The 72,089-nt window shown below is 42.6% G+C and overlaps 6 protein-coding genes across 6 annotated transcripts in view; all 6 read left to right on the top strand.

The window, feature by feature from the left end:
* Window positions 1-735, top strand: part of LOC308684701 (anoctamin-9) — a 32,741-nt gene extending 32,006 nt beyond the window's left edge. The window contains exon 24 of the mRNA XM_081355955.1: window positions 287-735. Coding sequence (XP_081212081.1) covers window positions 287-377 — 91 coding nt within the window. The 3' untranslated portion in view covers window positions 378-735. The remainder of the gene's footprint in view (window positions 1-286) is intronic.
* A 55,084-nt stretch (window positions 736-55,819) lies between these two features.
* On the top strand, window positions 55,820-56,465 carry LOC308684948 (histone H1-like; the record flags this gene model as incomplete). The annotated part of the gene is made up of 1 exon (XM_081356324.1): window positions 55,820-56,465. The coding sequence occupies one exon, from the start codon at window positions 55,820-55,822 to the stop codon at window positions 56,453-56,455; it is 636 nt and encodes a 211-aa protein (XP_081212450.1). The 3' UTR covers window positions 56,456-56,465.
* A 643-nt stretch (window positions 56,466-57,108) lies between these two features.
* Window positions 57,109-57,591, top strand: LOC308684941 (histone H2A-like; the record flags this gene model as incomplete). The annotated part of the gene is made up of 1 exon (XM_081356317.1): window positions 57,109-57,591. One exon carries the CDS (start codon window positions 57,109-57,111, stop codon window positions 57,493-57,495), a length of 387 nt encoding a protein of 128 aa, XP_081212443.1. The 3' UTR covers window positions 57,496-57,591.
* A 727-nt stretch (window positions 57,592-58,318) lies between these two features.
* LOC308684935 (histone H3.2-like) lies at window positions 58,319-58,729 on the top strand (the record flags this gene model as incomplete). Its single annotated transcript, XM_081356311.1, has 1 exon — window positions 58,319-58,729. One exon carries the CDS (start codon window positions 58,319-58,321, stop codon window positions 58,727-58,729), a length of 411 nt encoding a protein of 136 aa, XP_081212437.1.
* A 1,000-nt stretch (window positions 58,730-59,729) lies between these two features.
* LOC308684945 (histone H4) lies at window positions 59,730-60,696 on the top strand. Its single transcript, XM_081356321.1, has one exon. It carries the CDS (start codon window positions 59,759-59,761, stop codon window positions 60,068-60,070), a length of 312 nt encoding a protein of 103 aa, XP_081212447.1. The 5' UTR covers window positions 59,730-59,758; the 3' UTR covers window positions 60,071-60,696.
* Window positions 60,697-61,265: 569 nt separating this feature from the next.
* Window positions 61,266-61,643, top strand: LOC308684944 (histone H2B; the record flags this gene model as incomplete). Its single annotated transcript, XM_081356320.1, has 1 exon — window positions 61,266-61,643. Exon 1 carries the CDS (start codon window positions 61,269-61,271, stop codon window positions 61,641-61,643), a length of 375 nt encoding a protein of 124 aa, XP_081212446.1. The 5' UTR covers window positions 61,266-61,268.
* Between the last annotated feature and the right edge of the window lie 10,446 nt (window positions 61,644-72,089).

Here is a 72,089-nt window from a genome sequence, read left to right as displayed (position 1 = left end):
CAAATTCAACTGAAAATGCAACTTTTAATGACTTCTGCAGTCTCAAAATTATTCAAACCCCTGAATAGATTCATAGATTCATTAGTTGCTCCAGCTGTGCTTGAGCTAGAACACATGAAATATCTGAACTTATATAACAGTATATATAAAGAGAGAGAGAATATTCTTAATGTGCATAAATAGTGTGAAGAAAATTTATATTTTAATGAACTTTAAAAATGTATATATGTGTGTTGGTTCATGTTATTTTTTTATTTCTCTAATTATTTTATTATTATTTTTCTAGAGTTCAAAGAGCACAACAGGACACTTTGACCAAACTAAATGAGAATGGTAATGTAAAAGAACATCTAAACAGAAAAAGGCAAACAAGCTAAATAGTATGTGAGACAAATGAGCTAAAACAAGGTGCCCCCACATAAAAATCTTATTTGTGTGTAATCTCAAGATTGGAATATTTGGCTGGATGAGTGTATATGTCTTGGTAAGCATTGATAAAGTTGCATGAATTGTATATAATTTTGTATTTTTTAGCATGGAAATCCATTAGTTGCATTTTATAAGATGTATATATAAAACAAATATTTGACCTATTATACTCATGATAAATGGCATGATTAAATAATTCAGTTATTTTGTGAAATAATGTAAAGAGAGCCAATGAAAGTGCTGTGCTTTCTGTTTCTGTCAAAATGTAATTGAATAAAATTAATAAAATTGATGTATTGACCTCTCAGAATTGATTACACCAACATTTGCACTAAATGGATAAGGAACTCAAAGAAATGAATACAACCTTTTTTTTTTTTTTTTTGACTTCTAAACGGAATAATTTATCACATATTCCATTTTTCCCATGAACATAAATAATGAAATCTTGTGTCGTTTTTTCATTTTTTTTTATCTTTGTTTTCATCACACTTTGTCCTAATCCGCCAAATGGAAAAACAATTAAACCAAAATGAGCTTCAATATTCAATCTCTACATGAGCAGGTATGAAACACCCCTTTCCGCTGATTGGTCAACCAGAGATCAAGCCGTGCCGTCATCAGTTAAGCTCTGCGCAACAGAATAATAGCCATCTGATACAGTTGTATGGATTATTACAGAGGTTATTGCAACTACATTTAATCTATTTCTCATCAAACAGCCAGACTAAAAAATGGCTCGATACAAACCGTGGCGGTTTGAGTGAGCTGTTTGAGTGAGCCGTCCTCACTGCATCCAACACATTGCCATATCCCCCAAAAGGCAGCTGGTTAAATGGCATTATGAATGTCCACAATAGCTGATGGAATATGTAGACTTCGTGAACATCTGCAGATTGCATTATTTCCATAAGCCACATTTTTAATGTCCTAGTGGTGGAAATGCACTGAAATGGGGATTATATTATAGGAGGATGTTAAAATTCGCCTTAAAGGGCACCTATTATGCAAAGTCCACTGTTACATGGTGTTTGGACAAAAATGTGTGTTGACAGTGTGTGAACACTGTAAACTCCACCCACTGGCCCAAAAAACGGAATCCAATGTTGTGGTCGAAGGTATTCAGTGTGTAGCCTATGTCTTTTCTGGCGCTTCTGGAAAAATCACTTTAATTTATTAAACAGTTAACACATTAAACAGATTTCTAATTTTAATTCTGACTCCATGAATAATTTAATAATAATTCCTCAAAGGAGCAGTTTTATTGGTTGGCACCTAGCCAATGAAATGGGACTTCGATGATGTCACGAAACCCGCATGCACCGAAACGCTAACATGGCTTAATGCAAGATTAGACTGATATTAAAAGAAATAAACGATATTATCAAACTCAGTAAACACAATGCTAAAAATGCATACTACAGAAAAGCAGATGAGCACAGAATATGAACGCAACGTGTTTAATTGAGACAGTGGTATTAAAAGACCAAACTCAGGAAACACCATACAAAGCATACAGAAAAACAATTGAGCACAGAATATGATCGCAACGCGTTTAATTGTACGTTTTCCTCCCATAGAAAACCAAGAAAACGCTTAATGAGGCTTAATGGACCAACAGTTATAAAATAAAATAACAATAACAAAAAACACATAATTCGTTACATTATTAATAAAACACAGGCAGCAAGTTTATTTGCACTGAACACACATTTGCTTTCTTTCGTCATATTCTGTGCTCATCTGCTTTTCTGTAGTATGCATTATTAGCATTGTGTTTACTGAGTTTGATAATATCGTTTATTTCTTTTAATATCAGTTTAATGCATTAAGCCATGTTAGCGTTTCAGTGCACGTGGGTTTTGTGACATCATCGAAGTCCCATTTCATTGGCTAGGTGCCAGCCAATAAAACGGCTCCTTTGACTTTCAAATTCAGAATACAGGTTTTTGACTATTGTATGCGAGTGCAAATTTCAACATTCAACTTCAGATTTTTATTTTACAGGTTTTCACATTGGAGCTGTGAATGTAAATGTTCATGTACAAGTACGAATATTTATTGTACAAGTTCTCAAATTCACATCTATGTGCTCTCGAGTTTTGCTACTGATTTACCTTCATACTTCTCCCGGAAGGGCGCGCGCGCACCCGTAGACCAGAGCGAGAGAGCGAAACCATCAAAGCGCTGTGCTGGCTGCAGTCACAGGACTTTATTTGTTCCCTGCATTTCGACGATGATTGTTTTATAAAAAAGGCCCAGTTCGACTACGGATTTGCAGATCTTCTAATGCTTAAGGATGGAGCAGTCCCAACGATAAAGGTTAACGGTCGTGCGTTGGAACCGTGAGTAAAACTGCTTCAAATGCCTGTGTGTTGTTAGCTATCGGCGCGTAAGCACAGCCCACACGGCACGCCTCCAGCCGCTCGTTTTTTTCCGGAAAGACTCGGAACAGCCTATCTTTCTTTTATGAATATAATAAAACTAAAGACTTTTTGGAGCTATAAAGGATGCAGTACTACTCTATAGGTACTCAAGATTAACATGAGATTGACTGAAACTGAGTGTTTCACCCCCCCTTTAACGTACCCTAACTAAGATTTGCGGTAGCACCAGCCTCCTTATAATCTACTAAAATAATCATTAGTAAATAAAATTATTTAATAAAAATAATACACTATACATAACTGATCAGTATAAAATACAAACATAATTCAAAGACTTGTGACTTTGAGTATGTGTGTGTAAAAATAACAAATAGGGGAAATGAAACTAGACAGACGATTAGGTTTGAAACCCTGTGATTATGAAGGAATCTTTACCTAGTAACAGAAGGGCTTTTCTAAAAAGAACCAATCAAATAATGTAATGTTTCATGCCATTTTGCCATACCCCTTATTCTATAAAAACTGTTGTATCTGTGTTTACTGGTGGGATTCTCAATAATATTTTTCTTGCTTCTTCTTGGGAGATATTCCCTGAGAACTGCTCGGGAACTCTTCCGGCCGTGATTAAAGCATTTAAAGGACATTTGCTGAAGTTTGTTTGTCGATTATTCCTGCACAGGAAGTAAGCTAGTTTAGGGAAATAAGTTATAGTAAGAAAACTCGGCCAGTTGTCGACTGAAGACGCAAGAGCTTGAGTATAAAGGTGTTGGGTGTCGATTTAGAGACGCCCCAGATAAAGGTATTGGGTGTCGATTTGGAGATGCCCCCAGTTAATAAGATCTGTGTGTTGATTGGAGACGCCCCAGATAGTTAGGCTTAGGGAAAAATCTACCACACCTGGCAATAGAGACACACAGCAACAGTGTGAGAAGTTCTGTTTACAGATGCTTCCTTGAGTGGTTTTCCAATTCCCTTTAAATACCCAAGTGGAAAAAAAGGACAAAAAACATCTAGCACCCAAATATTTATTCAGCTTTCGTTGGACCTTTTCTCGTGCCCCAAGTGGTCACGCCTGAGTTTGGGGGATGAAGACAATGGTTATCAACTATCTTTATTAGGGCATCTCCCACATCAGAAGAACAGGCATTGTTTTCTTTTTTTCTGACTGTTCTGCTGTTGCGGGAATGAAACCCCTTTACCATTCGCACCAGAAGTATTTATTTTAACCTCACATAGTACAGCTGGAGACAGTAAGTTTGTGAGTGAGACCTGAAGGGGAGAAGACAGTGTGAGGAGTCAGGAACTGAGCATGGGGGGAAGAGATGAGATTGAGCCAGTTGTGTTGTGCTCTCTGTTCCTTAGATCTCTTCTTCAGATTAGTGAGTTGTATTGTTTTATTACAGGTTCGAATTCTTGAATTTAGTCTTAGTAGAAATCCATCCTTACAACACAATCACCCTACAATGATAAAAATCCACCCACCCACTCCTTTTTTTTTCTTTTTTCTAATCCCCATTAAACCAAAGCAGTCTCATTAAACATGCCGTTTTGATTCTCTGAGCAGTGTGACATCATACTGCTCAGGCCCACAGCCGCTGACTGACAGTCCTTCATTACCATCAGTGTTGCCATCTTAGCGACTTTTCAGACTCTTTAAGCGACTTTAAATGCCTAAAAAATGCCTAGCAACTTTTTGGACAAACCTCAGTAACTTTCCAAATGCCAGTACTGTCCTGCAAGCGTGAGGTCTTGCTTTCTCTCTGCCATCACTCTCTTTGAACGCACGTCTGTATAACTCAATAACAAAAATAACTCACAGGAGCATAAAAATGACAGATACAAGGCCAAAGACAGGTCAGAACGCAAAGACAAACCAGTGAGAGCTGTAAATGACAATTCTGATTCTGATGAATTTGTGTATTCAATTGATCCAGAAGGACCATAAGAGTTAATGACAGAGGCTGAAGATGGTCATAGATACAAGAATTGGAAGAAATTTCATTTGAGAAGAACTGTATCACAAATTGTTTGCACAAAAAGTTACTAAAACAAACCAAGATAAAATTCTACGCTTATGCACAGACACTCTCTCCACTGTGTGGGATTTTTTTAAGAACATTTCCAATGGAAGGATAATGTCACGAAGGATGACATTTTTGTAATAAAAGGAAACGTAGAGCCACTGTTAGGAAGGTGGTCATGCTTTAACTTAAATATCCTGAATACCACATACCTGGTTAGTGCAATTGAAAATTCGCCCAGAGAGATTTTTTAAACTTAAGGCTGAATTATCAGTGTTCGTTTAAAGGACGGGGACAAATTAAAGATTACAGCCATAAAATATCTGTAAATGAAAAGGTCACACCTGTAGCTCAAGCTTTAAGGAGAGTACCTTACCTGATGGTAGAGGCTGAAACTCAAGAGCTGGACAAAATACTGGAAGATAGAATCGTAGAGGAAGTGCACATAGGATCTGAATGGGTGTCAAACATTCTTCTCATTCCAAAAAAAGATACTAAAGAAGTGAGACTTTGTGTAGATCTGAGAGAAGTGAATAAAGCGGTGGTAAGATAAATACACCCTGTACCAACAATAGACAGTATACTCCAAGCAATGCAGGGAGCAAAGGTGTTTGCAAAACTGGATGCCCGTAAAGGCTTCTGGCAAGTTGATCTGGCACTTGAATCCAGACAAATGACCACATTCATTACACACAGGGGATGCAACCGTTTTAGGAAGGTTTCATTCGGATTGTCCAGTGCTCCTGAAGCATACCAGAAAGCCATGGACTCTATGTTATGTGGGATGCCAGGTGTGGTGTGCTACATAGATGATGCGGTCGTGTTTGCTGAAAATGAGCTGGAGCAAAGACTGAGAAATGTTTTTTTTTAAATTCCAAGAAAAGGGACTGACCTTGAATAAAGAAAAATGTTTCTTTGGACTTAAGCAGATTGAGATTTTGGGTCATGTTGTCACAGCGGACGGAATAAAACCAGATCCACAAAAGGTTGAAGCAATTTGTAACCCTCCCAGACCTGAAAATGTTGCACAGTTACGTTTATTCCTAGTCACTTGTGGTTTTTTTATGAAGTTTGTTCCCAATTATGCAAATCTGTCTGAGACTCTCCAAAAACTAACCAGACAAGGACAAGAGTGGCAGTGGTCATCTGAAGCAGAAAATGCATTTAACCCTTTAAGACCTAAGGGTATTTTTACAATTAATTTTCCGTCTGGTTTTATTTACTAAAAAGCTTGTAAAACATCAACCCTGTTGTGCACAGACAATTGACACACCTCTTTTTTTTCAAGACAAATAGCACTATCAGCATATTTGTGTTGCATTGATGTCACCTGAATGTAAAATAAGTTATGGGACCATAAAGACAAATGAAAAAATAAAACGAAAATTGAATCACTCAAATATTTATTGAAATCACACACAAATAAATAAAAGCTATGCATATTTCCTCTGGAAATAGTTTGTTCATGTCTTTGGATTCTTGGAACTCAGGAATATACATGAGAACTTATACAGAACCAAAACTATTTACATTTTTCCAAAAAAAGTCCAGGCGTTTTTGGCCTGATATTTACTGGTGCCAAGCCTCAAAACAGTTCCTATCAGCAATCACACAGAGGGCCACATCGCAGGCTTTGCATTTCCAGGGGGTGGCCTGTTTGACCTGCCTTGTCTGCTTGCAGTTCACACATTGCCTTCTACCATAGGAGGCCTTCTTGCTGGTTTCAGTTTGGTCTGATGTTGGCACAGGTACATGGTCACTTTGTTGCTGGGTGGGGGGAACAGCAATGGTAACACCACAGAGTTGGGCTGTCAGCTCCTCCAGAAAAGCCCTGTGGGTCATGGGCTGCTTCTCTGCACAAACATCCTTGTGAAGTAAGTAGCTGTTGGTCGCAGTAATGTCCAAAAAATGGTAAAACAATGTCCTGTACCATCTCATCGTTTTTTGGTGAACTGAGTAGTATTGGATGAGTTGATCAGAAAGATCAACACCTCCCATACTCTTGTTGTACTCAGTGACAGGGGTTGGGCATGGAATAGATTTGGTGTTCCAGCCTCCATCCTGAGTTCTTGCCCTTCTCTGAGCTGTGTTGCCAGAGAAGGCCGGGTAAATTGTGGAGCAGACAGAGACTTCCCGAGTGTCCATCCACTTTACAAAAACCAGAGGGCCGTCACGGATCCACCTGATGGTGCCCCTAGGATCCTTTTTGGTCATGGCATTTGTGGTTGTGCGGGGGCATCCTCGTCTGTTGTCCCTGTAGGTGCCACATGCTCCAAAGTTCATGCTGTAGAGATCCATGAATAGCTTTGGACTTGTGTAGAAGTTGTCTACATACACATTGTAGCCACTCCCTAGGGATGATTTGTTCATGAGGGACATAACCGAGTCGTATGCCAGTCCTACACCAGAAGCAAACACAGACTTCCCCGTGTATACAGCAAAGTCTAAAGTGTACCCAATGCTGCTGTCTGCCAGCACAAAAAGTTTGAAGCCCCACTTAGTTGGCTTCGCCTTCATATATTGCGTCATGCCAGTGTGAGCCTTTGTTGCCACCATCCTCTCGTCCACTGAAAGGTTCTGCCGTGGGTGATAAAATGCTCTGCACACATGTTTGATGTCATCTAAAAGGGGCTTCAGACGAAACAGCCGGTCATAAGCTGGTGTCCTTCTCTTCCGGTCGTTGTGGACATCTTCATCAGGGTCGCTCATGTGGATGTTCCAGGAAATGACCTGATACCTGTCACGTGTCATCACTGAGTGGGGAAACTGTTGGCTGAAAAGGGTATTTGTCCTCCAGTAGTCTCGGATATTTGTCAGTCTCACCAGTGCAAAAAAGAAAGTCAGTCCTAAATATTTGAAAAATTCTTCAACAGTGAAGTTTGTCCAGGAATATTTTTTGCCACTGGCAATGTTTTTTTGCAGCGTTTTTGTTTGTGTTATTACACAAAGTGGTTGCTGCACTGTCACTGACAAAAAGTTTGAAAAGGTCCAATGGTGTGTATATGGATGTGGGGTTGAGCTGATGTCCTGGCTTTCTTGTTGGGACGAACCTTTTGGGCACTGGAGGGATGTCTGGCTGACTCTCACTGTTCCATGATGGAGTTGGGGCTGCTGGCTGTGGTCTAGATCTCGACCTAGTGGATTCAGGACTCTGTCGACCCCTCAAGCTGCCGGATCTGGATCTTGACCGCGCTCTCCCTCGTGACCGCGCTCTCCCTCGTGACCGTGACTGCAGCCGTCCATGACCTATTCCTGGCAGCTGCTGGGGTGCTGCAGCAGAAGTGGAAGGGCCCTCCACAGCGGAAGAATGGGAGCTTTCCTGTCTGGCTTGGGTGGGTGGGCTGGTGTCTTCTTCATTATCACGACTGTAAAACAAATAAATAAAGCAAAATATTAGATCATACATATCAGATCAATGAGTGTTTTTGTATTTTATTTCTCACATAAGATAACAATGGCTGAGATTGCTACTGTACCCCCAACCCACCACAGCTAAAAGGTGAGCAGTGTTGAAAGCCCTTCCCCCACTACAACATCCTTGAGACATTCTCTCCACAGCTAAAAGGTGTGACCTAAAACATCCTTTGTGTGTTGTAAACACACTAAACTCCTTTGTGTGTTGTAAACACCTAGGTAAGCTCACTAAACCTCAGACAAAAAAATGTCTGAGACAAAGTGTAATCCACAACTCTTACTACTCTGTAACCAACAGAAAAACAAAATACTACGTTTACAGAATTTATTTTTACATATTTAGAAAATGCTACTGTGCATATTTCTATTTTACTTTTTTTTTTTTTATACTTTTACAGTAAATAAATAAATGGCACTTACTCTTCAGCGGGGTCTAGACCATCCTGGTAATGTAGTTCCTCATCTGTCAAAAAGCTCTCTTCTCCTGAATATTCATCATCCTGCATGGCATCAAAAAAGGCCTGCGCTTGATTTGCGTCCATATATCTCCGACGATCCATTGTTCTCCGTGTTTCTCTGTGTATCCTCAAACTCTCTCCTCAAAACTACTCAAAACTGCCGCGCATCTCTCTCAGAGAAAGATGTGCGGCAGTTTTGAGTGGAGAGAGAGAGTCTCTCAAAACTGCCGCGCGTCTCTCTCTCTCTCTCCACTCAAAACTGCCGCGCATCTCTCTCAGAGAAAGATGCGCGGCAGTTTTGAGTGGAGAGAGAGAGAGTCTCTCAAAACTGCCGCACGTCTCTCTCTCTCCACTCAAAACTGCCGCGCTTCTCTCTCTCTCCACAATAACAGAGCTGTGGTTCTTGCGTAATGACGCACACCAACGTGGATGACGGATCAGCCTGTAATTGGTCAAACCCTCACGCAAAGCATCATGGGATATCCAAAATGGCAGCTAGCATCGAGCTAGCGGCAAAAATTACAGAAAATTTATAAATTATGGACATCAAGTGGATAAATCTTGGATGTAAGCGTTTGGATTTATTGCTGAACAACTCCGAAAAGAGGCACATGTTCCAGGCTGGATAGAAAACCTTCTGTAAAGGCTACAAAGACACCAAATACACCCCCGTGATGGCTAGCTCGTTAGCTTTCTGCTGTAAAAAACGGTAAGAAAATCGATAAAACTTTCATTAAATAATATAAATATTTATCGGAGGTGCCGTGTGACGTCGTTGTCAGAAATCAATCAAGCTCATTTCAGTCCACCACTCAAAGATCACTCTCTCCAGAATATTAATCCCACACACCTGTTCATCATCAATTACCTCATCAACCAACCCATAAAACCCTCACAATGGTATCAGTCTTTGTCAAGTCTCCAACAGGAACAGTTCACATGTCGTTGTCTCTGCTGCCGCTGATACTTCCAGACTCCAAGATGTAATGTATACTTACCTGACATACTAACCTCTGTATCCTGTTGTTCCGTCTTCAGAATCCTTGCCCGACTCCATGCAGTCAGAGATCCTATGCTCCTTCAAGAATCCAGTGTATGTCCTCCGAATCTGCTTACTGCTATCTGCATCTGAAAGAGAAGAGACAAAGTTATTGAACAAGTGACTACTTGACATCAGCTTATCTAAAGTGAACTTGCTTACCTGCTATCTGCCTCACTTCGACTCATCACGAAATCTGCACTTGATTTGAATTAATACTCACCTTGCACTCTGATCATCTATGAATAAAGCTTCATTTGTATCACTTACCTCTGATCTCCTGGTTATTATCCTGACAGTCGTGGACGATGCCGTCGGGCTCTGAGGGTTAAAAGACTGAAAATAAGAATTAACTAGTGAGCCATACTTCAACATAAATGCTCCAACAGTTGTGATCAGTGATGCAAGTCCAGTCGGACTTGGAGCAGTTTTGCTTCAACAACAAGAAAATGGAGCTAAGAAACCTGTAGCATATGCGAGCTGTTCTCTAACACCAACAGAAAGATGTTACTCTCAGATAGAGCGGGAAGCCTTAGGGTGCGTATGGGCGGTGGAACACTTGTATTTGTGGGAAGGCAGATTTACTCTTCAAACGGATCATCGACCTCTCATTTAAATGCTCAATCCAGAGAAGTCTTAGACTGAGACTGTATCCATATGACTACAAGATTGAACACATTGCAGGTAAAGACAATGTTGCAGACTCACTTTCTAGACTTCCTTTACCTGAAACTCAGGACAACAGTTACGTGGACACGTATATGGACAGAGTGTTGTCTGTAAATATGATGGATGTACCAACCTTGACTCTTGAGGAACTTAAAAGAGCTACAATGAACAATACTACCTTGACACAACTGATTTCCATAGTGGAGACAGGACAATGGCCTACTACAATTCCTGAAAGCCTACTTCTATCAGAAAGACTCGGGAGAGTAAATACTGTGACAATTATCCATTTATTAGCAACCCAGCAAGCAATAAAGTTCTTTGGCGTAGGCCCCGTCCGTAGTTCGCAATTTGAGGGTCCTGACTCTGCATATCCTGCCTGAAGATCAAGGCAGGGGCGCAGCCGACCACCGTGAGGTATGGAAGGGACCATCCTGGTGGTGGTGGTGAGGAGGATGGAGGGAAGGATTCAATTTGGAGGAGGTGGGGAGGATGGTGGTGAATTGAAGCGTCAGCATCTGCGAACTCAAACATGAGTAAGTACCGATTTTTTATACCACAAGTGTTGGAATGTGATTGGATAGATGAAAAGGTAGAGTGACGTAACAATTAAGTCTTCCTGGCAGAACTTAATGCTAAAGCTTTCATTTCTACCAGAAAGACTCAGGAGAATAAATACTGTGACAATTATCCATTTATTAGCAACCCAGCAAGCAATACAGTTCTTTGGCGTAGGCCCCATCCGTAGCTCGCAATCTGTGGGTCCGGACTCTGCATATCCTGCCTGAAGATCAAGGCAGGGGCGCAGCCGACCCCCAAAGAATAAGTGGAAGAATGCTTCCACCTGGATGGAGCCTACCAAACACCCAAAACAGAAAATAAAGTATACCCACCAGTCTTGTGTCCTGAAGTTCCTAGAAAGTAGAAGAACAGGGCCAGGGCCACACGGTCTGCTAGACCACAGAGACAAGGCCGCAGGGCCACACGGTCTGCTAGACCACAGAGACAAGGCCGCAGGGCCACGCGGTCTGCTAGACCACAGAGACAAGGCCACGGGGCCACGCAGCCTGCTAAACCATGAAGACAAGGTAAGGGCCGCATGGCCTACTAGACCACAAAGACAAGGCCGCAGGGCCACACGGTCTGCTAGACCACAAAACAAGGCCGCAGGGCCACATGGCCTACTAGACCACAGAGACAAGGCCGCAGGGCCACACGGTCTGTTAGACCACAGAGACAAGGCCGCAGGGCCACACAGACTGAAAGACCACATATTAAAAGCATTTTTTTTATTATTATTATAAAACCCACCACCAGTAGTTGCGTAGGAATTTACCTGGACCATTACTGGAGAGCTTGCTGAGCTTCAAGGATGATTCTTGGATCAGGTCTTATATATGACTCAAATGCAGAGGAAGACCATCTGCCCAGGATCTTGATGGCTGCAGTAGATATGCCACGTTCAGCTGCTGTAGTGGCTGCCCCGATTCTGAAGGAATGCCCAGTATACTGGGAGGGAGATAGGTTGCAGCTTTTAAGGACGGAAACTAGGTGATTCCTAAACCAGGCTTTAGAAAGGAGTGCTCTGTTAAGTAGGATAAATAGAGGGGAAAGTTCTGAAGATCTCTGGCGAATTTTAAGAAATTTAAGCATAGATGAGAAGGGGCAGAAATTGTTGTTAATTTTAGAAATTGTTAGTGTAACACCAAAACGTTCAGAATCACTCTTAGAGTGCTTGAGAAAAAGTGTAAAGAAATTAGGTGAGAAGCGTAAATCAGAGAAAGAAAGACCATGGGCAGGATTGAAATGATTGGTTGCTGAAGTAAATTCACCCGGACGCATAAATCCGTAAAAAGCAGTTAGAAACACGGCTTCTAATAAAATATTAGTATATGTAGAAAAAAGTCTGTTACGTATTGAAGTGATTAATCTTTGCAATAAGGGCAAAGTAATTGGCAATCGTTTGTCTGGAGAATTACTAGAGGATTTACTTATACCTTTGAGCAAAAGCCGAATGGAAGTAGCAGAGAAAAGACTTGGAAAATCGGAATTAAAATATTTTGCGTAGAATTGGATGCCTGCGAGTAATCTGCGAATAGAAGAAGGTTTAAGATTGCGTTTTTCGAAATTAAAAACGAGAAAGGAACAGACAGTTGTAAGCAAAATGGGAAATAAAGGAATCTGAAAGGAAAAGCAAAACATTAAAAAAGAAGACCAAGCGGAAGTATAAGCTTTAAAAGTAGAAGGAGCTACTCCTTTAGACATATATTGTCTTGCTGATGTAACTAAGTCGTCTAGTTTAACATTGCTGCCGATAGGTGAGGGCAAGGTGTGGGATCCGTATTGGCTGAAGGGCAAAGCCGTCTGAAAGTCTGAAAACGAAAACAAGAAAGTGCGTTAGCAATAACATTGGAGTGTCCGGGTATATGAACAGCCTTAATGATGAAATTGAAAACGACTGATTGCCAGATAAGGCGTCTAACGAAAGGCATAATCGTCTGGCAAGATGATCTGCCTTTATTAATGATGGCAATGACGGCTTCGTTATCGCAGAACATCATAATGCGTTTCCTTGACCACGCTGGACCCCAAATTACGCTTGCTATAACGAGTGGATAAAGCTCGTAGAGCGCGGAAGACACTGAGTCAGAAGTAGATGCGGGAAATGCGATTGGCCATTTCTCTGCGAACCACTGACCTTGAAAGAAACCCCCGAATCCGATGGATGGGGCAGCGTCAGTGAATAGATGTAAATCTGCTGATGATTCAAAAGCATCATTATAAAAAAAAGAAATGCCGTTCCAATCATTTATCAAACGAGTCCAAAATTTTATATCAGACAGACATCCTTCATCTAACTGAATCGAATCACTTAGGTTTTGCGTAGAATGAGCCAGTGTTAGCAAGCGAGAAATAAAAGCCCTTCCTTGTGGAATTATACTCATGGCGAAATTTAAGTGGCCGAGCAGGGAAAGTATATCATGTTTCGAAATGACACGTAAGGAGGAAAAAAGTTCCAGAAAGGATCTGATCCTTAGGAGTTTTTCGTGAGGAAGAGAAGCTTGCATTTTGACCGTATCGAGAGAAATGCCTAGAAATCCGAGCGAAGTAGAGGGGCCCAGTGTTTTTTCTGCAGAGAGGGGAACGCCAACATCACTAAATACCTGTTTAAGTATGTCTAGAATGGGAGATTGAGAGTTTGGAAAATCGATCAACAAAAAATCGTCCAGTAAATGCAAAACGAAGGGGAGTTTACAGACATTCAGCAGGATCCAGCACAAAGCTTCGGAGAGTCTGTTGAATATGTGAGGGCTACTTCTACACCCAAACGTGAGCCTTACAGCGAAATAGAATTTTGAATCCCATTTAACTCCAAAAAGATGACAGTCGGAAGGGTGGATTGGCATGGTTTTGAAAGCGTCTGTAATGTTAGCCTTAGCTAACCAAGCACCTTGGCCAGCTAACTTGATTAACTGAATTGCATTGTCAACCGAGGCATAATGTAGAGAGAAAGGAGTTAGAGGAATACATTCATTAACGCTTGCAACGTTAGAGGAATAAGGAGAAGACATGTCAAATATGAGACGTTTTTTGCCGGAATATTTACGCGTTGCTATCCCGATAGAATTGATCTGAAAAGGAGAGAAAGGAGGAGAAGCGAAAGGGCCAATAACATATCTTTTATTAACCTCTTTCTCTAATAGTGCTGAAACCACGTCGGGTTCATTTCTGGCTGATTGCAAATTTTTTGCAACAAAAGAGGCAGAGAGGTATGAAAGAACTCCCACCCGAAACCCTTGGGACAAGCCGGTGATTAAATAATCCACAAAAACCGGATCAGGGTGAGAAGAAAGGTAACTTGAAAGGTTCGGGATATTGATAGGAGTAGATGGGTGACTATTCAGAATTTTTTCTGTATTGGGGCATTCCCTTTGGATGCAGGTCTGTACCGGCGTGGACAGACAGATTTCGGGTGCGGATCCTTGCAAGAACTACAAATGTGAGCAAATTTACAATTAGGATATGTACAAACAGATTCATTAAATCGAGAACATACAGGGACACCATTGAAAAGTGGAATATGGCGACCTCTGCTGCTTGAAGGGGGTCTTACGTTTTCAGCACCACGGACAGTAGCCGGATCATTATTTGCAAATGTTTTGGGGCAAAATGAAGCCGAATGACCATGCGCGCTGCAAATAGCGCAAGCCAAGATTTTTTGGCCACCGAAGTGCCGGACGAGCAGTTCAGTGTCTGTAACTGACCAGTCTAGTCTTGAATTAAAGAGTGCGATGAAGGAAGCAGATTTAGCAGAAAAGGACTTGTGATATTCGTAAAACAACGTGCCCCCATATCTTTGGCAGGGGCGCAGATGGCACTAGGGACGGGGGGGACATGACCCCCCCAGATTCATAGTGACCCGATCCGTCCCCCGCCCTCAGTATCCCTACGAAAGGTGACAAAAATCGGTAAAACAGAGGATTAACTAGTCTTTTCGCTATGTACATTAGCCAAAGTAGTGTCCCGGCCCGCCGCTGCTTCAGAATCGGGTCGGGGCAGACGCAGGCTGACACACAATAATAATCTACACCGGTCAACATTACTTTGTACCCACGTTCTCACTACACGCTGTTGCAAACACAGCAAAGTGTGGAGACCATAACTATGCATTTAGGTGAGTGGACAGAGGCAAATAATGAATGAATGGTTCACAAAAAGAATGGTTGGATAAATCAAACAATTTATCGTCGTCAGGAAATAATGTTTTATCTTATCATTTAAACCATTGTACTGTATAAATTGACTGAGGTATGTTCACTGTTGTGTAAGCCACTATAAAAATAATTATAATAAGTAAATTTGTGTGGTGCAAGGTTTATGCAAACAACAAATAAAGGCCTACATAAACTTTTGACATCCTCTTATAGCAGGAAATCATGTTTTTTTTTTGTACGGAGCAACGGAGGATATAGATTCTTAAATTATGGGCTATAAAAAACATTTCTTAATATGTCATACATCATTTGAAAGATATTTCTAATCTATAAATTGCAACAAACTTGTAATTAACACTTAAATTTTAAATTTTGAGTTATTCTTAGACATTTGAAATAGTAGTTTTAGCCATTAATTCTCAGGAATATGTTGTATTTCACATTGTTGTGAAATTCTATAGAGGTATAGAGGGTTAACTGAAATTATAAGATTTAAAATGTTGTCCTCCTGGACTGCAGGCAATTTCTGATGACAGTAAGGCAGGCCCTAGTCAGTCAAGTGAGGATCTGCAGGAGGGCAGCCACTGTAAAGACAGCATGAGGAAGGAGAGACAGTAGAATTCATAATGATAGACTTTGTATGCTGAGATAAGCAAATGTTTAAATAAAACATACTTTGCTGAAGACATGAAGTTTTGGTGGGTGATTGGCATACTAGTCAAATAACAGTCTGATCATGCATTGCTAGTGTTGATCAGGTAGGCCTTTGTTTACCTTTGTTCATTGTTGTTTATCCATGATTTCAAATAAGAATCCCCCAATGGGGCAAAATAACAAATTGAGTTTAAATCATTTGCTGACAGCTTGGTCCCCCCCCCAGTTAAAAAATCATATCTGCGCCACTGATCTTTGGCTGAAATCTGCGATCATCGCCAAGTATAGATCTAGCTCTTTCCTTCTCTCTGGATAACTTTGGTACAAAATGTCTCTGTAGATGCTGAAAGCGATTACAAATTCGCCAAATGAGAGATTGCGTTGAAGGCGAGGATCAGAGGTTTTAAGAAGAACTGCCACGTCACCACAGTCAACCATTTTCCTGTCGGCAGCGGGTGAAGGAAGCAGTAAAGTAGCCAAATTAACATCCTTAACTTGGATGATGTTGTTTCTTAGGTGAGGTGACACCGTAACAGCGGCTGGTGAAACAAACCGCCTACCAAAATTTTGAGCAGGAGCCGCTATGGATAAGTTGAAGTTTGAGGAAACCGTTGGTGCAGAAACGTCTTGAAAAGGCGTCTGAATCGAATGTAGAAGAGTAGGCAAAGTAGAAGATGTAGAAGGCTCGTTCGAGGGGTTGCTTAATCCTGAAGAGAGAGGATAGAACTGTGGAATCACTGAAGGGATCGTGGCCGGGTTTGTGCTGAGGTTAGAATTCGTGAAAGAATGTTCAAGAGATGACATTTTGGATTCCAATCCTTTGACCGTTTGAGCAAGGCTTTGCACTGCAGAAATGAGCTGATAATTCGTGTCTGAAGGTTCAACGATCTGCGGAGAAGATGGTAGCCGAGCAGGTATTGCTGATCTTTTTGCTGGATGAGGTGAGGATGATTTAGCTGATCTTTTCTTGGCGGTTAGTTTAGGTTGAGCTGCTGAAGTTGAAGCTTTTGATGAAATAGAGACAGGTGGAGTGCCCAAGGTGTTCTGGGCCAAAAGGTGTAGATCTTCTTTGGAGAGACCTTGGCTAGTTGGTATGCCGGCTTCCTCGAGGGCTTTAATTGTATCCTCAGATGACCATTGTGCTCACGGAGAAATACTGCTCTGAATGCGTGAGCTGCGGCGTGCAGCGGGAGGGGATGGTGTGACGAAATCATCGTCAGAGTCGGAGTAGTCGCAAACAATTTGCGTGTCTTTAGACATATTTTAGTCGGCAACTGATGCGAGCAACTGAATTGAAGCGTCAGTATCTGCGAACTCAAACATGAGTAAGTACCGATCTTTTATACCACAAGTGTTGGAATGTGATTGGATAGATGAAAAGGTAGAGTGACGTAACAATTAAGTCTTCCTGGCAGAACTTAATGCTAAAGCTTTCAAATTCATACAAACGCTGCTCAGATTTGTCAACCCATCTTTTGCTGCGGGGACATAAGATAGTTCTTCCTTCCGCACTGGTCCAGCAAGCTTTGAAAATTGCACACAAGACATATCAAGGTGTAATTCGCACAAAGCAATTCTTGAGAAGCAAATTCTATTGGCCTAATATGGACATGGAAGTCGAAAGAATGGTCAAAAACTGTAATGCATGTGTTCTGAATCAACCCTAGCATGAAGATCAACCACTGCATCCATTAGAATTGTGGACCAAGATAGGAATTGATTTGGTGTGTCCTATTCAGAATGTCTATAGACTTACTGTTATAGACTACTACACGTCATACCCTGAAGCAGTAGTCATTGCTGATATAACTTCCAAGACTTTAGACTTTATAAAAAATATTTATCCCTTGGAAGTAGTGACTGACAACAGGAAGCAGTTTGTCGGAAATGTCTTCGAGGCATTTCTGAGAACTAGTGGAGTTAAAGGGGTGGTTGATTATGATTTCACTTTTCTAACTTTAGTTAGTGTGAGGTACAACATCTGCAAAGTTACAACGCTCAAAGTTCAAAGCAAAGGAAGATATTTGCTTTTAAAGAAATCGTTTTTTAAGGACTACATCAAACGGCTGGTAGGGACTACACAAGCTTCCTCCCGGGTTAGTGACATCACTAACCCTATAATTTACATAAACCCCAGCCCCGGGAACAAGATTTATAGATTATCATGACAGAATATGCTAATCAATGACTAGAAGATAACTACACATAAGCTACATAAATTCATCAACTAACCATTCAGAAATGTCCTGTTGCATTCTACATGTTGTCACTTCTTGAGTCTCTCCATCATTGTCTGACTCCAGTTTGAACATAAACATTGACATTTCCAGTGCATGTCTGTGTGAGGTAAAAGGACAGCAGCTCTTGAAGCTCCACCCCCTGTGCTGAGAGCAGCAGCTAATTTGCATTTAAAGGGACACACACAAAAACGGTGCGTTTTTGCTCACCCTCAAAAAGTGACAATTTTAACATGCTATATAAGAATATATGTGGGGTATTTTGAGCTAAAACTTCACATACACACTCTGGGGACATCAGAGACTTCTTTTACATCTTGTGAAAAGGGCATTATACCACCCCTTTAAGCACATCAAGGCCTCACCTTACTACCCCAAAAGTAATGGTAAAATAGAAAGATTTCATTGTTACTTGAAGACAGCCTTCAAAGCAGCTAAAAGTGGGGCAAGGAATTGGAGAGAAGATCTCTCAAAGATTCTTCTTGCCTATCAATCTACACCACATAGAGCATCGGGTGAGACACCAGCTTATCTGATGTTTGGACGAGATGTGCGTACAACAATTCCTTTGAAATGGTCAATGTAGAGGATGGCTCTAGGATTGTAAGAAATGTGAAGCACATTCGTCATTCAACCAGGAGAAAAACAAAGCAATCAAGGAACTCAAGAGACAGCGATCAAGTCAGATTTCTCAAAAGAGCCACAGAATTCTTCTGTTACAGTGCCAGACACCTGTAGCAAGCCTTGCCTTTGACTACTCTGAGTGGTAGAGTAGTTAAGAAACCTGCTCGTTTCAAGGTATGTTTGTAAGTATGTTTGTTGACAGGTTAGTCAGCTTGGATTGAAACAATATAGCAGTATTCATAATAACGGTAACAAAGCTGTTAAAATGAAGGGTAATTTGTTATTTTGTAGCATTTAAGTTATCTAGTACTAACAAAAGGAGAGATGTATTATAGTGATATCGCAAGAACGAGGTTGGGAAGAGAGGAGTGATTTAGCTTCGCTAAATATAGGCGCCTAGTCTATTTTTGACGGACGCGCATCCAAGTCACACCGGGAATACCAAATAAAAGTAAAAAAAAAACATTGTCAAATTCAAAATAAACACCCTGTGCAAACTCTCAAAGGTATTACACACCATATCCTTGGTAGAAACCATAGACTGTATGGTAGAAACTCAAAAATCAAGAAAAACCACGTCTGACAGGCAAATCACGTGGTCTCGCGCATCCAGTCGCTCCGCTTTTGAAATGCTCCTGGTGTGAGTTGGCACCGCGTGGAGGACGGAATAAAACCTTGTCGCAGCCGTAATGTGCCGCAGGCGTGTGCAGTGTAAATGAGGGGTTACTCACTATTGCAGAGCTTTAGTTCATCCAGTTTCCGAACTCTCTCAATTCAGATAATGTTACACATAAAAAAAATTTTGTCATTCACTATATCATACTCATTCTATTGTCCGACAAAAAAATATATAGTAAATAACCTAAATTTGTTTATGTCTGCGCAAATCTTTTCACTCTAGACTGTGGATTAGGGGCAATACAAGGCAGGCTTTGCTAAAAAGTTGTTACTCGATGATGGATCATTACCAACTGTTTGTGATCCAGCTTATAACGTTAGTCTCTGGTGCGATACTGGTCACAGCAGTAATGAGAGGGAGAGCGTGCACTTTATTACAGTTCATAGAGGTTGTTTTATGGATATAAAGTTTACCAGTTTATTAAGCACCCCCTGAAAAGGCATTTCGAAAACTTGGTGGGGCAGCATTATTTCGTAGAGTTGGTTGATCACATTTGATTCGATTTATGCTTAGGATTTTTTTTTTTTCAGAATTATTCACTTTGATTTCTAATATAATTGTATTAAATACTAAATAAAATGCATTTAAAGTTTTTTTTATACTTTGTCTTGCAAGAAAAATAAACTAAGGATTGTTTATTGCAACTAAAGTAATTTGAAAGGAACTTTAAATATATGTACATTTTAAGTCACATGATGTTTGTTTACATATAGACATAATAATAACTGAATTTACACAAAAAATCCAGTCAAAAAGTTGAAATATGCTTGATTCCGAATTCTTAATAGTGTGTGTTGTTTACCGGGATGATCAAAAGCTGCAAACATTCACTGGTGCTCTAGTCTAGGCAACATAACACATTAAGAGCCAGTAGTTGTAAACCTGTCACGATTAACCTGTCATCTCTGCACTACAGTTCCCCATCATCCTCCCTGACTCCCACCTGCACAGACTCTACAATCACCCGCACCTACCAGCAATCACCGTCATCTACTCCACACAATAAAAGCATGCACCACACACATCATCGCTGTCTTTCATTTCATATTCCCCTTATCCCTTGTCATATTCTATGCCGCACACTCCAGACCAGTAGGTGGTGGAAATGCACCTTTTTAAGTTGGTTTGACAAAACACCATATAACTTGAGGAGAAGAAGAAGAAGAAGAAGAAGAAGAAGAAGATCATCACTGTCTGGCCTACAACTAGGACCTCTCAAACTATCTGATGATCTGCTACCTGAGCTTGGGAAGCTTCCTGCCGGCACCGCTCTGGTCACCTGCTCCCTACTGGCCATCCAGTCCAACACCAGGGCACCCGCCCTCCCTATTTACACCCCCCATAACTTTAATGCATTGTGTTTCCTTCTGGAGCATCAGTAAATGTTTTCACCAGTTGTAATAGCTGTGTGTGTGACTCTCTCAGTTGTCATCAGTATGAAAATATGGATCTCAGAAATTATACAGTCACTGCTGGAAAGGGTTACAATATGCAGAAGATGCTGGAAAATCAAAGAATGTGCTGGACCTGGAAGATTTTTCAGAAGAACTGTGGGCAGAGCAGGACTACCCAAACATGGGACTTACTCTAAAAACTAATAATAAAAACGTGGATCATCCAGGTAATAAAACACAGTACTGAGAATAAATTAAGTGTATGTAAACTTTTAAACTATTTAAAAATCTAAGCCATAGACTGGATTTGTCCATATTTGACACAAATGTGGGTTGAAACACATTTTCAATAAAAGAGCAGTTTCTGAAACCTCCGGGTCCCAAGAGGGCGTGCTTGGCAGTTGACGACACTGTGCCTTGTTACCCTCAGGCCCCTCTTTTCTTGCCAGCGAGCAGCAGTGGCTGTGTTCTGGACGCATTTAAGAGGCGGAAAGCAGGTACGTGTCGCACGACACTCTCAGACCCCACATTCCGCCGCGCTGCCCCACCCCGGGTACGTCTGTCATGCCGTTGGTCCCGCTTGCACGTTGTCTGGGAGCCTGGTAACGCTTCCCAGCCCGTCTCGCTGGCTCATCCGTACCATCAGACTCGGCTATGCGATTCAGTTCTCCCGTGTTCTGGCAGACAATGCCCCGGTGCTCAGTGCTCCGGGCAGAGATTGCAGTCCTATTGGCGAAGGACGCGATTGAGCCAGTCCCACCAGCTGATATGAAGACTGGCTTCTACAGCCCATACTTCATTGTAGAAAGGCGGTGGGTTACGACCAATCTTGGACCTGCGTGTCCTAGCTGGTCCCTTCACAGGCTGCCGTTCAAGATGCTTACGCAGAAACGCATTTTCAAGTGCATCCGTCCCCAAGATTGGTTTGCAGTGATCAACCTGAAGGACGCATACTTTCATGTCTCGATTCTTCCTCGACACAGACCGTTTCTTTCAGGTAACACTCGATCCGGCCGTATGTCACAACTCGACCGCCATCTCCTCCTTTGGAGTCAGAAGCATCTGAGGTCGCTTCGTGCTGTTCATATTCCGGGCCTGCACAACCGTGCAGCCGACGAGCTCTCAAGGCAGCAGGTGCTCCATCCCCAGGTGGTCCAGCTGATTTGGAGGCACTTCGGGACCGCACAGGTAGATCTGTTTGCCGCCCTGGATACGTCGCACAGCCAGTTGTTTTACTCCCTGACCGAGGGGACCCTCGGCTCGGACACACTGGCACACAGCTGGCCCTGGTGCCTACGCAAGTATGCGTTTCCCCCAGTGAGCCTTCTTGCACAGACCCAACTGGACCTGGTTCCCGGAACTAGTGCTCCTCGCGACAGCCCCTCCCTGACCTGCTCTCTCAGAGATGGGGCACCCTATGGCACCCACGTCCAGACCTCTGGAAACTCCATGTCACCTAGAACCTCCACGTCCCGTCCATGGACCAGACGGGATTCTGAAGTGATAGTTCTAACATATTTGTAACACTGAGTCGGCTTTGCAACCTTGGCTAAATGGAGTATACATGAGACTAGATAATGATCTGAGATGTCATCGCTCTGCTGCAGAATTTCAACGGCATCAACACTGATTCCATGTGATAATATTAGATCTAAAGTATGATTATGACAATGAGTGGGTCCTGACACATGTTGTCTAACTCCAATAGAGTTCAGAATGTCTCTAAATGCCAATCCCAATGCGTATATTTAATTTTCTACATGTATATTAAAATTACCAACAATTAGGATTTTATCTGCAGCCAGCACTAACTCTGATAGAAAATCAGAAAATCAACTCTAAAGAAATCAGCAAATTCTTTGATAAAGTCTGTATGGTGCCCTGGTGGCCTGTATACAGTAGAGAGGCACAAATGTCAAACGTGATTAATCATTTACACTAGATAGTGTTACATTAAGCACCAACACTTCAAAAGAATTATATTTGAAAATAGTCTTCTCAGGTATTCTGAAGATATTACTAAATTACAGCAATACCTCCCCCTTTTCCTTTCAGATGAGGCTCATGTTTATAACAGTAATCTTGGGGGGTGGACTCATTTAAAGTAATGTAATCGTCTGGTTTTAACCAGGTTTCTGTCAAACAGCATATCTAGGTTATGATCTGTAATCATATCATTAACAATGAGTGCTTTTGAAGTAAGGGATCGAATATTCAGCAAACTTGAGCTTTATCATTTGTTCATCTGTATTATATCTATTTGTGTGTTTTTTTTTTTTTTTTTTTTTTTTTTTACATTAATTACATATTTACCCTTAAATGGGTTAGGGAGTTTTTTTTTTGTATTTCCTAATTTAGTGAACAGACACATTCTCTATATGATGATATCTAGGTGAAATAGTCTCTATGTGATGGGATTTATCTGACTTCTGTGATGTGAGACAGCTACTGTAGCAGATGGTCGGTTTATCCAGTTACTAGAGAGAAGAGCGGCACCATCCCAGGAGGGATGAATACCATCTCTTTTCAACAGGTCAGGTCTTCCCAAAAAACTTTTCCAATTGTCTATGAACCCTATATTATTCTGTGTACACCACTTCTGGGGGCCAGAGCAAATTACAGCGTCTGACATTGTACTTGCGAGTATGAAAACAGTCAAACAAACTTATGTGATGTTTGTGAGAGAAAAGATTATACTTTTTGAAAAGTGGTCTCTCTCTAGCAGTAGCTCCCTGGATGAGTTACAGGAGCTAATCCTGTTAGAAGAGTTTAAAAATTGTGTGCCAGCAAATATCGTTGTGTATTTTGATGAACAAAAGGTTACTTCACTCGCTAGTGCTGCAGTTTTGGCAGACAAATTTGTGTTAACGCATAAGAACGTCTTTGCGTCTGTCAAGTCTCAGGTGGGCAATTTGGAGAATTTTATATCGCGAGTTACACATTCTATTAAGGGCAAAACAACAAGTAAACCAAATGGGGGTGCATATAGATCCAAATCACATGATGATGATGTAAAACATGGAAGCAAAAGAGTGGAGCTTCCAGGACTAAAAATGCCACTCTTGTTGTGACCCTATGCTCTGTTAACTCTGATAAGGTGGAGACTTATTAGCCTTTTTATTTAGAGGCACAGTCTCATTATTACCCGATTCTGAGTTAAAACCTGTAACAATTCTGTGCGATACAGGAGCTGCTCAATCGTTTATAGCTGCAGGAATATTTAAAACTTTTTTTAAACTTAATTTACTGGATTTTACTGGTCATCACAAGCGCAAAGTAGGGCTGCACAATTAATTGAAATGAAACCGCACACGATTTTGCAAAGGCTGCGATTATTTTATGCGCAGCTTGTCAGTGCAGTGGGGCTGATCGGTAATAAATGCTGCTCCATCTGAACGCCAGAGGGCGCTCTCACGCAGACACGCCAAATATGCTCCGCAGCAGAAGTACAATAATGCACATCATTCCAGGCAATCCCTATCGCTGTAGCTGAATCATAGAGCAGGGCTCTCAAGTGTCACGCATTGAGCGTGACAGTCACTCATTTCGGTCTTTTGTCACGCACGCACTCCCGCCACACATTGTATTTCTCACGCTGAAAAACTATTTATGCCACAGCGCCCAAAATTTCTCTGGCCGTGCCGATCTCACTATGGAACCGGCAGCCAGGAATCAAGCGCGTCTCCCCTAGCCGAGCCTACCATTTATCAGCCAATCAAAAAAAAAAAAAAGAAAGGGGCTACACAATAGCCAATCAGAAAATAGCACTATTGTATCTGGGTAAGATTTAACGCAACAACCAATGAAAAAAAGCACATCCTGGAATTGTTAACGTGATTCTGCTACAGCGTCTTCGTTCAAAGTTTCGTTCACCCATAGAGGAAACCACTGGAGCTCCGAGCATCACTTTGAGCACAGAGTAAGTCATGATGATCTCCTGTTTTAATGTTACAAATTCACAACTTGTTTGACACAAACAGTGACAACTTGACTGTTGTTAGTGAATGTTTCCCAGATAATTAGCATCAGTTCTCTTTCGAGAGTACTCTCGTGTTGCGTAAGTTTAGCTTACGCTACGGGAAAACTCCTTTTCTCGAGAATACTGAAGCAAAAATTATCCTTTTAATTTTTAGAATGTAAAACGCATTTGCTGCAGCAGGCAGACATAGGCGAGACAGCTCGCGCGCCTATTGGCTGCTCTGCGGCAACTGCTGCAACCTATCAGTGCGTCTTGGCATGACTCCAGCGCCAATGGGAAGCCTTCCCGCGCTGTCGTCATAGCCTGCCAGAACAGGGTGTGGCTTCGCCTATAAAACCCCACTGCACAGGTTGCACAAGTGATTTCGTCTCCTTCAGCGAAGGACTTTGCTGGATCCAGAGAGAGAAGCAACGCCGTCGTTCAGCATATCAGCGGGACGAGCTCGAGTCAAGGACCCGGCTGGATATTCGCCACCTTCGCTCGCCGTACCTGCTGCGCTCCCGGCGCTCATATCCTTTTTCAAATCTCTCCGTGTGTGTTCGCCGCTGCGACACGCATGTTTCTCTTTCTAAAAGAGCAAAGGCATTTTTCAATGGCCATCATGTCCTGCGGCTCGTCCTGAGCCATTCTCAGCGACGGGGACCGCCACGAGCTGTGCGCTTCCTGCCTGGGAAAGGACCACGCGGATCACGCGCTCGCCGAGGGCGGCTGCCGTGAGTGCGAATCTTTGCCTCTCTCGACCCTGCGGGCTCGACAGGCTTTGTTCGCCACCAAAACCGCTACCTCTACGCCTTCTGCTGGGCCGCGCTGTAAAAAGCGCCGCTCACAAAGGCCACCCGAAGTCTCCGTGAAAGAGCACTCGCCGGCGGGGTCCCCGCGAGCCTCTTTCTCTGAGTCCCCCGTCTCTTTTCTCGACGGCCAGCGCCCCGCTGTCGCGGCGCCTGACGAGATGGAGCGGGACATCGAGGAGGAAGACAGCTGTTCCATTCTGGCGTCCGAGAGTGAGGGCTGGTCCATCCCGGACCCCGCCCCATCGACGCAGGAATCCAGCGTGAGGGCTTCTGTCGACGCCGAGTTTCTCCGCCTTGTTACTAAGGCCGTAGAAGACCTCGGCCTCGAGTGGTCAATGCCTAAAGAAGCCCGCGCCTAACAGGTTGGACGGCTGCTTTCTGCCTGGACGCCGCTCTGCACCTGTTTCGAGGCCCACTCCCTTCCTCCCCGAACTGCATGATGAGCTCTCCAAGTCCTGGGGAGCTTCGTTCTCAGCCAGGCTAAAATCCTCTGTCTCTTCGACGCTCTCCGCGGTTGACGGCGCTTAAGACAGAGGATATCTTTGTGTTCCTCCCGTCGAGGAAGCGGTAGCGACTCACTTGTGCCCGCCCTCTGCGGGATGGCGGTCCAAGCCGAGCCTACTCACTAAAGCCTGCCGGACGACTTCATCGCTGATCGGTCGCGCCTACGCCGCCGCCGGTCAAGCTGCCTCCGCTCTGCATACTATGGCCGTTTTACAGATCCACCAGGCCAACCTTCTCCGGTCACTGGACGAGGCTGGCCCATCTGCAGCGCGCGTGACGGACTTGAGAAGCGCAACAGACTTAGCTCTCAGAGCTACCAAGACCGCTGCTCAAGCTATCGGCCGCAACATGGCCGCCCTCACCGTCACTGAGCGTCACTTGTGGCTGACGCTGTCCGACATGTCCGAGTCTGACCGCGCCACTTTCCTCGACGCCCCCGTGTCACCAGCGGGTTTGTTCGGTCCCTCGGTGAAGGGCTTCACGGAGCGGTATACAGAGGTGCAGCAAACGTCCCAGGCCATGAGACATTTTCTGCCGCGGCGCTCTAGTTCTGCAGCGGGCCGCGCTAGGAAGCAGCCGCCCGCTCGGAAAACAGCGCCCCCCACCGCCTCCACCGCCCACCTCGCAACGCCAGGGCCGGGATGCACGTCAGCGTTCGCGCTCCACCAGCCGACCCGCAGACCGCCTCCCGCCCGGGGACCCAGGCACAAGCTCGCGCCGAGCTTTGAGCCTCCCAAGTCTTCCTAGCCATTCTAGGAAAACGCCAATGGTCAAGCCCCGCTGCGGCCGGGCAGCCATCGAAGTATGCACGAACCGCTCTCTCAGTTCCCTCAGCAGAGGTGATTCGAAGGGTGTATCCAGCAGCCAACGAGTCAGTTCCACAACTCGCTCGCCTGCACACAAACGCCGTTTTCACGGCGACCCACATATCTCTCAAAAAGAGCATTATTTTGGGTCATATTCCGGCTCAGGCCGAAGGTGTCTTAAATGTAGGACAGGTGCCCAGTGCCCACCCCTACACGAAAACACTACCCTCACTGTGTGTCACACTCATTCAAGGTCAAAAACAATAAAGCTGGCTCTAGCCGCCCGACCGCTAAGTGTAAGAATTGTGCCCACTCCCCAGTGTTCACTCTTACACACAAGCACTACCAATGCAGTGTCCCACACCACCACAGGGTCCATATCAGTCAAACCGGCTCACGCCGTTCATGTTTTAAGTGCAGGGTGTGTGCCCGCTGTACAGCGCTCACCCCCGCTTGTGAATATGACTGTATCTGCGCCGCGCACACACATAGAGCCTCAATGTGTGAGCGCGCGCGCTGCCAGTGTGGTGAGTGCAGGTCACGCGTCTGCCTCTCAGCGCACACACTTTGTGAACAGCCCACAGAGCTGTATCTGTATCAAAGCAGCTGCCCGCGCTCATGGCTGGGCCGCCAGTTACAGAAATACTGCGCGAAACACTGTATGCCCCACTCGAAATGAACGTGATGAAGGAAGTACGTCATCATGGCTGGGTCTCCGGGTCCCCGAATACGAGCGACCACAACCCAGATTTCATTCAACCCCTGGCCATTCACGCGAAAGCGTGGGAAAGCATTCCAGGGGCTTCGAAATGGGTGCTAAATATAGTGAAACGGGGATACTCGCTTCAGTTCGCTCGCAGACCACCGCGCTTCATAGCCCGGGTCGAAACCTCGGTGAATCATGAAGTAGCACACCTACTTCGCACCGAAATAGCGAATTTACTGAGAAAAGGGGCTGTGGAAGCAGTCCCCTCGGCAGGTAGCGAGTCGGGTTTTATAGCCGTTACTTCTTAGTACCAAAGAAGGATGGCGGGCTCCGCCCTATACTAGATCTCAGACACCTGAACAAAGCGCTGGTGAAGTGCTCGTTCAAAATGATTACAACCAGACAAATTCTCGCTCGAATTCGACCCGGGGACTGGTTTATATCAGTGGATCTGAAAGACGCTTATTTTCGGATCCAAATAGCAGCCCGTCACAGGCCCTTCTTGAGGTTCGCCTTCGAGGGCCGGGCTTATCAGTACACCGTTCTTCCCTTCGGCCTGTCTTTGGCACCTCGTACATTTACGAAGTGCATGGACACGGCCCTCGCGCCCCTCAGACGAAGGGGCGTGAGAGTCCTGAACTATCTGGACGACTGGCTAATTATAGCACAGTCAGAAGAAGAATTGGTGTTACACAGAACACTACTGCTGACCCATCTCGAGCAGTTGGGTCTCAGAGTCAATTGGGCCAAAAGCAATCTACTCCTCAGCCAGAAAATTTCCTTTCTGGGGATAGAACTAGACTCCAACTGTATGGCAGCGCGCCTGACGCGAGAACGCGCGGCAGTGATACAGCGCCTGGCAGCGACATTCACTGTGGGGAAAAATCTCCCCCTCAGGGTGTTCCAGAGGATGATGGGTCTCATGGCCTCAGCCTCGTCAGTTCTACAGTTGGGTTTGATGAATATGCGCCCTTTTCAACTATGGTTGAGACGGCGAGTACCAGCGTGAGCATGGACCTCAGGTCTGCTCCATCTCACGGTGAATCAGACATGCGTTTCCGCCCTGAAACCATGGACGAGACCCGGCTGGTACCAGTCAGGCGTGAACTTGGGCATCGCTTCACGAATCAAAGTGGTCTCGACAGACGCATCCAACACGGGTTGGGGCGCCCTATACGAAGGGCGCCCTATACGTCCTGAATGTGGGCCCAGATATGTTTTCCAGGGCAAAGCTCTCCCCAGGAGAGTGGTCCCTGCACCCCCTCGCGGTGCAAAATATCTGGGACGTTTTCGGCAGAGCAGAGGTAGACCTGTTCGCGTCGCAAGCCAACGCTCACTGCCCAATGTTCTTCTCGAAAGAGATGGACGCGCTGGCCCAAACCTGGCCCAGACGCCCGCTGTATGCTTTTCCCCCGGTCGCTCTGTTACCACAGGTAATCAAACGACTCAAGGAGAGCAAATGCTCGATACTTCTCATAGCTCCGCTATGGGAAAATCAAGTCTGGTTCCCAGAACTGGTAGAACTAGAGAGCGCGGCTCCATGGCCGATTCCTCTGAGGAAAGACCTGTTGTCTCAGGCCCAGGGAACGGTGTGGCACCCATACCCCGAGCTGTGGGCTCTGCATGTGTGGGCGATCAACTACCACCACTGCACCTCCCAGAGGGAGTGCTGAACACGATCACAGAGGCAAGAGCTCCGTCTACTAGACGGCTTTACAACTCTAAATGGTCAGTGTTTGCTGAGAGGTGCTCAGCTCATGATTTGAACCCGCTAAAAGCAGAGGTAACGGTGGTTCTTTCTTTCCTACAAGAGCTGTTGGACAGCAGGAGAACCCCTTCCACGCTCAAAGTGTATGTGACGGCTATAGCAGCGTTCACAAACCCTGCAAGCGGCCAGTCGTTAGGAAAGAACGACCTCATAATTCGTTTCCTAAGGGGTGCTAGGAGGATGAATCCTCCTCGGCCACCTTCGGTTCCGGTTTGCGACCTTTCTACGGTCCTCGAGGCCATGAAGGGCGAACCGTTTGAACCTCTGCACACGGTAGGGCTAAAATACCTATCGTTTAAAACCGCTTTTCTGTTGGCGCTAGCCTCAGTAAAACGGGTGGGCGACCTGCACGCGCTTTCAGTAAGCACTACGTGCTTGGAATTTGGGCCTAATGACTCTAAGGTCATCCTCAAACCAAGACACGGTTACGTCCCTAAAGTGCTTACGACTCCCTTCAGAGCGCAAGTTATCTCCCTCTCGGCCCTCCCTATGTCTGATAGTGAGGCAGGGGTTAACCTTCTCTGCCCGGTGAGGGCATTAAGGATTTATGTGGAGCGCTCCGCCACTTTCAGGCAATCGGAGCAGCTTTTCGTTTCGTTCGGTGGCCGCATTAAAGGGCTAGCCATCTCGAAACAGACCCTGTCCAGATGGATAGTGGACGCTATCGCGTCAGCTTATGCATCCTAGGGTTTAAACTGCCCCTTTGGGGGTGAGGGCCCACTCGACTACACTGTAAAAAAAAATCCTAATTTTACAGAAAATAACTGTGATTTTTTTTACGATAATTTTCTTTCATTTTAAATTGTACTCAAAACACTAAAATTACAAATAATATCTGTAAAATAAAAATTCTGCTGTTATTTTAGGTATTGTGACATTAATGACAAATTACAGTAATTCACACTTTTTATACAGAAAATGTATTGTATTTTTCATACAGTATTTTTTCTGTTTTCTTAAATTACATAAAAATGTATGTAAAATTACAAATATAATCTGTAATTTAACAGAAAGAAAACAGTTAAATGATAAAATGGTCAAATGAATGTCAGCTCCCCAAAAAACTGTAAAACATCCTAAATTAAATAAACTGAAAAACACTGTTATTTTACAGGTATTTCCTGAATAATCACGATCAAAAACCTTCATTGTAAAAAAAAAATCGTAAAAAAAGGGTCAAATGACTGGCAGCTATGGCTGCTAAACAAAAACCTTAAAATTAAAGTCAAATATGGTAATTTAAATAAACCGAAAAAACACTGTTATTTCACAGGTATTTCCTACATTATTATGATCAAATACCTTCATTGTAAAAAAATCGTAAAAAAAGGGTCAAATGACTGGCAGCTGCGGCTGCCAAACAAAAACCCTAAAATTAAAGTAAAATATGCTAATTTAAATAAATTGTAAAAAACTTTAAAATAAATTTGATGTCACCATGATTGAGATTAGTGTCTGCTTTAGTTGGACTCATGACTTAAATTTTTAACTTATGATTTTCTTTGGCTGCTTTAACTGTGTATATCATGCACATTTGTTATAGCAATAAAAGCTGGAGAAAATTTCAGATGATTTTGGTCATTCTTTGATGATGTCATCATATGATGGCTTGATTCTCTGATATGACAGTCAAAATTATGAATATATTATCTTAGATTACATGTAGATGGAATTTAGCTTTATACAAAGTCTATAATGTCGTAATTTCTCACATGCATATAATTTTTTAAAATCGTAATAATTCTGGAAATAGCTGTAAAATAAGTGTTTTTCTGTAAAACATTTAAGGAAAATTTCTGTAAAAGTTTTTTGCACTTCTAAAATAGGATATTTTACTTCATTTTTACGGTTTTTGTTTGACAGCCGCAGCTGACAGCTTTAAAATAAATTTGATATCACCATGATTGAGATCAGTGTCTGCTTTAGTTGGGCTCATGACCCGTGAGTTTTTAACTTTAGTTTTCTCATGCTGCTTTAACTGTGTATTTAATACACGTTTGTTATAGCAATAAATGCAGGAGAAATATCAGATGATCTTGGTCATTCATCAGTGATGTTACAGTCATCGTGATGATCTGATTCACTGATATGACAGCCAAATCTCTGAATAAATTAGTTTAGATTACATAATATGTAGATGGAATTTAGCTTTATACAAAGTCTATAATGTCATAATTTCTCACATGATCCTTGGCAACAATATTGTAATAATCTGAAATTTAAAAAGATATATATTATATGGAAAAAGTTTTGAGCTGGTTAATTTTTTTTTTGTAGTATAGACATCAAGAATCAACATATGAATCTCAACAATGGTGACAACCAACAAAGCCTTTTTGTGACTTTATAGTAGTTCAGATTTTTTTTCGTTGTCACCATTGTTGTGATTCATATGCTGATTCTTGATGTCTGAGTGAGTCTATATGATCCTGTCAAAACATTTTCTGTATAATGACTTCATAAAATCTGAGTATCACCGCACTGCAGAATCTTCTATAGCAGTTTTATCATGCAAAAATTAACAACTAATATTTAATTACTTAATCAGATTTACACTTCAGGTGGTATCAATGAAGCAAGACACTACATGATGACTATTATCACTAAAAAGAGACCATCATCATCTGATCTGAGTTTCTCTTGGATTCCTACCATAACATGCATCAAAGACACACAGTTAAAGCAGCCAGAGAAAAACTTAAGTTAAACACTAAAAGGTCAAGAGCCCAACTAAAACAAACACTAATCTCCATCATGGTGACATCAAACTTTAATCTTTTCAATAAAGCTTCAACTTCTAAACCTCTGTTAATTCTCAATAAGAATGTTAGTATGAAAGAAATAAAGTCTGGATTGTAATAAGTGAAGATGCTGAGATCCTGAGAGATCTGGTAGTGTTCAATGTTCTGTTGGGGTTTAAAGTGTTTCTGTATGGTGTGTTTCGTGTGTCACCATTGTATTGAAGAGTAGAGCCTGAGCTTCAGTCCAGGATGAGCAGAGAAACTTTGATGAAATGCTGCATGTTGCTTTAATTAACAGACAGTAACTGTGTAGTTGCTGATGCAGTGACGTATAGTCACAGCAAATCATGCATAATTAACTGCATGTTTTTCAGTAAAAAAATCAGAAAAAAAATGTGAATTAACTGTGTTTTAACTGTGTGTTTCTGTTAAAAAAGATTAATGAAGATTTCTGTAAAAGTATTTTGCACTTATTTAAATTAGGATATTTTACATTAATTTTACGTTTTTTGTATGGTAGCCATTGCTGACAGTCATTTGACTGTTTTTTATGGGATTTTTTTACAATGAAGGTGTTTGATCGTAATAATTCAGGAAATAGCTGTAAAATAACACTGTTTTTCCGTAAAACATTTAAGGAAAATTTCTGTAAAAGTTTTTTGCACTTAATTTAAATTAGGATATTTTACTTTATTTTTACGTTTTTTGTTTGGCAGCCGTAGCTGACAGTCAATGACTGTTTTTTTACGATTTTATTTTTTACAGTGTAGAGGCATGGCCTCGTCGTGGGCATGGTCAAGTGGGGTTTCTATCCATGACATTTGTATGGCAGCAGGCTGGGCCTCGCTGTCTACATTTGTTAGGTTTTATAACCTAGAAGTACCCGCATTACAGGCCAGACTGCTCTCAGTCTGATAATGCTATATTGACATTGTCTACTCAACGCGGTTTGACTAGACTGCTGATATACTGAAAGTCCTGTGACCTATGCAGTTTAAGGGTGGTCATACTGCCTTATCTGTATGTATACACGCTAATGCACCTATCTCATAACACCGAGTCGTCCCGCCCTGTTATGCCGCTGTGATTGCTTCACTTTACATGAGCCCCGGGCACTGCCCTTGGGACATAAGTGTTTGATTTTCAGCACACACGGCGTTTTACATAGGGTTCCCGTATCGTAAGCTAAACTTACGCAACACGAGAGTACTCTCGTAAGAGAACGGCACTCGGTTACTAACGTAACCTCGGTTCTCTCTAGAGAGGGAACGAGTGTTGCGTAGCCTGCCGTGCTTGTGCTGCACTTTGGTTTTCGCTTCTAGTCGACTGAAATCACTTGTGCAACCTGTGCAGTGGGGTTTTATAGGCGAAGCCACACCCTGTTCTGGCGGGCTATGACGACAGCGCGGGAAGGCTTCCCATTGGCGCTGGAGTCATGCCAAGACGCACTGATAGGTTGCAGCAAATGCGTTTTACATTCTAAAAATTAAAAGGATAATTTTTGCTTCAGTATTCTCGAGAAAAGGAGTTTTCCCGTTGCGTATGCTAAACTTACGCAACACTCGTTCCCTCTCTAGAGAGAACCGAGGTTACGTTAGTAACCGAGTGTCGTTTTTCATGAGTGTCTGTAACTTAGCCAACAGTTTTACAGCCTGTTCACTGACAACACCTGCTCAGAACAAGTAGTCTAGGCCTTGTCATATTTTCGTTATCACACGATGACTGATATATTGTCACATTATAAACATCTCTCTCTCTCCAAATAGGCTTAATAATTTTATTAGCACTAAATAAATTAAAGTGTATGGCATAGTCGATGTTATAGGTCACTTTTAAAATCATGTCATATTTTATAATTATATCCTGGCCATGGATGCATTAATCATTGCATCTGTCTTTCAAGGATGTCAGGTAAAAAGCAATTAAAGGGATAGTTCACCCAAAAATTAAAATTCTATCATCGTTTACTCACCCTCAAGTTGTTCCAAACCTGTATGAGTTTTTTTTGTTCTGCTGAACACAAAAGAAGATATTTGGAAGAATGTTTGTAACCAAACAGATTACAAACCAAACAGATTACAGACCAAACAGGCCCCCATTGACTACCATAGTATATATTTTTTCCTACTATGGAAGTCAATGGGGACCGAGATCTGTTTGATTACAAACATTCTTCCAAATATCTTCCTTTGTGTTCAGCAGAACAAAGAAACTCATACAGGTTTGGAACAACTTGAGGGTGAGTAAATGATGACAGAATTTTTATTTTTGGTTGAACTATCCCTTTAAAGGGGTCATATAATGGTACATGCACTTTTACAAGTTGATTGCACTGATATGTCTGTTGGCAGTGCCTGTACACAACCATCCTATCATGATAAAAATCCATCCAGTGGTTTTGTTTTAATCTCCTTATATGTTTGACCATCTCTGAAATCAAGCCGTTCGATATTGTGACGTCATAAGATCGCACGCCCCTCCCGCTATTGTGATTGACAGCCGTGTTTCAACACAAGACCCGCCCTGAGCAAGCTGTGACAGCCGTCGTCATAGTAGTCCGCCATTGTTGATATGCTGGAGTAGAATGGCGTCTAAGCGATTGTGGTGTTCAGTTCTTAGATGTAATAAGGAACACAGCAGTCATTTGGATGTTCCTAAATCCGAGCCGTTGAAGAAACAGTGGCTGAGTTTTGTTTTTGAAGCGATATGCCCAAAGGATTGACGCGGGGATTCCCTCACGGGGATTCCCCACGATAGTCTGTGCTTTCATGTTTGCGCGAATCATTTCACACCAGACAGCTTCACAAACGAGAAAAAACGGATCGGTACCAACGTGTTACTGCTGAACCTCCAGAAGATGTGAGTGTAATGTTTTATTAACCTTTATATTAGTATTTATATTAATCTTTGCGAAATTTGCAAACCTTGCTGCAGGCTTCACAATGAATGCGTCTAAGGTTTACACTCAGGGTACATTACGGCATGTTTTCTATGTACGACGTTCTCAATATAATTCATAATCCCACGTTTATAACGAATAACACGTGGTTATTGTGTTAGATACGGTCAGAGAATGTCTAATACGGTGTACCCACAGAACAGAGGGGCGGGGTGAGCAAAGCTCATTATCATTTAAAGACACATGCACTGAAACGGCGTGCTGAAAACAGAGCTGTTTTTGACCAGGTAAAATTAGTGTTTTCTTACAATACTAATGAGAATTTTTAATTAAAGTATATTAGAAACTTTTAATTTAGACCCTAAAGAATCATATTAGCTTGTACAAAAATGGCATTATATGACCCCTTTAAGCATCCTCTCATTCGCCCTGAGAGGAAAGTCCCCTAAAAAGGCCAGGTTAGAGGATGCTGTCCCAGAGAAGGTGGCGAAAATGGTAGATCCATTAGAGGAGGAGACAGTGCAGGTGGAAGGCAACAAGTCCAAAAAGGCAACAAACACTTTCAATAAACAACACCAGTCATAATCTCTCTCTCTCTCTCTCTCTCTCTCTCTCTCTCTCTCTCTCTCTCTCTCTCTCTCTCTCTCTCTCTCTCTCTCTCTCTCTCTCTCTCTCTCTCTCTCTCTCTCTCTCTCTCTCTCTCTCTCTCTCTCTCTCTCTCTCTCTCTCTCTCTCTCTCTCTCTCTCACACACACACACACGCGGAAATTGAATAAATACGTGGTATTTGGTATTTGAGCAATTATTAATAACAACAACAAAAACACTTATAATAATATTATTAATGAAACACCCCATTCCCATGACCCGTCCAACTACCGCACAGTGTTTTCTGAAAAGGACGCTGTTTCACTCCATCCAGCTACAGGCAATCACTGATCACTGGGGGAAGTTTATTGACATCTTTGTGGGAGACCCTGGGTCTAAGCACGATGCCAGGGTGCTGAAGAACAGCCCTGTGTATACTGGCAGTCTGTATCCACCGCCAGGCAATGGCCATCCTTGCCAGAGTGCACCCATCTTCCTCATCACCCCATACAGAGAGCCTGTATAGAACCCTGTACAGGTTCGCTTTAACAGCAAGCACTCCTGTGCCCGGAACATCGTTGAGAGAGCTTTTGGGATGCTGAAAACACGCTGGTGCTCTGTTTTCTTTAAGGCCATGGAAGTGAGCCCTGCCTTCATGCCAGAGGTCATTGAAACACAATATCGCTCTTCAAAATGGGGACATAATTAAGCCAAAGGTTGGGCAGAATTATGATGATGCCCCCCCTGAAGCCCAGAACCCCGAAAACAAGATCAGAAGAACATGTGTGGGACAATCTGGCTGCTTCTGTACCTGCTCCAAACATTTATGTTCCTGCTCTCCATGAGCACGTCAGAAGGCCTTTATTAACCCCCCGGAGCCGTGTGAAGGTCTTTATGATGGATGGATGCAAGTTTTTGAGCTTCAATCTGTTTGGTTGCAATCCCCTGTCATTAAGGTGAACTAATCTTTTAATGTTGGGCTGAGCTTGCCTTTTATAACACGTTTCCGCTGTTCGACAAATTTTTATAACATGTTTCTGCAGTTCGACTAATTTAGCAAGCTGTAGCGTTTCTTCCTCCCTCCAGTTCGGTTTTCTTTTGGAATTCATGGTGGCTGATTATATCATAAAACCTATGCTGTATATAGGCAGGTCAGTTAACAGCACACTGGTTTAAAATTTGTAATTAAGACATGGTGGAAAACGTGTTTATCTTTCATTTTCAATGTGTATATCATAATTTATTCTCTTGAAAAATATTTATTGTCAAATGTGTGTTGAATGTAAACCCCTCTTAGGAATTTCCCCATTCAATGTGAATTTATCTGAGAATATTCTTAAATAAGAAAATCTATTCAGGGATTGGCCCATGCCTATGTCGTCATCCAAAATCTTGTTTGTGGCACAGCAAAGTGTTGTGAATCATCTCTAAGACTGACACTTAAGATTTAGTCATACACTTCACTTAAATTACGACTGAGATGCTTGATAACTAACTTTTAAGCGCAGCTTTGAGCCATGAATTTTTTTTTACTCCTAAGTCCATTTTTAGCAGTGTTCTTGTGAGTAATTCTCATACGCTTGATAAATACGGGCTCAGGTCATGGGACCTCACCTTGACTTGCCAATTTTTGCCAACTACTACAATTTCAATTTTAAATATGCTTCTTGCACTCTGAAATTCATCCAAAGGAAATGTCTACATTGATATTGTACTTGACGGCTTGTTTTTTATGTGGTGGGTTAAACAAGGAATGTTTGGATGTGTTGTGTTTTTGCGAACCGCACAGGACCATAGCAGCCAAGCGGTGAAGAGCTCCCTTCTCCTCCTCAAACAAGTGGTGTGTTGCTGACTCAACTCGTGTATTTGTGCTGGAGACCAGAGAGGAATCTGTTTTTAAAAGAATGGAGATCTTACTCCGTCTTCTGCAAACAGTACATATGATGTAAATTGCTGTGTGCAAATGCTCTGCCTGGGTAAATCACACACCTCTACTTTGTTGCAAAACTGTTCTTGACTGTGTGTTTGCGATGGAAATGTTTTTTAGTTGCTGTTATTTAAATGGTTGCTGTTTAACTGAACCACAGTAATGTCACCTTGTTCAAACTGAGCTAAACTTAGTTTAGCAGTTCCCTTCCAAGGGAACTCGAGCTGTGTCGAGACGCTGTGGGAACGCCCCTGCGTGATTGTGTCGTGAAGCATGTGTATAATCAGTCCAATGGTGTGACAAGATGTCATAGGCGGGTGACGTCATAGACCAGGAAACTATAAAGCACACCTGAAAACAGACCGCACTAGTTTCTGTGCCTTCAGCAAGCGCTCTCTGTATACTGTCTCTGTCTATTTGGTGTTGTCTGTCATTGCAAGCACAATTCACAAGAGAAACAATACACTGTGCTTTATTAAGTCCAGAGTCAACACAGCCGTCTACCAGGACATTTTAGAGCACTTCATGCTTCCTTCAGCAGACAAGCTTTATGGAGATGCTGACTTCATTTTCCAGCAGGACTTGGCACCTGCCCACACTGCCAAAAGAACCAAAACCAGGTTCAATGACCATGGGATTACTGTGCTTGATTGGCCAGCAAACTCGCCTGACCTTAACCCCATAGAGAATCTATGGGACATTGCCAAGAGAAAGATAAGAGACATGAGACAGAACAATGCAGAAGAGCTGAAGGCCACTATTGAAGCATTCTGGTCTCCCATAACACCTCAGTAGTGCTACAGGCTGATAGCATCCATGCCACGCCGCAATGAGGCAGTAATTCATGCAAAAGGGGCCCAAACCAAGTACTAAGTACATGTGCATGATTATACTTTTCAGAGGGCTGACATTTCTGTGTGTAAAATCCTTTATTTTTTTATTGATTTCATGTAATATTCTAATTTTCTGAGATTTTGAATTTGGGGTTTTCATAAACTGTAAGTCATAATCATCAGTCAGTAATTTGTCAGTACCATAGACAGTAAAAGAAATGGACACAGCGACCCCACTGGATTCAACGGAGAAAAGTGAAGCAAATTAGAAGCACTCACTTCCTGATGGCTGAGTGTACTGCACAGACTCAAACTGAGCTTGATGACGTAGATGTGACGTGAGCAACCTGTCTGTCTTCTAGTAGCTGTGCCAAGAGAAATCTGAATCATTCCCTTCCGAATCTTGCAGAGACAGAGAGTGTGAGTAGGAGCTGTCCATGAGCTAGGAGCAGGAGCAACTTTATGACTCTCTATGGGCTTCTCCTTTGATTTTATCGGACTTTATGCCTCCACGTCCCCCCGATTAACTGCAAGCTTCTCCTCCTGTCTATACGGTAATTTCCAGAGAGTTGCGTGGTTATGACGCAATCGTTAGCCTATTTTTACAAAAAAATGCTTCTACGGGGCCATAACGTAAGATACAAGGTAATGGAGCCTTTTATACATTGTCGTGTTTCTTTAGAAATAAACAACGGACAAATAGAGTCTTTAAACACCTCAGATGTAAAGTTATTCGCTGTTAAAGTCACGCCAAAATGAATGGGAGTCAATGGAATGCTAACAGCAGGTGATGGCTTGCTAGCCAATGGCGGCCCCCGGGGGTGGTACGCTTTCCAGATGCTGGATTACCCCCCTGGTCAGTACATACCTCTTGCTCTGTTATCTGAAGATTGTCAAAGATGCTTTCACTCTCTACTAGTGAGGACGAGAAATCAGCATGCAACTTTGCCTTTGAATATAATTTAGAAAGTGGTTCTGGCAAATTCAGTTGAAGGGTCTTTGGTTTGTATCTGTGAGAGTGGCCCTTGATCACAGACAAGATAGCAGTTCCCTTAGTACTTTCTTCCTGAACATCACTTTCATAAAGCTTTTGGCAGAACTCCATATACTCCTCTTCTGTAGGGACAGGAATGCTGGGTAGTGGTGAGTATGTTACAGTCTTCTTCATGAATGAGGTGTTGCTGATTTCTTCGTACTGCATCTTGCCGGTTTTGCTCGGAAGAACCCATGCACAGGGCATCTCTATACTGGACAGTCCATCTTTTAGATTTACCGCTGCTAAGACAGCATACATGAGAACAGCAGCATGCGAGCATGCTTCACCCAGTCCTGCTTTGCAGGTGCGGTGGGCCACTAAAATTGTCCCATCATCATGGACCACGATCCATGGTTGTGTGGGGGTCATGTTGACGGCCTGAGAGTGGTTCACCTTAAGAGAAGCCAGCAGACCAATTAGTCTAGTAAAATCAACTCATTTGTCAATCAATGCATTTAAAGCACAGTACCATGTTACAACTTATTTTTTTACAGTGTACTACGAGAGTGGAGAGACACCAGATCATGAGATACTAGAATGTTGAAGAAGCCAACAGATTCATTAAAACCATCATGGCCATTGACTGTTAGTTTTGAAAGGTATATTTGTTAGGTTATTAAACATTGACTGTTAGTTTTGAAAGGTATATTTGTTAGGTTATTAAATATATTATACCAGACCTACATAATATGTGCTAGTTGAATTTCAACAAAGGTCCAAAATAATCTATGTAAATATGACTTTGATGACACAGTAGAAAAAAGAGAGAGAGAGCTCTTAAAAAAGACCATACCTGTTATTTCCTCTCCAAAACATGAAAACACGACGCTTTTCATTTAGAAAAAGAGCATTTCTTCGCAATTTTTTGTTGTTGTTGCAAAGTGTGCATTAGTTCTTGTAGTTTGTTTTGAAACCATGACCAGATGGTTTAGCTACCCCTTGTGCTGACATATGCTAGAGAACAACTGGAAGTTAGTCTAGATAGCCTTGAGTTGTTAGGCTAGCTGCTAGCTGCTAGCTGCTGTTTACAAAGTTGGGTTAAAAGAACATTTACCTTTAAAAGAAACATCTTCTTCTTGTGAAGGTGCCATATTTTTGAGTCAAGGACCCAGCCTGCAACAAAGTACCGATATGCCTCGTTACTCTTGTACGCGTTGAGGCTTTCACCGGTGTATGGCGACGGATTATGTACAAGGTATATATATATCATTGAATGCCAGGATTGGTAGTTCGGTAGCAGCGGACAGAGGCTGAAAGTACGCATCAGGTATCGCGAAGGGATCACACCCTAACAATGATATTTTTTGAAACTTTTCATGGCAGTCAAGGTGTGAAATGTTGTCTTTCGTAGCCATTTACTGTATCCGTACGAAGCTGTAAATCGTAGCAAGCTAACTAGCTAATGCTTGTCAGTACCATAGACAGTACTCAGTAGGTACTCAAGATGGGGGCAGTCAACTGGAAAAAGAGCGGATGACGTAAGAGGTCACGTGACTGATATTCATGTATTGGCTGATTCAGTGGTTGAGGGCGGCCATTTTGGGTTGATATCATTGTAGTCCATAGTTTGCAGCACTTAAGTCCCACTTCAGTCAGCACTTAAGAATCAGTCTAAGGCGGAAGAATCCTAACTTCCGGTGTCATGGCGGCAGCATAGTATACCTCGGCATCCACCTTCCACAAACTTAAGATAATTTATTATCTGTGCGGTCAGTTCTCCACTTTTTATGAATGATCTTTAACTAATTATAGCCAGGAGTAAATGCGAAAAACAAGACAAACCATTGCTGCCCAGAGAAGCGTGATGGATGAACTTCAGGGAGAGCTCGGTGAGCAAAATGCGGCTCTGGTGAAAGTAATGGAGGTGACCATGGCGAAGCCGACGAGAAATCAGAAGCTCGTTCTCTTACGAGAGGTTCTCTCGTATTGCGTAAGTAGCTTACGCATCGGGAAAGTCTTCTTTCTTCGAGATCTGAAGCCAAAAAATTATCCTTAATTTTGTATTCATTGTCAACGCAGTGCAGCAGCCGACAGACCTAGGCAGGCTAAATAAGCGTGCTCATTGGCTGCTCGGCTGCAACTGCTTAAGCCTATCGGTGAGCGCTCTGAACGCGGCAACCAATGAGGGCGCTTCGCGCCCTCCACACCCTTCTAACCGTCAGAATGGGTGTGGCCAGCGTGTATATATTCAGCGCTCACAGGCTAAAATTCTGATTTTCTTGTCTTCAGCGACGCTCTTCGCATCGCTGGATCTTGAGAGCCGCCGCCGTTGAAACCAGCGACCAGCAAGCTTAGGACAGCGCCTGAGGAAGCCGGCCGTCTTCGCCGCCTTCAGCCATCCGTGCCTGCTACGCTATCCGGCGACATATCCTTTACATTATTACTGTTTCTGTGTGTACTCTAAAAGAGCACAAGGCGTTTTTGTAAAAACGCCTCGTTTTTGCGGCTCGTGCAACCAGACATTATGCTCTTTTGACATTTTTCTGGGTTGCCGTGAGAACGGCGGATGCGCGCAGGCGAGCGGGTAGATACCGGCTCGTTGACTGCGGGGTAAACAGCTGCAGTAGCCGTGGCAACGGGGACTGACAGAGCGTTAAGCTTCGACGGTGGTCCAGCCGCAGGGCTGCGGGATTTAACCGTCTTTTCTTCTCTCGTGTTTAGACGCTTAAAAAATACTCGAGCACCCTGAGAAGGTGTGGTGCGAGGGGCGGGTTCGCTTTCTGTAAGTAAGAAAGACTGGCCGCGAGCTCGGAGAAGCAAGCAGCATAAATTTTATTTTCCCCGAGAGCTGGGCTCGAACGCGGGTCTCTCGCATGAAAGCGTATGATTCTGCCACTGAGCCACAGGGGAATCACATAGGCTTTAAGTTAGCGCGAGCATACCCGTACTCTCCCTCTGTTCGAGCCGTGCAGTACGCCGCTCACAAGGGATGGCAGAAGCGGACGGTCTCGGAGCGAGTTTCCTCTCCCTCTGTTCGAGCCGTGCAATACGCCGCTCACGAGGGATGGCAGGAGCGGACGGTCTCGGAGCGAGTTTCCTCTCCCTCTGTTCGAGCCGCGCAAACTGAGCCGCTCACGAGGGATGGCAGAAGCGGACGGTCCCGGAGCGAGTTTCCTCTCCCTCTGTTCGAGCCGTGCAATACGCCGCTCACGAGGGATGGCAGGAGCGGACGGTCTCGGAGCGAGTTTCCTCTCCCTCTGTTCGAGCCGCGCAAACTGCGCCGCTCACAAGGGATGGCAGGAGCGGACGGTCTGAGCTCTCTTTACGTTACAAGAAAGCTACTCCGTCCTCGCGCGTCAGTGGTGAAAGGGGAACAGAGTGTTTTCGTCCCGCCGTGGCCTGGACTATAACCTCCATTCTCACACATTTCTCAGTCCCCTCTTAAGTTCAGGCGACTGGAATTGTTACTATTGCAGTATACGAGCCTGTTATAAATACACGCTCACCTGCAAGCAAAAGCCGTCACAAGACATGATATTAATGTATTCTCCCCGGTGGCTCAGTGGCGGAATCCTAGACTGTCAAGCCAGAGACCGGGGTTCGGTCCCCGCTCTCGCGGCAGTTAAAGTTTATGCTGTTCGCTTCTCCGAGCTCGCGGCCAGTTTTTCTTACATACAGAAAACAAGCCCGCTCTCTCCCTCGTTGGGCCGCGCAGATTGCGCCGTTCAAGGGATGACAAAGCGGACGGTCACGAGCAGCGTTCAGCGTACGCGCCTCACTCACCGGCGAAAAGAGAAGAGAGTGTGTTAGTCTCGCAACGGCTGGACAACCGCCAATTCTCACACATTTCTCAGTCCCCTCTTAAGTTCAGGCGACTGGAAATATTACTATTGCAGTAAACGAGCCTGTTTTAAACACACGCTCGCCTGCAAACGAACGCCGACGCGACACATGAGGTCGCTTTTTATATGCTCGCGCTAACTTAAAGCCTATGTGATTCCCCTGTGGCTCAGTGGCAGAATCATACGCTTTCATGCGAGAGACCCGCGTTCGAGCCCAGCTCTCGGGGAAAATAAAATTTATGCTGCTTGCTTCTCCGAGCTCGCGGCCAGTCTTTCTTACTTACAGAAAGCGAACCCGCCCCTCGCACCACACCTTCTCAGGGTGCTCGAGTATTTTTTAAGCGTCTAAACACGAGAGAAGAAAAGACGGTTAAATCCCGCAGCCCTGCGGCTGGACCACCGTCGAAGCTTAACGCTCTGTCAGTCCCCGTTGCCACGGCTACTGCAGCTGTTTACCCCGCAGTCAACGAGCCGGTATCTACCCGCTCGCCTGCGCGCATCCGCCGTTCTCACGGCAACCCAGAAAAATGTCAAAAGAGCATAATGTCTGGTTGCACGGCTGACGCCGTATGTGTTTCTAGTACAGTGAATGTGCCCACGTTCTGTGCTCACCCCTGTACACAAGCACTATACATCCCGTGTCTCTCACAGAGCCCACTCTCATGAAGCAGGCAAAAGCCGCTTTAGTGTTAAAAGTAGGTCACGTGTCCACTTCTCCGTGCCCACACCTACTCACTGCCCGCTCTGTCACACGGCCTCGCACGACCGGTCATGTTTTAAATGTGAGTCCTGTGCCCGCCCTCGAGCGCTCACACATACATTTTCGCGCCTCACACTATATGTTCCCCGTCCAAAGCCACCGGGACACTGTGTGTAAAACGGCCAGCTATCGCTACGTGCGATCCGCCGTATCTAACCACCAAGAGCGCGCGCGCCGCGCCCGCCCCTGAATGTAACTCCTGTGCCCGCCCTCGAGCGCTCACACATACTAACGAACATTTTCGCCCCGACGCCGCCATCGCGCGTCGCGCCTCACACTTTATGTTCCCCGTCTAAAGCCACCGGGACACTGTGTGTAAAACGGCCAGCTATCGCTGCGTGCGATCTGCCGTATCTAAGCACCAAGAGCGCGCGCGCCGCGCCCGCCCCTCCGTTTCGAGCTCTCGAGCCCGCGATGCGCGGCGATCGGAGCCCGGAGGCCATTCTGCCCCTGGCTGCACACGCAAAAGCGTGGGAAACTATTCCAGGCGCATCAGAACGGGTGCTAAGCACAGTAAAACAGGGCTATACTCTGCAGTTCGCTCGCCGCCCTCCGCGCTTTCAAGCGCGTATCGAGACCAGAGTGAATGGGGAAGTAGCACATCTACTTCGAGCAGAAATAGCTACACTTCTGTGCAAAAGGGCTATGGAACCGGTTTCCCCTTCCATGAGCGAGTCGGGCTTTTACAGCCGTTATTTCCTCGTTCCCAAGAAGGACGGAGCACTCAGACCAATTTTGGATCTGAGACGTTTGAACGAGGCTCTTATGAGAAGACCGTTCAAAATGCTCACAACCAGACAAATTCTCGCGCAAATTCGCCCGAGGGACTGGTTTATATCTCTTGATCTAAAAGACGCGTGCTTTTCAGATCCTGATAATACCCCGTCACAGGCCATTCTTGAGATTCGCCTTCGACGGTCAGGTATATCAGTACACGGCCCACCTGTCGACACAGCGCGCGCGCTGCATTCGACGCCTGGCCGCGTCCCTCCGGCCGGGCAGCACCGTACCTCTCAAAACATTTCAGAGGCTACTGGGTTGTATGGCCTCAGCCGCAGCAGTGCTTCGGCTGGGTCTTTTACGAATGCGCCCGCTACAACGCTGGCTGAATGCCCGAGTGCCTCACAGAGCATGGGCTTCCGGCGGTATTCACATCAGAGTGACTCAGAGCTGCGTTTCAGCTCTGAAGCCCTGGTTAGCGGCCGACTGGTACCAGCGGGGAGTGACAATGGGAGCTATCTCACAGCACAAAATTATCTCGACGGACGCTTCCACCTCAGGCTGGGGCGCTCTGTTCGAGGGCAAACCGGCTTTTGGCCTATGGTCAGACCGGGAAAAATGCCTCCACATAAACTGTTTGGAGATGATAGCGGTCGAGAACGCGCTCAGGCGCTTCCTCCCATTCATACGGGATCACCATGTGCTAGTCCGCTCGGACAACATGTCCGTGGTATCCTATGTGAACCGACAGGGCGGTGTCAGATCCAGGAATCTGTGCAGGCTGACAGAACGCCTTCTCGTGTGGGCTTACCGCTCGCTGCGCTCGCTGAAAGCCGCGCACGTACCGGGCCACCTGAATGTCGGTCCAGACAGACTGTCCAGGGACAACATTCCCCCGGGAGAATGGTCTCTGCACCTCCAGACAGTCCAGTTTCTCAGGCGCCTATTCGGCAGAGCGGAAATCGACCTCTTTGCGTCGAAAGACAATGCTCAATGCCTGAAGTTTTAATTTGAAGAGCGAGGACGCGCTGTCCCAGACATGGCCCAGCCTCCCGCTGTATGCTTTTCCTCCGATCTCCCTGTTGCCACAGGTCATTTCGAGGATCAGAGAAACGCACCACTCAGTGCTGCTTATAGCCCCGCGATGGGAAAACCAAACTTGGTACCCAGAGCTAGTGAGGCTGTCGCACTCACCCCTGTGGCCGATCCCGGTGAGAAAGGATCTCCTCTCCCAAGCCGCTGGATCGATCTGGCATCCCCATCCAGAGCGCTGGTCGCTGCATGCATGGGTGATCAACGGATACCCGTTGACCTGTCAGAAGGGGTCGTGAACACGATCACACAGTCGAGAGCCCCCTCCACGAGACGGCTCTATGCGTCTAAATGGTCGGTGTTTTCTAAATGGTGCGCTACTCAAAACCTGGATCCGCGCGCATGCGGGGTCCCGCGGGTGCTCTCCTTACAAGAGCTGTTGGAAAAGGGCAGATCCCCTTCCACGCTCAAAGTATATGTAGCCGCTATTACAGCGTTCGCTGAGACGACGCGCGGCCGGGAAATGGGAAGGAATGAGCTCATTATCCGCTTCCTCAGAGGAGCTAGACGGATGAATCCCCCGCGGCCCCCCTCGGTTCCCTCGTGGGATCTGTCCTTGGTCCTGGCGGCCCTAAAGGCTTTTCCCTTTGAACCGCTTGAATCCGCGGATCTAAAGTATCTGTCGCTTAAAACCGTTTTTCTGATAGCTCTGTCTTCAGTCAAACGAGTGGGTGATTTGCACGCGCTATCTGTTAGCCCTGCATGTCTCGAGTTCGGGCCGAATGACTCGAAAGTCATTCTCAGACCGAGGCACGGTTACATCCCCAAAGCGATTGGAACCCTGTTTAGGGCACAAGTTATTTCCCTCTCGGCTCTGCCAGCATCCGATAGTGGGGACAGTGATAACCTCCTATGCCCTGTCCGGGCGCTGAGAGTTTACATCACGCGCTCCGCCGCTTTCAGGCGTTCAAAGCAGCTCTTTGTTTCCTTCGGCGGACGCACCAAAGGTCTTGCCGCCTCGAAGCAGAGCTTGTCCAGGTGGATAGTGGACGCGATAGCAGCAGCTTATGCCTCCAAACACCTGCAGTGCCCTCTGGGCATCAGAGCCCATTCCACTAGAGGCATGGCCTCGTCGTGGGCCTGGTCCAGCGGAATTTCTATCCACGACATTTGTATGGCGGCGAGCTGGGCCTCCCCCTCAACATTCGTGAGGTTTTATAACCTGGAAGTTCCTGCCCTACAGGCAAAAATATTGTCAGTATAAGTGACATGTATGCTCTGCCCAGCTCCCGTGTGCAGACTACGTTCATATGCTGGCGCTATTCTGGTAACTACTCAGGGTGAAGTGTTTGACTCAGACCGGCTGATCCGTTCTGTTTCCTATTTCCCGTTACGCGCTGTTATCGGTGCTGGCCCGCGCTGCTGGCCGCCCGCATTATTCTCTGCCGCGCGGGAATTTTTCTCTTCATGTGAGACTGACTATGTCGTTTTCTCCTACCCTTATGAGTGCTTATGTACTGTATGGGCTCGCTCCGCCGGCCCTACTGTTTGTACTGTTATGTTTATAGACCGGCCGCGCCGCTCTATTTCATATGCTGCATGAAGTGCATGTACTGCGCTGGCCCGTCTCTCCGACCGGCCACATTTCCCAGCAGAGTGTTTTCCCCGGTTCCCCTGGGATTCATGGGCTGGATGCTCGGCGCACACGGCGTTGACAAAGGGTTCCCGATGCGTAAGCTACTTACGCAATACGAGAGAACCTCTCGTAAGAGAACGTACTCGGTTACTAATGTAACCTCGGTTCTCTCTAGAAGAGGGAACGAGTATTGCGTAACCTGCCGTGTCGCGCCACGAGCTTTTGCGCTTCAGACTGCGAAAACCAGAATTTTAGCCTGTGAGCGCTGAATATATACACGCTGGCCACACCCATTCTGACGGTTAGAAGGGTGTGGAGGGCGCGAAGCGCCCTCATTGGTTGCCGCGTTCAGAGCGCTCACCGATAGGCTTAAGCAGTTGCAGCCGAGCAGCCAATGAGCACGCTTATTTAGCCTGCCTAGGTCTGTCGGCTGCTGCACTGCGTTGACAATGAATACAAAATTAAGGATAATTTTTTGGCTTCAGATCTCGAAGAAAGAAGACTTTCCCGATGCGTAAGCTACTTACGCAATACTCGTTCCCTCTTCTAGAGAGAACCGAGGTTACATTAGTAACCGAGTACGTTTCAATAGACTTGAGAAACAAATTGACAATATGCATGCAACTCTTTCGCGGAAGAGATAAGGATCATTCGCACTGAATCAGTGAACCTTCGGGAGTGTACTGCCAATGTGGAAAAATCGTGGGAAAATCGTGGAAAAATTATGTTTGAAGAACTTGCAAACCTACGAAGCTAAACTAATTGAGATGGAGGACAGGGCACGCCGGGATAACCTGCTCATATTCAACCTTAAAGAAGGAGCTGAAGGGGCGAACGCCCGCGCCTACCCGATGGAGAAGATTGCGGAATGGTTCCCTGCCCTCAAACCCTCTTTGCCTGAGCTGATGAGGTGCCACCGCCTTGGGAAACCCCCAACACATGGTTCTGTAAAGGCACGTCCTCGTCCGCTTATGATTAAGTACCTCCACTTCACGGATCGAGACCGCCTGCTTGGCGAGGCGAGGAAAAGCCCTCCTGAGGTGGATGGCGACCTACTGACCTTTACTGCAGACTACAGTGAGGCTACAACAAGGCGTCGGGAGCCGTGCTATAAGATCATGTATGAGGCTCGTTCCCATGGATTCGAGGCTTTTCTTCTTTTCTTCCGACCCGGGCATTGACCTTACCAAACTTTGTTCTTTACCAAATATTGTTCTTGTCTGGTTCCGTTATATTTATATGCAAAACTACAACATGAATAAATATGAGTAGTATCAATGTTATGTCATGGAATGCACGAGGCCTTAATTCTCCCCAGAAGCGCATAAGCACCCTGAAGTTTCTTTTTAGAAAGAATATCCACTTTGCTTTTATTCAAGAGTCACATTTACTTGAAGCTGATGTACATAGATTTAAGAATAAACGCTATCATGTGGTTGCTTCCTCTTGCTACACCAAGAAGAGTAAAGGTGTTCTTATAGCTGCAAAATGTGACCTAAATTATACCATTCTGGGCACAGGGGGATCTGATGACGGTCGAATTACTTTCTGTAAAATAGCTTACAATGGTACTAAAATTGCATTGATGAGCGTTTACACTCCAAATTGCTTTGACCAGCACTTTTATAATTCATTGGCTTCTACATTAACAGATCTCGCAGAGTACCAGCTTTTAATAGGGGGTGACTTTAATGCTGCATGGCTTCACGATATTGATAGAACAGGGGTAACAGAAAGCAGAGATCAGCGACTGGCATCTACTGCATTGAAGAAATTGTCTGACTATGGAGTGACTGATACATGGCGAATGATGAACCCTTCTTCCAGAGAATTTTCTTTTTTTTCATCTCGTCATAAATCTTTTTCAAGAATAGACTACATCTTTTCATCCAAAACTCTTTTCAATGACATTTGCAGCACTGAAATGACCCCAATAGCTTTATCCGATCATAGGGCTGTTTTATGTAGTTTCTCATTTTGAGCTGGTCAATCTAGGGCAGTTCGTTGGCGTTTTAACAAATTTCTGCTCCAGAATGATATATTTATACGCGAGCTGGAGGCTGAGTTGGAGGAATTTATTTAAATAAATGGCCCATCAGTTGATGTTCCACGAGTGCTATGGGATACGGTTAAAGGGTGCATTAGGAATAAAACTATATCTTTTGCATCCTATCTCAATACATTTAAAAAACATCGTATAAATTGCTTGGAGTCTGAAATTGCAGCTCTTGAACATGAAATGTTAAGTAATCCCTCTCCAGAAAACATCTGTAAGCGACAGAAATTAGTTGATGAACTTAGCAGCTTGTTAATAAGAGAAGCAGAATTTACTATCCATCGCACTAGGCAAAATCACTATCATAGCAGCGCTCGTCCCAGCCATTTGCTCGCTTATAAATTAAGGAAAAATGATGATCTAGAAAAGATATCAGCTATAAGGACTAAAGAGGGGGATATAACGTCTGACCCGGTACGCATCAATAGTACTTTTCAACTATTCTATCAAAGTCTTTACACGTCAGAGGTGCCTCATGATGACAAAGCCTGTTACGAATTCCTCAAATCATTACAACTACCTAGATTGCCTCCTGAAGCTGTATGTTCCTTAGAGGCACCCATTCAGATGGAAGAACTGAGATTAGCTATTAAAGCAATGAACAGAGGCAGGTCTCCGGGCCTGGACGGAATACCACCAGAACTGTTTGAGGCCTATTGGCCCCAGCTTGGTCCTCTATTGCTGAATATGCTTAATTTCTCTATTAACAGAGGCTCCTTTTCTGCTAGTTCAAATATCGCAATAATATCTCTATTACTTAAGAAGGACAAGCCATCTTACGACTGTTCCTCCTATAGGCCTCTAAGTCTTCTGAACTGTGAAGTCAAGCTATACGCTAAGGTCTTAGCTACACGTTTAGAGCGCTACATGCCCCAATTAGTTCATCATGACCAAACTGGGTTTATCAAATCTAGACTAGCATCGGATAATGTCCGTCGCCTGCTTCATATTATAGATTCTGCCTCCAATTCAGAAGATCAAAATGCCATTCTTTCATTAGATGCTGAGAAGGCTTTTGATCGACTGGAATGGTGTTACTTGTGGTCTGTCCTCCAAGTCATGGGTTTCAGTGATAGCTTCATCTGATAAAGTTATTGTATACTAACCCCTCTGCAGTCGTTATAACGGGTAGCAACTGTTCAGCTAGGTTCCCAGTTTCAAGATCGTCCCGTCAGGGTTGCCCTCCATCTCCACTTTTATTTTCTTTATCTTTGGAACCTGTTGCCCAGGCAATACGGCAGTCGGAGGCTTTAGAACCAATCATTATTCAAGACACACCGCATTGCATCTCTCTGTATGCAGATGACATTTTCATTTTTACAAAAAATCCTTCTAAATCCCTTCCACATCTTCTTAAAATCTTTGAGAACTTCAGCAGTATTTCAGGCTACAAAATAAACTGGACAAAATCGGCTTTAATGTTGTTGGGGGGACTGGATGACCAGATACCACTTTTCAATATTCCAGTTGTTAGTAGTTTTACATATCTAGGAGTGTCCATCAGTCCCTCACTCAACTTGTTAACTGCTGACAACTATAATAAAGTTCTAAAAAATGTGGAGGGTGACCTGAATAGATGGGGGATGCTCCCTACTTCTTTTCAGTCCAGACTTTCAGTCATTAAGATGAACATATTGCCTCGCGTTAATTTTGTGAGCAGTATGATCCCCCTAGCTCCACCGGCTGGTTACTGGAAGAAGCTACATTCAATCATTAGCTGTTATTTATGGAACAGAAAAAAACCCAGAATCAAAGCATCTACTCTACAAAGACAGATTTTCAGGAGGTGTCAATTTGCCCAATTTTGAGTGGTATTGTTGGAGCTTTGTTTTGCGCTCACCTGCTATATGGTCGAATCCAGATATTTTGGTGTCATGTCGTCCCATTGAAGAACGTTTAACATATCCATATTGTCTGTCTAGTCTGGTATATTCTAATATACCCCATAGTACAGTTAAATGCGATTTTGGGCCAATAATCTCTTATCTTTTCACGGTATGGCATTAAGTCCACCGATTTACCAAAATCCCAAACACATTCTTCGCTCAATCTCCTATCTTCAACAATCACTGACTTTTAATTGAGAAGAAACCAATTATGTTCCCTCAGTGGAGCAATAGATGGGTCTGCGTCCTCAAGGATATCATAGGGGAACAGGGTCTTCGTGCATTCCATGGCCTAGAGAGAACGTATAATTTGCCGGGCACTTTTTATTTTTATTTACAGTTACGCACAGCAATGCGCGCTCAGGGCGTTCCTTGGGGTATCAAGTTGGGGAATCATCCCCTTCATGTAATCTTTGACATTAAGGGTAAAATTAATGGTATTGTCTCAGAGTTATACAAGTTTATAACTACAGCTTCATGTAAGCCCTTACCATTTATCAGACTCTGGAAGACAGATATTAACATCTCCCAGGACCCAGACTGGTGCACGGTTTGGTCAAACATATCCCTATCATCTAGGAACCCTGATCATCAAATGATACATTATACTGTAGATTAATCCATAGGTCTTACTTAACCCCAAGAAGATTAAATTTAATTTAGAGACAACCCATACTGTGATTTTTGTCCAGACAATACCATTACTACTTTTTACCATATGGTGTGGCAGTGTCCAGAGGTCAATAGATTTTGGCATAGTGTTTCATCCATCATGTCTAGTATTATCAAAGGACCCATCCCTCTTTCACCATGCTTGCTTCTGCTCAATAACACATCGTCTCTAAAGCTAATTCTGTCAGGGCCATTAAGTCAAGAACACACAGACAATAAAAATAATTTAAGAATTTTTATTGAATAGATTGCAAACAAGTTGATGTTCCTGAATTGAATTTGGCGGTATGGCTCTGTTCAGGGAGTCCTCTGACCTTTCATGAGCACCATGAAATAGCAGAGAGTCAGAGGACAGCAGCAGCAGCATTAGGGAATGCTCACACAGTTTAGGACTGTGAGAGCTAAAATATCCCCCTGTGAACAGAGCAGGCAACATGACATAAAGCAAATGCCACGTTATGCATAAGGAGGAGCTGGGGAGGTGGCGGGCAGCAGAAGCGAGCAGCAAGCATGTATGAGCAAACTGAATGTGCTTTAAATAGGGCGCCTTGTTTGCGTTTTGGCCATTGAGCAGGGAGGGGAGCTAACCAGCTAATGCAGCTCAGCTGAAGCAGATCAGCTGACGGGACAGTGTTGTTAGCAAATAGCATTAGCAGCGTCTTGACTACCTGGCCTGCCAGAACTGACGCTGACGCTCAATCTATTAACAATAGGCATCTTCTTCTGGCTGGTTTGACAGCCGCCAAAAGAATGATAGTTTGTCGCTGGAAACCACCACATACATTGTTAGTGAGGAAATGGCTCTCTTCTTACCGGGATATTGTTCAGCTAGAGCTCTCTACAGCATGTTTACATTATGCCAAAACCTCTAATATTGACTGTTGGTCAGAGCTATTAGAGAAAATAAATGAAATGATGTAGATAAGGTCAGACTTTTTTCTCTCTTCTATTGTTTACATCTGATTTGTCTTACACATATGCTGCCAAGCTTTGTTTCTTTTTTTTTCTTTTTTTTTTTTTATGGAATGTGCATCTAATGTATACAATGTGTAATGTTTAAATGTTCAGCTCCATGTTGTATATATACTTTATTCATCTTTATGTTATTATTATCTAGAATATTGTATTGACCTCTGTGGATTTTATAATATGAAGGAAGAAGTCAGGATTTTTATCTGTCTAATAATGTGTGTGTGTGTGTGTGTGTGTGTGTGTGTGTGTGTGTGTGTGTTCTCCCCCCATTTTTTGACACTTAAGTCAAAGCTTAAGACTATTCTTAAGAGCATTTCTGAGAAGTTTTATAAATACGGGCCCTGGGACCATATTCTTAAAGCTTCTAAGAATTCTCTCAGAAAACTCCTAATTTAGCTTAAAAACTTCTACGTAGGAGTCTTAGCTTAAGAGCGATTCGGGACCGATCTGAGCAGGTAAAAAGGATAACTTCGACTCAGCGCAGTAAAAAGTCACGCCTGAAAAATCCTCTCCCCCTCTCCCTCTCACTTCTGTCATTAGAACCAACGTGACTTTTTACTGCGCCGAGTCGAAGTGCTCCCAAGTGCTATTCCGCCATAAATTATAGTTATCCATTTTACCCGCGTTTTATTTTGTGTCACCATACTTGGCCGTGTAACTACTCATGTAACTGTATTTAAATAGGAAAAACGAGGAGGAGTTTGGTCGCTTTTAACTTCATCTCTGTTTGGTCCCCAATGAATGAACTGGGCTAAGCTAAGTGCTATCAAAGTGTCGCCTCACACCAGAGCGATTGAGTGCACGCACTGAGGTGAGAGAGGTATGCATCAACTCGTCTTAGTTAAGGGAATAACATAGTTTAATATGAAAAAACGGTGGAGTGTTCATTTAAGAGTAAACGCCCACATTTCTAAGAATTTTCTTAGAATTTTGTCACTAGGAGCAACTCTTTGCATTAAGATTTTTTATGAATACGGGCCCTGGGCCGCGAGATCTGCTAAGAGCAGGGAAGAGGACTTTTAGTGGCTTAGGAGTTCCCCTAAGCAGCTGTTCCTCGTAACATACCTTTATGTTCGTTCACCAACTGGGCCAGCAACAAACCTTGCTCCTCAATCCAGTTCGGCTTGCGATTCCTTTTTTTCTCCATTTTCTGTGTTTGTAGGATATTTGTTAACAAGCCTTCATAAATAGACCAGCCAGCAATCACAGACATTGATAAAAGCTGAGCCGTGTTACCCTCGTTAAGACCACACTGAGTTGTAACATTGCAATTTCTACTTCATTAAGGACAGCCCCTTGAGATAGGCCATCTTGTTTTCAATGGGGTCCATATGGGAGTGAAAGTACAAAATATGCCAGCTAGGATATTAATATGAGCAAATAAGACACGAATCATTATTTGAACAGGGTGTAATGAGCTTAAGTTTTCACATATTTTAGATTCTAATGTTAGGCTATAACCCCTACAGCTTACTATTCATTTTCCAGATATTTTCTTGAATGTGAAATATTATTTACAATTACAGTCTGCATAAGATTAGAGTGTATAATTATGTTTATTGATTTGAGGGTACATCCTTTGGTCATTATCACCAAAAGTTCATTTTCATCAAACTTGTAGGATCAACCAATCACGGCTTTTGAAATGATGACTCATACCTAGCAACGGGGTCAACCACACCTCCTCACTAAGATAGGATTTTCCATCCATTCCTTGCTCAGAGTTCAGTGAAAATGTTCTGGAATCACTTCTAAGCTAAAACTCCTGGCAAGGAATTTTTAGGTTAAGTTAGGAGCTCTCTGAGAGGATTCTCAGAATCTTTAGAGATACGGGCCCTGGTGTGTTTGTTTAGGGTTAGAGCTGAACTAGGCTATATAGTCTGACCAAAGCCCCAACATATGTGCAAATATATCAAACATATAGTGTGAATAATACGACTGTTTTATGAATAAGCATTTAATAGTGGTTAAATCAAAATTACAATGTGTGACATGTGCTTTATTATTAACATTTATACATTTAGCAGACACTTTTATCCAAAGACACTTACAAATGAGGAATACAATCTTGAGGCTATGACATAAGAAATGCTTGCAAGTAGCACTACAAAGTTTCAAACAATGTCCAGAAAAGTACAAGCTATATAACAAGGAGGGAAATAATTAATAATTAATTTTTAAATAATTTGCTATGCCATATGCTGTAAATGAACAAGTCATATGAACATATGAGCTTTTACCCAATCCTCATTCGCATGCCGAAAACTGAGATGATATGAATGACGAATAAAGGGAAACACGTGACAATTTACATTTTATTTACGTGATATGTACATCACAACTTATGGAAACGTGTTTAACAAGTTAAAACATTAACACTTGTGTGATCAGGCGTATATATTTATTATTGTGATTAATGTTATTATTATTATTATTATTATAATATGGACAGATCATCTGGCCAGACATGAGAGTCACAGAGAGACTTATGAGTCTCCGGATGTTTGTGTGCTTCAAGCTGCCCAAAACAACATCTGTATGAAAGCCTCCTGACGCCCCTCACTGATGCTGATTTCATTAAAGTCTCTTCAGACTGTTTGCTGAACATAAAGAAGACGCGTTCAGGCTTTTATCAACTTTTCCACTAAAACTATTTATCAAATTTGCACGCGGCTTTCCCCCGTGCCTGATGCTCGCCTTGGATTTGATCTGATGAAGGCAAAATAAACATTTCCTCTTCGCGTATATTAATCTCAAATGAAAGCTCAGAACCTCTGCTTGGTGTTCACTTTGTTATGACTGTGCTAAACTATTTTACCGTTCCAGTTTTGCCTCAAATGTAAGAGAAGAAAACACACTCGTGAGGGGTTCGTGGACGCGCCGAGCGGGCAGGTTGAGTCTATAAGGTTCTCATGTGTTATTTAAGAGAGCAGCGCCGCGCGAGCGCCAGTTATTGCAGAAACCAGAGACAGTCTTTGAAAAACCGTAGTTCCAATCAGAGAGAAATGGCAGAAACCGCACCCGCACCCGCTGTTGCCGCCCCGGCCAAAGTGCCCAAGAAGAAGTCCGCTGCGAAAGCCAAGAAAGCAGGTCCAGGCGTTGGCGAACTCATCGTCAAAGCTGTGTCCGCATCCAAGGAGAGGAGCGGCGTGTCTCTCGCCGCGCTGAAGAAAGCGCTCGCTGCTGGCGGCTACGATGTAGAGAAGAACAACTCCCGCGTCAAGATCGCCATCAAGAGCCTGGTGACCAAAGGCGCCCTGGTGCAGGTCAAAGGGACCGGCGCCTCGGGCTCATTCAAGCTCAACAAACAGCAAGCCGAGACCAAGAAGAAAGCGGCTACTAAAGCGAAGAAGCCCGCGGTCAAGAAACCCGCTGCTGCCAAGAAGCCCAAGAGCGCTGCGGCAAAGAAGCCCGCCGCCAAGAAATCGCCCAAGAAACCCGCCGCTAAGAAGTCGCCCAAGAAGGCCAAGAAACCCGCCGCCACAGCCGCTAAGAAGGCGACGAAGAGCCCCAAGAAGGCAAAGAAACCAGCAGCCGCTAAGAAAGCAGACAAGAGTCCCAAGAAGGCAAAGACTGCTAAACCTAAGGTGGCAAAACCTAAAGCCACCAAGCCTAAAAAGGCAGCGCCCAAAAAGAAGTAAAGTTCACTGTTTGTGCTTCAACGGCTCTTTTAAGAGCCACCCACTTAATCTGAATTAGAGCAAAACTTATTTATATTGAAGATTTCTGTTAATTTCGATAGAAATGTGAAATTAATTTCCAATAGAGATGTGACTTTTAACCTCTTGGACTCTTTCATTCTAAACAAACAATTCAAAACACCCAGTAAAAAAAAAAAAAACGAGGGTTCAAACTGTTCAGAAATGGCATGTTATACAACACGGTACAGACAGAATATACACACAACACTATGCTGGGGAATTGTGATAATACAATACAAACAACCCCACATCCAACAATATGGACAGTGCTAAAACTCCAATATTGCAGTAGGAACATAATACTGTACAGTATCAGATGGTCAGTGTGCACAGAATATACAGTGTATAGGAACAGTGTACAATATCCATTTTTGTACTTTCGTATTAGTCACACTCACAAATACTTGTGCAAACAGTGCACAATAATACCCGCTAGAAAGAGAGAGAAGTTCAGTGATTGGTTTAAATCTTTACAGACTCTAAGCCAATCGGCGACTGGCACTCTCGTTTAAAGCCAGTGAGTGGAAGCATACGGATTTTATTCTGTTATTTACTTTTTGACTGTGAAGTTTGTTATAACTAATTTAAAAACAATGAGTGGAAGAGGCAAAACCGGTGGGAAAGCCAGAGCGAAGGCTAAGACTCGCTCCTCTAGGGCGGGATTGCAGTTCCCCGTCGGCCGTGTTCACAGGCTTCTGCGCAAAGGAAACTACGGCGAGCGCGTCGGTGCCGGAGCTCCTGTTTATCTGGCGGCGGTGCTCGAGTATCTGACCGCTGAGATCCTGGAGCTGGCTGGAAACGCCGCTCGGGACAACAAGAAGACCCGCATCATCCCCCGTCACCTGCAGCTGGCGGTGCGCAACGACGAGGAGCTCAACAAACTTCTGGGCCGAGTGACCATCGCTCAGGGCGGCGTGCTGCCCAACATCCAGGCCGTGCTCCTGCCCAAGAAGACCGAGAAACCCTCCAAATCTAAATAAATGGACTCAAGTTTGTCATTTAAACCAAAAGGCTCTTTTAAGAGCCACCTATTTTATCTGATAGAGAGTGTTTTTCCTTTTTAATATTTTTAAACGTCATAAAGGCGTTTGGTTGAGGGAGAAAATGACCCATCAAACCAGAGTAAAATATATGATTGTTTCATTGACGATTATAGTATCCTTACAGGCGTGTTTGTCATAAGCACATGATGATCCCCTAATGTGTTTGTTACTCAACCCATCTCACTTAATTTTAAAATATAGTTGGTCTACCAAGCTCTGATAGTGTATTGAATATTTTAATAAATTGTTCAAAATAAAAAGCAACATGCATATCGGCTTCATGGTAACAGAAATGGGTAAATATTACTCTGGGTCTTTGATTCCCTATTTTACGGGGCCGATGGAAACCCTAGTGTGTCTCGCTGCAGTGCTTTTACACAGACTGTAATGTGATCTTGTTCTAATCCGAGATCTGCACAATCACTGGGAATTAAGGCGAGTATTTCAGAATAATTGAATACAACATTGTGAGTATAAAGACCAGGGAGGTGTTATATATATATATACACTTTTTGATGTATAATAAGTATTCAACAGAAGAAAAGCAGCTCGAGCGGGAAACCTTCCACTTGTTTGAAAAAGAGGAAACGCGCAGTCATTGGCTGGCACTCATGCGCAGACGTCACGCATTAGCCAATCAGAAGGTCTGCATCCTCGCGACACTATGAGCTCGTGGCGGTACAATGCTTTAAAAGCGGGTGTATAACGTATAGCAGCATTTCCTTCCAGCGCAAGCAAGACAGAGAGAAAGCCCGCAGCAATGGCAAGAACCAAGCAGACCGCTCGTAAATCCACCGGTGGTAAAGCCCCGAGGAAACAGCTCGCTACTAAAGCCGCCCGTAAGAGCGCTCCGGCCACCGGCGGCGTCAAGAAGCCTCACCGCTACCGGCCCGGGACCGTGGCTCTGCGGGAGATCCGCCGCTATCAGAAGTCCACCGAGCTGCTGATCCGCAAACTGCCCTTCCAGCGGCTGGTGAGAGAAATCGCTCAGGACTTCAAGACGGACCTGCGCTTCCAGAGCTCTGCTGTCATGGCCCTGCAGGAGTCCAGCGAGGCTTATTTGGTCGGTCTGTTCGAGGACACCAACCTGTGCGCCATCCACGCCAAGAGGGTCACCATCATGCCCAAAGATATTCAGCTGGCCCGCCGCATCCGCGGAGAGCGCGCTTAAACCCGCGTCTGCGTCAACCCACAACGGCTCTTTTAAGAGCCACCAAAACTGCACTGAACGAGGTCATTTCCAGTTTAACTCAATATGAGTAGAAAGTTGTGTTAATGCATTTACTCTCTGGGTCACCATTCTCTAAATCATCAGTTACCCTAAATATAAATAAATAACCTTAAATATGATCCTAACTCTAATTATAAAGTACTTAGACAAAAATAAATATGAATGATTTTTATATAATTAAAGCGGTTATGTATTTTAATGTTTGTATAGACTTAGATCTATAGTGTTTTTTTTTTTTACTTGAATGATGTCAGTTGTACCTAGGTGAGAATCACACAATGGCCTTTAGGACAAATTATATATAAAACACCAATTATTGAAATTAACAAATTTACATGTAATCTGCGCACTCAGATTCCAATGTTGTGGATAGTTTCAACGGAGCTAGAAATCTATCTTCATATTTACAATTACAGGTAAAGCTTCGTTTCATCTTCAAACAGTTTTCCCAAACAAGACTACAGTGGTTGTTTTTTTTCATTCAACTCTTTTCTTCCAGATACTCCCTAATAGTGGCATGGTCTGTTTTGAAACTTTTAGCGCAAATTCAATGCCAACTTTAGAGATTACTCTTATACAGGTGCAAGTTCAGCTAAAGGTAGACATACAGTTTAAACCACTGAGGCCTGAAATCATTTATATTCTGCAAATATATCTGAACTGTCTAATACAAAATGTACTATACCGTACTTCTAGATTAGCACATTTCATTAGCATTCAGTATCTCTAACATCCTCTTCATCAAATTAAATAAATCTTATAAAACATGAAAGAAGTCGGACAGGCCTCGTTAGATTATGGTTTGGGTTAAACCACATTGTTTGTGCTGGAACTATATTGAGGGGAGGGGCGTTTTGCGCCTTGTGACGCGGTCTTGGTTTCTATCAGGTCCTGTAAGTGAATATAAAAGGCCTCCTTGCAACGTTGAAAGTATATTTCTTGTCATCGTTTGACTGGAGTTCGTGAAACATGTCTGGAAGAGGCAAAGGCGGTAAAGGACTCGGGAAAGGAGGCGCTAAGCGTCACCGTAAAGTTTTGCGCGATAACATCCAGGGAATCACCAAACCTGCCATTCGTCGTCTGGCTCGCCGCGGCGGCGTCAAGCGCATCTCCGGTCTGATCTACGAGGAGACCCGCGGAGTGTTGAAGGTGTTTCTGGAGAACGTGATCCGCGATGCCGTCACCTACACCGAGCACGCCAAGAGAAAGACTGTCACCGCCATGGATGTTGTGTACGCGCTGAAGAGACAGGGACGCACCCTGTACGGCTTCGGCGGATAAACGCCTGAAACCAGGAGAAACTACTCAAACCCAACGGCTCTTTTAAGAGCCACACACACTTTCAGTTAAAGAGTATTGCCACATCAGTGTTAATGATTCATGCTTTTCTTGAAAGTAAACGATACAATTCTAATTTGTTTTCAGAAAAATTATAATTCTGCAAGGCAAGTTTTGACTTGTCTTTAATGGAAATGTGACCCTGGACCACAAAATCATTCAAGTTGCATGGGTGTAATTACGGCAATAGATACACTGAATGGGTCGAAATTACACATTTTTCTTTTATGCCAATAATCATAATATTAAGTAAACATGTTCCATGAAAATATTTTGTAAATGTCTTAACATTATATAAAACATTATATTTTGTGAGTGAATGCAGCACAATCGTGAACATAAATGGAGAAATTGAAAGGTGATTTTTCTCAATGTTTCCATTTTTTTGGCAACCTTCCAGATTTCAGATGTTCAAATAACGTTAGTTGTATCCCGCCAAATATTGTCCTATCCTAACAAACCATACATCAATGGAAAGCTTATTTATTCAGCTTTCATATGATGTATAACTATTTTTTGGTCCATGGTCACATAAGGTTCACTGTATAATTGCATTAAAGTCGCACACAAATGTGAGTTCTACAAACTTTTCTTTCAGAAGCACATTTCCTAGAGATTCACCACCTATTGGGTTTTAAAGTGATTTACAGAAACAAGAAAAAAAGAGAAAATGGTGAAAATAAAAGTGAAACGTCAGCGGTAAAGGGGCTTTGAGAGACACTCTGGTATAAAAACCTGTTTTTAAAGGAATTTTATCGTTGCTATTATTATAATAATATTATGGTATAACCCTCCAAAAAGAGTTTTCAGATTACACGATCATGCGTAATATATTTCTTCAAAATTTTATCAAAACGAAAATAAATAGCGGGAAATAAACAAAGGAAACAGTGTCCTGTGGCGTGTCGCTCAAACATTTGGCGGTAGGAGGGGCTATCATTTAACCGCTCGTGATTGGCCCTTTTCCTCTCGTGATTCTTTGAGTTGTCCAATGAAATACGAGTTTATGGTTTTGGCCTATGAAAACAGGCAATCAGCAGATTCTCGAATCTCTTTGAAAATTAACATAAGAAGCGAATAAATGCCTCTGTATCGCACTGGATTTTACACTGATTCGTCAGTTTTCTGATCACTCATCATCATGCCTGAACCAGCAAAGTCCGCGCCTAAGAAGGGCTCTAAGAAGGCCGTCACCAAGACCGCCGGTAAGGGAGGAAAGAAGCGTAGAAAGTCCAGGAAGGAGAGTTATGCCATCTATGTCTACAAAGTCTTGAAGCAGGTTCATCCCGACACCGGCATCTCCTCCAAGGCGATGGGCATCATGAACTCTTTCGTCAACGACATCTTCGAGCGCATCGCCGGTGAATCGTCTCGCCTCGCTCACTACAACAAGCGCTCCACCATCACTTCTAGAGAGATCCAGACCGCCGTGCGTCTGCTGCTGCCCGGAGAGCTGGCCAAACACGCCGTGTCCGAGGGCACAAAGGCCGTCACCAAATACACCAGCTCGAAGTAAAGCGGGGTCTTAAGACTTAAGCTACCACAAAGGCTCTTTTAAGAGCCACCCACCCTATCCATTTAAAGAGTTTCTGTTGATTGTTGCTGTTTAAACGGTGAAAATTGCATCTGCAATTGATAGTTTTTAGTATTGCAAAAATTGCAATTGCATAATTGATAGTTCTTTCAGATGCATGATTACTTTTTTTTATCTTTTTTTTTCCAGGCTTTTTAACTTTGAAGTTTTTCATGGTTTCAACCGCTACTTTCTATTTCATCTCACTCTTCTCACCTGATTTGAATGTCTCTCTTTAAGAGTCACCCATTTTCTCCTTAACCCTTAATCGCTGTTTGGGGTCATTATGACCCCACTGGACTTTTCTTTCATTTTTTAAAAATGTTACCTTCATATCAGGGGCATGAAACTCTGGGACTTTTCCTAAATAACCTATCTAAACATGCACAAAAAAACTGGGCTTGATTTGGTTGTTCTAAAGGTGTGTAAAAAAAAATTTACCGTTTAAGCTGTTTGGGGTCAAAATGACCCCACATTGAAAATGAATGGGAAAATGAAAAAAATGACTTTTTTTTATTTTGTTTGTCAAAAAAATAAAATTAAATCCATTATAAATCTGAAAATTTATACATATAAACCAAGGTCTGGTCCTAGAGCATAAATAAAAAGTAGAACGAACTTTCTATCTCATACACACACACACACAGACACACACAAACACATAAACAAACACACAAATGTATGTGTTTGCAACAGAGAGCATTTTTACAGAAATTGGTAAATAAAATAAACAAAACTGGCATAAATCTAAAAAAATTTACATTTAAATCAAGGTCTGGTCCTAGCGCATAAACCCAAAGTGGAACGAACTTTCTATCTCATACACACACACACACAAACACACACAAACACACACAAACACACATGTATGTCACTGCAACAGAGAGCATTTTTATAGAAATTGGCAAATAAAATAAATAAAACTGGCATAAATCTAAAAAAAAATTACATTTAAATCAAGGTCTGGTCCTAGAGCATAAACCCAAAGTGGAACAAACTTTCTATCTCATACACACACACACACAAACACACACAAACTCACACGTGTATGTCCCTGCAACAGAGAGCATTTTTATAGAAATTGGCAAATAAAATAAACAAAACTGGCATAAATCTAAAAAAAAATTACATTTAAATCAAGGTCTGGTCCTAGAGCATAAACCCAAAGTGGAACGAACTTTCTATCTCATACACACACACACACACAAACACACACATCTATGTCACTGCAACAGAGAGCATTTTTATAGAAATTGGCAAATAAAATCAACTAAACTGGCATAAATCTGAAAAATGTCACATATGCAACATGGAACAAGCTTGTTCACACACACACACACACACACACACACACACACACACACACACACACACACACACACACCCCCCACACACACACACACACCACAGTCATGTCATAGTGGTGACTTGTAATGGTTCTGCAAATGTATGTATAATAATTTGCAAAAGCAGATAATTCAAAATATATCAGAAAACAACAACAAATTCTAACTCTGACAAAAATACAGATTTTTTTATGTATTTCAAAATGTTTAAATAAATATTCACAAAATATATATATCAAAGTTGTGAGGAGAAGTTGAAGCATCACAAACAATAAAGTGAAAATGAATGAGTCTCTATGGCCCTCTATTGGATATATGTGGTCATTGCACTTTCTTTCTTTAATTATAATTTCTAAAGTTTTTCCACAAACCAGCAGATGTCAGTATTCTATCTCTAACACATAGAGCAATGTCCAAAAACTATTTAGATTTAATTAAGATCATCATTTAAGTGATTTTTTCTTTAAAAAATCATTTTTCATGAGCCAATTTATGGCCTAGTTATGTAATTGTGCAGTAAATAGGTAAAAAACTTCAAAATTTCCACAAAAACACAGCATAAATGTATAGTTGAGAAGTAAATAAAAAAAATGATATATAGTTTTCCATATAAAAAATGTATATTTCCTTATGCAATTGCTCTTTAAAAGTTTGGGGTCAAAATGACCCCAAACAGCTTAAATGTTGTCCTTTTTTAACAGCGATTAAGGGTTAAAGGTAGGGTAGGCACATTTTTTTGAAAAACACTTTTTTGTTATAGTGGTTGAAGCATCCTGATACCAATCAATAATATAAGTGGTCTAAACACAAATAAATGTCCATACATATAACAAATAATAAAATAAAATTTTAAAATCCATACCTGCCCGACCCTACATTTAAAAAAAGCACTTCAGATGTTTTAGAGTCTGTTGCAAATACCACATTCAAACTAAATATGGTAAATGTAGAAAAAATATGTTGTAAATTGGTGGATTTTCTAAAATGTAATATGATCTGTGTTTCATCCAAAGCTGTTTTTTTGTTATTCAGCGAAAATGACAAGTTTAAGAAAGCTTTATAGTGTAATTCTTGTTTGGTTGGGTTATTGAGGTAATAGTTATCGAATGAAAGAATTTAAGAGTAAATACATTCATTCTCCTGTTGTTTATTTGAAAAACCATCCAGGTAAATTTATATTGCTTTGGAATGATGTGGGTAAAGAAAACATGATTTCAGTGTTGGATAAATTACTACGTTTAAATACACATTTGTGAAATCTCAATTTTTCTTAATTTCTAAATGATGTACTGTTCTGGAATTAACTTAATAAACTTAATAAAATCAAGGTCATTATGTAATAACTTGCTACATCATGAGAAATCTACATACTAATGTGATGTAGCATGTGATATAAGGTTCATTGTTGTGTAGACAGGAGCATTTGGGCCTAGTTAAGTCGATTTCTGATTCATTTTAATTGTTTGTGCTAATAAAACATTATTGCAGTGAAATACAGTGAAATTCTTCTACATAAATGACCTATTTTAAATACACATTCATCTTTCCAGAGGTGAAATACCCCTTTAAGGTATCAAGGGTAAAAGTAAAGGTATGTGTAATTCCACAGAAGAAAAAAAAACCTCGTCAGGGTTTTTATATATGATGTTTTTGCATTATTATTACTGCTTCTAGTTTAAATTTAACAACCTTCAACATTTTCAGAATTAAAAGTACTTTATTGTTGAGTAGTTTACTATACAACAATGCATCATATTGTAAAAGACCATGTTTTTGTAGTGTTGCTGTCCTGTGAGTGGAAAAAACCCTCAGTACTCCACATTTGTACGTGAATACTTAAGAAATGTACTTCCTTACAGTCAACCACAGGCTATTTTGAAAATGAAACGAGCACAATTTATTGTCACAATATTAAGGTAATAATACCTTATACAACAATAATAATAATTGTTGCTAACTGCAGCTGCGTCCCATATCAAAGGCTGCATCCGAAGGTCTAGCCTACAGAGGACTGTTCTTGTTGCCTAGCAACTGTGACAGTTGCCGATGACGAGCGGGAGTACCGTTTGTACTGGATTGTTTTTGTTTTTTTGGTTTTTTTTTTTAAGTATATTTGACTTTATTTATTTATTGTTTTCTGTTTTTATGCTTCAACTGTGTTAAAACAAACAAGATGAAAACATGCCAAAATATGTTCACCATGGTCAAGAGAATAAACTATCGCATCTTGGTAAGGTAGCCTACAAGTCAACATTTGAACTGCTTTATGTGTTTTTTGTATTTTCATAAGTATCATTACATTACTCAAGTAAACCCAATACTTATCTAAATTTTAAAGTGTACTCCAGCAATCAAGGACGCAGCTTCTGAATTGGGATGCAGCAAACCAGTTTACCTTCCCTGGCCACGGTCTTGACCAAGCCGGAGATACATCACTCGCCAGCGCCGGGGATGAAACATCCCCACCATCTCCTCCAGTAAAATATAAAACATAAAAATAAAAATGACCAATTCTCTCTCCCATATCATTTTAGAATGCCGTGTAGGATGGCAGCTGTCCTCTCGCACCATTGCTAGGTGACAGATTCATGATCGGGAACACCTGGTGGCGCAATTACAAATGCCACGTGAAAGACGAGAGAGGACCAGGCCTGGACTTTATGTTGAGTTTTAAGTAAAGCTGCCGCCTTTACTTTCGTTTTGTTTATTTTACCATTATTAAAGTTTGTGAACTTCGCCGGTTCCCACCTCCTTCTTCCCATTACTACAGCCACCTATTGGTCGAAAGTGATAAACCATTAAATCATATTATTAGTGACTGAATATATGATTTTTCATCTTAATGCTCTTAATTTAATGTTTAACTTAATGTCTTTAAATGCTTGTTGTTGCAGTTGATCTGAGGCTCCCATGATGGCATGATCAATCTTGCCTTCTTTATGCTTGACCCCTTAATTGCTGCTTGCAGCTATATTTATTATTACTATTATTGTAGAGAAGTCTATCCTTTTAATTGCACTTTTATGTTTCACCACTAGAGGGCACATGTCTTTCACTTTACTGATACCCATACAACATCCCCTTTAAGACCCGCTTTATACACCGCACGCGCTGGGTGCCGGCGAGCATCCAAACTTTACAGCTGTTTGCATTTGTGAAGAAAAGGAAAGTGCATTTCTTATTTTCATGTAAAAACATGCACGTTAATAATGTTGTTGATATTATTATGATGTTGTATTAATCTTGTAAGTTTGTATGTGCACCAGGGCCCAGTTTTTCAAAAAATGTAATCTGGATCAAATTGATCCGGATTTGGAAATCCCATGTTTTGCTATCCAGGATCACCTGATCCATTTTACTTTTATGCCAGTTTTTTAAAGGAACCTTGGATTGGATCACTGTGATCCAAATACCAAATTTCAGAATTACCAAATCCTGTTTACTAGAGCCTTAAATGGAACCAACAGTGTAGCCTACTGGCTTAGCAAAGAACAACAGTTGGCAAAATACCGGTGGCCACAAATAACCATTGTTTATTTTAATTTTAAGAAACAGAAACACTGTAATAAACAGAAACATTTCACTTTCCTTATTTTGTTATAATGTTAAATTGTAGATTTTGTTGTTTTACCATATCTCATTAGATGTGACATGCTTCATATATGCTTCAAATATGAAGAAATGTATATATCATCAGTAAACATTGATTTGTGATCATTCACTTAAAAAAAACTCTCTGGTTTTATTTGGTTCGAAAAATCACAACTGAATCCACTCTTCTGATGGGATCAGGATAATCCTGTTTTTTTTGGATCAAATAGATACCAAACCGAGTTCAAAGTTTGAACTTTTGGGCAGGTTGGGCAGGTTTGATCCAGATACAATTTAAGATCGGATTACATGATCTGATCTTAGTTCAGAATCCCTCTTTTGCTTTTGAAAAACCCATTTCCAAGATTTGATCCAATCCGTGATCCAAAATCCCACTGGATTACTTTTGAAAAACTGGGCCCTGATGACGTTATTTGATAATCTATGTCAGAAAGCTAACGTGCTAGTTCCTCAGACATGTTATAATGTGTTGTTGTCATATTAACATTTAATTGTTGAGCTGTTTGCCATTTTACGATTTTTTGACATGCTACACTATAATTGTGGAATTTTCAGCAAATTGTTGATTGTTTATCTTTTTATGTTCAGTTTGAAAATGTATAATATTTGTAGCAATTTAACAATGACTGTAATATTCGTTTATGTCTAATTTGTACTATTTTCCTTTGTTTCAGACCACACAGACATACGTTATTTATGTGCCCAACATATTAAAGTTTTTTAATGTAACTCTCCGAGCCCTTACTCTCTTACCTGAGTCACCAGTCTTCAAGGACTATCCGAGCAATCCAGAGGTCACACCTCTACAATTATTATTATTTTTCCTACATATTAACTTCTTTACAAACATTTTAATGGATTTTCTTGTGGATTAGAAGGAGCAGATAGTAAAAGAAACGTATCATCAAGTGCCCTGCGTGCATGAATTTTTTCAGTTTGGTTAAACCGTTCTCATGTATGCTGGACACTTGATTTTCTGTTTCATCTCATCTTTGAACGACCTATTTAACCCTTGTGCATCTTCAAAACACTTTACATAATTTGGTGTTCCGGTTTAAAAATGGCTGGCCTTTTAAAATTGCTTGTAAGTCTCTCATGTTATCTCTAAATATTGGATTCAGTCTTTTTGTCAGCTCATTTTATTTCATTTAGCACAGGTTTTGTATTTCTTTTTCTTTTTTTTTTTGGATCTGACTGACCACAGGCCTCATTAAATTGAATTTATGCACCTCAATTTTTGACTGAAAAAAAACATTATTTAAAAGCATAATTTAGGCAAAATTTTATAAAATTATGAAATATTCTATACAATTTATTAAAAATGACCGGCCTACATAAAAATGCTTGTAATCCTTTCAAAATGCTATATTATTACCAAATATTTGTCAACTGGATTTCTTTCTTTCAGCATAGGTTTTGTATTTCTTTTTGTATCTGACTGCTTTTAGGCCTCTTTTTCCACAGATATTAATTTCATCCTATTCTGAAGTGCATCAAACATCCATCTAACATTACCACACACTGTAAGTTTTAGTCCACGTAAATTAAAACAAACCAGGGGGTTAAGTAAGTCGCTTTGGATAAAAGCGTCTGCTAAATATCAGTACAGTTAAAAAAAAAACATAATAATAGCTGATCCGTGTACAGTAAAGTACAGTGACAGCTGTGCATAATTCAGACTGAAATTGTCCTTCAGTCATCATCATCTGACAGGTCAGTTGGCATTAGTCTTTAGGAAACTGACCATGATAAATCCAAAGATTGAGTTTTATTTTTAGACTTTATTTAAAAAAAACAAAAACAAAAAAAAAAAACTTTTGGCAAGCGAATTTCACTGTAATAATGTTTTATTAGCACAAACAATTAAAATGAATCAGAAATCGACTTAACTAGGCCCAAATGCTCCTGTCTACACAACAATGAACCTTATATCACATGCTTTGTAGAGGCCTATAGTAAACTTGATTCACATGTAGATTTCCCATGATGTAGCAAGTTATTACATAATGACCTTGATTTTATTAAGTTTATTAAGTTAATTCCAGAACAGTGCATAATTTAGAAATTAAGAAAATGTGAGGGCTAAAATTGAGATTTCACAAATGTGTATTTAAACGTAGTAATTTAGCCAACACTGAAATCATGTTTTCTTCATCCACATCATTCCAAAGCAATATATTTACCTGGGGCTCGATTTGGCATGATCTTGGATCGTTTGGTTCTTCGAAGCTCATCCTGGACTTGCTGTCATAGCAACAGGTGCGCAAGCTTAAACCTGCTCGGGAGCAGGCTTATTTCATGTAAACAGGATTAGATCGCGGCTTCATAAGCGGAGCTGATACGGGAAGTCCAGCGCAGCGCGATAGTGCACTTTCTGAGATGTTTTTTTTTTTTCTCGTGACTCGTGAGATTGTCGTTTACATTATTAATTTGTTGGAAACGCACATTTATTTTCGACTTGTCGGAGTCTGGCTTTAAATACAGCACAAACTGTTTGCATTGTCCTAAGATTATTTGCGAGTGGCTCTTTCCTTTACACTATTGGAGATGCGGAGAACTTCATGGAAAGTGCTGTCTGTCGTGTCATTTGGAGTTTACCTGGCGCTTTTTTTTTTTTTTTTTTGGCATTTCCAAGCCACTTAAGACCCAATGTTGTAAAGCAGTTTTTTTTAAAGCAAATTTTTTTTTAGGCTATCATCATTTTTTATGAAGATCATACAATCATGACCATGCCGATTACAGTATGTCACTCAGGCTTCACTAACGTGACTGGTACCATAGACTATAGGCTGCCATCAAGGCCTCAATGAAGGGGATTATGTGAACAGAAAGGGGGATTATGTGAACAGAAAGGGGGATTATGTGAACAGAAAGGGGGTTCACAATGCAAATGTGCAGCCCAGTTACAATTGGGATTCTTAATATTCCAGATTAATAATATTATATCAAATAAAAAAAAGGCAGTTGACTAAAATCTTCCATAATCACAAATGTGAAAGCAAAAAGGCCAGGATCTGTGCATGACTTAAGAATTTTCAGAGATTCACATTCCTGCACAAAGTGGTAAGGAAAGTTCCACAATTAAATATCAAGCTCACTGTATTACATGCACTTATTGATCCTAACAGAACTGCATTTTTTTCATAGGTGATTATGACATGTTCCTGCAGACAGGTGTTTTATGACCCCATTCCCTGACCCAAACCAGTTACAATGCAGCACCAGGACAAAGGCACACAATGAAATGAACTTCAGCTAACTAAAGGGAAGATTTCAGTGTCTGAAAAGTCTGAGGGTTGCACACCTGACAGGGCCTGTGACATTGTTGCATGTGCCATATTACACAACATTGCCAAATAATAATAATAATAATAATAATTTCATTAAATGTTTAATAAAAGACAAATATGCTTAGTTCCTTGAGTTTTATTTCAATTGTTCTTTGTAAAGAAAAGCCAGTGGTCAAGTGCCTGCAACAAGAGATATTAGACACATGCCTCATGCAGCAAATAAAAAGGAAAAGTTGGCTATTCACTGCCCACCTGTAGGCCTATGTCTCCTCTGTCTGTGCAGACTCTTCTGTAAGCCTTTCTGTAGATGTGGAATCCTGCAACTTATATTGCAGCCATAAAGCATACAAGTATAAATTAAGTAAAGTTATTTATGCACTTGCAGGTAAGCTAGTTCCTCCATATGACAGTTATCTGAGAGGCTTTATTCACTGTCCAGTGCAATGGAAACAAATAGACATTACAAAGTCTTATACTTTCTTTCCTTTGGAAAGTTAGAAAATGTCCACTTACTGCACATATTTCAGCCACCACTTTCTTGGGAACAGATACAAGTGTTGGTGTATTGTGTAAAAGTGCACAAAAGAGGAAAACACAATGTCATTACAATGAACTACACTCGGGAAAATGTGATCAATAACTCATGGCAAAATATTTTTACATTAACATAAGTTTATCAGTTTATCACTTTCACAAGTCAAAGCAATTCATCATTACTTTTAATGCGGCCTTCATTTAATGCAGCAATATTTGTCCAATTATTTTACAGTGTAGGCTACTAAGATCTTTTCTTTTTTTCAGCCTTTTTCTTGGTTGCTTTTATAAACAGACAACCATTTATTTAACAGTGCCTTTTATAGAAGAGAAGAGACTATAATATAACTAAAAATTACCATTAGGCTATGTAGAATATTTTTGTACTTCACTTTTATTTGTTCCCATGTTCTAGTGTGGTGACTCTGACATTACAATGAGCAAAGTAGCCTAATTATGCAATTATTAAAATACAAATAAGGCTAAGTGATAAAAACATCTAACATGGCCACTTCTAACAGATTTAAATTGTCTGCTACTTTTTGCCAGCCCTCTCTCCTGGCTTTTGCAGACTTTGTGTTCCTTGGCGTTTTGATTAAACATTAAAATTCCGAATAAACTTCGACTATCTTGCTCTGCTGAGGAGAAAAACTGAGCGCGCTCTTTGGCCACGCTGAACAGCCAATAGCAGTGTTGCTGATCAATGTTTCTACGATCGATACATATCCCCTTTTAAACCAGCGCATGAACGCGCAGTTCCCTTTCAAGGCGGTCACTTCGACATTACGTCACTGACGTATATGGGAACTCCCTTCCTCCTCATTTTCACTGAAATCTTATAGGCTAACGCCAGCTGGAGACAGCTGGCCAATTGACGCGAAACATGCAAATGCTGACCGGACCGCGGGCAGTATACATAGCATGGGCGCGACAATAACGCCAGAATCTCTTTCTTCACGCTAGAAGTCTTATCTGAAGTCATCGTGGAAGTTGCAATAGAGGTTACTCACCATGTTTCCTCCCCGCATCCGATGGCTGCTAACTTACACGCCAGATATGTGCGGGTCCTATCGACTCGCTCTACCCTAACAAGGATCAACCGAGGCCGCACTCACGACGGCGGGCATGTGCCGGACAGTGCGCGCCCTCGGGAATAAACCCGGGCATCAACGGGGATGAGGCCCACTGCCGCCAGCAGGCCGCTGGTGGGCCCTCTCCCGCCCTAAGACGAGTTGACACTGCCCGTCGCCACTCCGGTGACCGGTCCTTTTCGCGGGCTCGCTAGAAGGACTCGACGCGAGAGGCTCTGTTGATAAGGATACTTAGCCTGGTATCTCAGCCAGGCTACTTCAAGAAAGACGCCGTCTTTCCACGGCGTCCTTTGGTAGTCGTGCGCAAGACGCGCGCGTCTAGAGAGACGAGGCAAAGGCCATGGCTCCGTGTCCAAAAAGAAAAAAGGGAAGTACGGATGTTATAAGTCTCTAGCATAGAGGTCTCTAGCCGCCTCGCTCTGACAATGGAAAGTGCACAGCCGCAATCCGGTGAGTGTTGTTTACCCCTAGTCAGTCTTGACTACGGGGTTGCGCAGTCGTTACCGCTTATGCTGT

This window comes from Scardinius erythrophthalmus (genome assembly GCF_964197995.2).
Source record: "Scardinius erythrophthalmus genome assembly, chromosome: 24".
Taxonomy (NCBI): Eukaryota; Metazoa; Chordata; class Actinopteri; order Cypriniformes; family Leuciscidae; genus Scardinius; species Scardinius erythrophthalmus.
This window is presented reverse-complemented; position numbering and strand designations above follow the sequence as displayed.

Bases quoted from the DNA above. Each gene is read 5' to 3' on its own strand.
- LOC308684945 (XM_081356321.1), top strand. From the start codon at position 59,759: ATGTCTGGAAGAGGCAAAGGCGGTAAAGGACTCGGGAAAGGAGGCGCT.